Source organism: Lactuca serriola, chromosome 1 (assembly GCF_051521515.1).
Source record: "Lactuca serriola cultivar US96UC23 chromosome 1, Lser_US96UC23_V15, whole genome shotgun sequence".
In the NCBI taxonomy this organism is placed as follows: Eukaryota; Viridiplantae; Streptophyta; class Magnoliopsida; order Asterales; family Asteraceae; genus Lactuca; species Lactuca serriola.
Genome location: NC_136408.1, coordinates 59,717,567 through 59,778,514, shown reverse-complemented (window position 1 = coordinate 59,778,514; position 60,948 = coordinate 59,717,567). Strand labels below are relative to the sequence as shown.

At 38.4% G+C, this 60,948-nt stretch overlaps 1 protein-coding gene across 1 annotated transcript; it reads left to right on the top strand.

Moving 5' to 3' along the window:
• Window positions 1–9,533: 9,533 nt before the first annotated feature.
• Window positions 9,534–11,156, top strand: LOC145089393 (BURP domain protein RD22-like). Its single transcript, XM_079027837.1, has 3 exons — window positions 9,534–9,668; window positions 9,902–10,007; window positions 10,087–11,156. The coding sequence occupies exons 1-3, from the start codon at window positions 9,630–9,632 to the stop codon at window positions 10,962–10,964; spliced, it is 1,023 nt and encodes a 340-aa protein (XP_078883963.1). The 5' UTR covers window positions 9,534–9,629; the 3' UTR covers window positions 10,965–11,156.
• Window positions 11,157–60,948: the final 49,792 nt, after the last annotated feature.

The window sequence follows — 60,948 nt, the reverse complement described above, 5'->3', positions numbered from 1 at the left end:
AATGGCTTTTTCATAACATAGGATATCAACACGGTGAAGACTTAACCAATCCATGCCGATGATAACGTCGAAGATTTTTATTGAGACCATCATAAGGTCAATTTGGAAAGAATAGTTGTTTAGAGTAAGGGTACATCCTTTGTATATATTGTTAGTGATCTCGGTCTTTCTGTTTTCCATTTCTATGGTGAATGTGTCTTTTAGTGATTGGGGATTTTTTTAGTAGGTGTTTGAATCTATGGCTCACGAAGCTTTTCTCTGCACCACTATAAAAAAGAATGCATGCGTAAGAATTTATGAGAAGAAACGTACCGGTAACCGCAGTAGGATCTGCTATCGCTTCTTCGTGACCAATTGCCAATGCTCTTCCCACACCACCAACATTCCTTGTCTTTCGGTAGTCTCTCTTAAAGTGCCCGATTTCACCACACCCATAACAAGCCTGTCTTACTCCTACGCCGATGACTTGAGAGATGGGTTGTGCTGGCGCCTTACAGAAACGGGTGGTGTCCCCCTTTTTGTTGCAGTTTTGGTCCCTTTATGACTTGTTCCACGGAGTTTGAGGAACTCCGTGAATTTTGGTTCATGTTTAAAGCTTAGATATAGTGATTTGGTGGAGTAAAGAGTGTATGTAAGAACTCTCCTTACTCCATGCATGAAGAAAGTGGATTTTTGGACATTTCTTAACTTAGGGTTTTAGATCATGGAAGTTTGTGGCATTATTATGGATAAAGTTGGAGGCTTGGATTATGGATTAAGTCGAGAAAGATGCATTCTTGCACTCTTTGAGACTTAAAGTTTAGATCTTGCTTGTTTGGGACATCCTAATGGATAAAGTTGGAAATTTTATCCATTATTAAGCTATTAAGTACCATATCTGAGAAGTTAGGAGCTTGTACTTCAGGATTAAGAGCTTGATGGAGTAAGCTGTTGTGGACGATCTTCACAATGTGATAAGGTACTGGCCATGATGGGATGGAATGCAAGTTCTACGTCTGTTTTGTCCTTTATTGACCATGCCACGATCAAGGAGATTGGCCTGAGCATGGTGGTCATTGTTGACTTTGGCCATTGACGTTTTGACCAGTTTGACTTTTAGTCAAACTTTGGTAGAATTGAGTTGTAACATCCCAAAATCACAACCAAAATTTTCATTTTTAAATTAAGTAAAAACATTGTTTCTAGGACAAACCAACTCAAGAAACCATAAGTATCAAAATACATACATCCCAAAAAATCAGAGTATCACAAAAATGCGAAATCATGAAACTACCGACGAGAGTGTACAGTCAAGCCTTCACCTTCCCACAATCATCTAAAGTACCTGAAACACATTTAAATCCACAACTGTAAGTGCGAAGCTTATTAAATTTCCAAAAATATCACATACAACACAACATAACTATGGGTTATCAGCAACCTTGAGACTATCAACAATCCTATGGGCTCACAATAACTTTATGGGTTATCAGCAACCCTATGGACTATCAGTAGTCTTGGATTTATCAGCAACTCCATAAACACACATAACATCAATCAACAAATAAGACTCAACTAGTCTAGCATGCACCCTACTATGACATAGGTAATATAGTGAGAAGAATCACATTGTAAACAATAGGCTAACACAATAACTCTCGGATAGAAGATACCAGTACTACGAGACAGCTAAACATAGTATACGAGTACCCTAAAACCCTAAAGTTAACCAAAGTCAACAATGGTGAAAAAGTCAATGGTCAAAGTCAGCCTCAGCTGATCCCTACATCGTACATACCTATTGGCTACACCATGAAAACATTGAGACAAATCAGTCGTAAAGACTATCTATCGCCACGTTGTGGTGATCAACCCGTCCCGTGGTGGACAATGCTCAAACATTAAGCTCTTAATCCTTTAAGCCACTTATTGGTACTTTCTAGAGGGCTTTCTTACTCCCAATACTCCATAAAATCGCTGCTTTATATGCATGTCCAATGCATGTCTTAAGATCAAATTAGGTCAAAATGGTGAAAATAAGATTAAAATATCATGCATGAAACTCATAAATTAATAACTCTCTAGATCTAGGACAAGAGGCCACAAAGGAACCTCAAGGACTCATAAAGTTGCTACTTTATGAAATCACAACACTCAAACCATCTCAAATATGGTGGAAATAAAAACCTAGATCTAGCATGCCTGAACATAAAAGATAGGAGCTTGAGGACTTATAAGGGTCCAAAAGCTACACAAGATGATGAGGGAGAGGTTTGACTGCTGGAACAATGCTCAAGAACACCTTCTTGTTCTTCTTAAAGATCATAAAACACCACAAAGCTTCAAAATGACATAAATGGAGGCTAGGGTTTCTTTAAGGGTGAAAGGGAGGTGATGGAGGTTGTGGGTGTGCAAACTGTTGGTGATTTGTTATCATCAATGTTATTTAAGTGTAATAGGATTACTTTGTTGACTAAAAATGATCTTGATAAATATTAAACAAGTAAGGAAGGTGTGGAGTACACACTTGTTTAAGTTTGATCAAGTATCAAAGTATATTGTCATTTAGGGGCGAAGCCCCTGAATGAACGGGGGTCCGGGGGCAGTGCCCCTGGGAGCGGGGTCCAAGGTCAGCACGGGAAATTTTTATTTGGGTTATATTGCTGTATTAAAAATGCATCAAAAAATCCAAATTTTGAATATTTGACCCGGTTTTGACTTTGCATTAATCCTTATATAAAACCCGGATTTATAACAGTTTTTAATGTTGAGAAAAACTGTTATATGACAATTTTGACTGTTTTTCAGATAAGGAAGGTTTATAACCAATTTTAGTCACTTTTCTGGTACTCACGAAATTACACTATCTCATTCTCTCTTTCTTTTCTATCTGATTTTATCTGAGTCTTATCCAATTGAGGATTTGGGAATACCACCCAAATACTTCGATTTGAAAGTGATTATCACGATTCTCAGATTTCCAAGTGCCACTAAACCATATTTCTAACAAAAATCAAAGTACTCTGTGATCATGGCAAGTGGTGATTCTGTGAAGGAAATGACAAGTAAGTTTGAAAAACTGAACAAGTTTGAAGGGCAAGATTTTCGTAGATGGCAGAAGAAGATGAAGTTTCTCTTTACCACTCTGAAAGTGGTGTATGTTCTGAGTACACCCATGCCAGTCTTACCAGAATATGTTGAAGATGAACCTTTGGAGGCAACAAGAAGAAGATCAAAGTGGGGAAATGATGATTACATATGTCGTGGACATATTCTCAATGGTATGTCTGACTCTCTTTTTGATATCTATCAAAATTTCGAATATGCAAAAGAACTGTGGGATTCTCTTGAATCCAAGTACATGGCTGAAGATGCTTCTAGTAAGAAGTTTCTTGTTAGTAACTTTATGGGTTACAAGATGATTGACTCCAGGCCTGTTATGGAACAATTCCATGAAATGTTAAGGATTTTGGGACAGTTTACTCAACACAATCTGAAAATGGATGAATCCATTTCTGTGGCTGTGATCATTGACAAACTGCCCCCTTCCTGGAAGGATTTTAAACACAATCTGAAACATAACAAAGAGGAATTCACTTTGACTCAACTTGGAAGCCATTTAAGGATTGAAGAGTCCATAAGGACTCAAGAACTTGATAACAATCCTAAAGGCAAGAACCAAGTTGGTTCCTCTTCTGTGAACATGATGGAAGGAGAAAGTTCAAAGAATCCCAAGAAGTCTAATGGAAAAAGGAAGTTTAAAGGAAAAGACAACAAGTCTTCCAACAAGAAGGCTAAGTTGGTTTGTTGGAATTGTAACAAAGTGGGTCACTTCAAGAAAGATTGTCGTCTTCGCAAAGTGAATAAGGATGGTGCTGGACCAAGTGGATCCAAGGATCCAGAAAAGCAACAAGGTCAAATTTCTGTTTCATTGCAGAATTCTAAATATATTCAAAATTATATTTATGTGATTTCTGAAGCATTTTATGTGCAGGATGATAAAGTTGCATGGTGGGTTGATTCGGGAGCAACAAGTCATGTTTGCAAAGATTTATAATGGTTCAAGGACTTTCAACCAATTGAAGATGGATCTGTTGTGAAGATGGGAAATGTTGCAACTGAACCAATCAAGGGCATAGGATATGTTTTACTTACTTTTACTTTTGGAAAATGTTTGTGATTGAACAATGTTTTATATGTTCTAGGGATTCGTAAGAATCTCGTGTCTGAAATTGTATTAAATAATTGTGGTTACAAACAAGTATTAGAAAGTGACAAGTATACCTTGTCAAGACATGGTTCTTTTATAGGATTTGGCTATATATGTAATGGAATGATTAGGATTAATATTAATTATCCTTCTAGTGATAATTCTGTTTGCATGGCTTCTAGTAGTACTAGCAATAATTTTCATAAATCTGAATTATGGCATGCTAGACTAGGACACATTCATTACAAGAGATTAAAAGACATGTCTAAAATGAGTTTAATTTCTTCTTTTGATATGCAAAATAATGAAAAATGTAAAACATGCATGCTAACTAAAATCACTAGACAACCTTTCAAAGATGTTGTTAAGGAAAGCAAGGTGTTGGATCTTATACATAGTGATTTATATGATTTCCATGCAACACCTTCCCTTGGAAACATGAAGTATGTTATTACTTTTATTGATGATGCATCTAGATATTGTTATATCTATTTGCTACATTCTAAGGATGAAGCACTTGATAAATTTAAAATTTATAAACAATAAGTTGAGCTTCATAAAAATGAATTAATAAAAGTATTGCGTACTGATTGAGGTGCTGAGTATTATGATCTAGTTTATTTTGAATCAACTGGAATAATACATCAAACCACAGCTCCATATACACCACAACAAAATGGTGTAGCTGAAAGGAAGAATAGGACTTTGAAAGAAATGGTTAATTCCATGTTGTCATATTCTGGTTTAAGTGAAGAGTTTTGGGGGTGAGGCAATGTTAACTGCATGTTACATCTTAAATAGAACTCCAAATAAAAGGAGTAAGAATACTCCTTATGAACTTTGGTATAAAAAGGTACCAAATTTGAGTTATCTCAAAGTTTGGGGTTGTAGAGTAGTTGTAAGGCTCACTGAACCCAAAAGGAAAACATTGGGTGAGAGAGGTATAGATTGTATCTTTATTGGATATGCTGAGCAATCCAAAGCATATAGATTCTATGTTTTAGAATCTAATGACTATGTGTCTATAAACACAGTGATAGAGTCAAGAGATGCTATCTTTGATGAAGAAATATTTACATCTATACCTAGACCAAGGGACATGATTCATCAATCTTTAAGAAAGAGTACTACTCAAGCTGAAGATGTCTCTGGTGGTGCAAGTTCTGTACTTGAGCCTAGGAAAAGCACCAGAGCTAGAAAACTAAGTCTTTCGGATCTGATTTTCAACTATATTTAGTTGAAGGAACAAGGAATGAGACTATTTCTCAACATCAATATTGTTTTAATATTGAAGAGGATCCAAAGACTTTCAGTGAAGCTATGGCTTCTAGGGATGTTCATTTCTGGAAAGAGGCAATTCATGATGAGATTGATTCTATCATGCATAACAATACTTGGGTATTGGCTGATTTACCTCCTGGTTGCAAGGCATTAGGATGTAAATGGATCCTCAAAAAAATGAAGGTGGATGGCACAATTGATAAGTATAAAGCCAGATTGGTTATCCAAGGCTTTAGACAAAAGGAAGGCATTGATTTCTTTGATACTTATGCTCCTGTTGCCAGAATTTCTACTATTAGATTATTATTAGCTCTTGCAGCTATACATAATCTTGTGATTCACCAAATGGATGTGAAAACTGCATTCTTGAATGGTGACTTGGATGAGGAAATATACATGAAACAACCTGAAGGGTTTGTGATGCCTGGAAATGAACACAAAGTGTGCAAGTTGAAGAAATAATTATATGGTTTGAAACAAGCACCAAAACAATGGCATCAAAAGTTTGATGATGTTGTCTTGTCTAATGGTTTTGCATTAAACCAAGCTGACAAGTGTGTACATAGCAAATTTGATACTTCTGGTAAAGGAGTCATGATTTGCTTATATGTAGATGATATGTTGATTTTTGGTACTGATTTAAGAGTTGATAAAACCAAGAAATTCTTATCATCTAGTTTTGATATGAAAGACATGGGGGAGGCTGAGGTAATTCTTGGTATAAGAATTAGAAAAGAAAACAATGGGATTTCAACTTCTCAATCTCATTATATTGAGAAGATATTGAAAAAGTTTAACTTTGAGAATTGTTCTCCTGTTAGCACTCCTATAGATCCTGGTCTTAAGCTTCTACCTAATAAAGGATCTCCAGTGTCTCAACTAGAATACTCAAGGGCTATTGGTTGTCTAATTTATGACATGATTAGTACTAGGCCTGGTATAGCATATGCTGTGGGAAGGCTTATTAGATATACTAGTAATCCTAGTTCACATCATTGGCAAGCTGTGAGTAGAGTATTTAAGTACTTGAAAGGGACCATGAGTTATGGTTTAACTTATAGTGGATATCCTTCTATTTTGGAAGGTTATTCAGATGCCAGCTAGATTAACAATTTAGAGGATCACTCCTCTACAAGTGGTTGGGTGTTTCTTCTTGGAGGAGGTGCCATTTCTTGGGCATCTAAGAAACATACTTGTATTACTAACTCAACCATGGAGTCTGAGTTTGTTGCATTGTCTGCTACTGGTAAAGAAGCCGAATGGCTAAGGAATTTGATTTATGAAATTCCATTATGGCCTAAACCGATATCTACCATTTCTATCAGATGTGATAGTGCTGCTACCTTGGCTAAGGCTTATAGTCAAGTGTACAATGGGAAATCTAGACATTTAGGTGTTAGACATAGCATGATTCGTGAGCTCATCATGAATGGTGTGATATCTGTGGAGTTTGTAAGAACTCAATTTAATTTAGCCGATCATCTAACAAAAGGCTTAGCAAGAGATCTTGTGCACAAGGCGGCTGTAGGGATGGGTTTAAAGTCCACTTAAAATCTTTTATATTGAGATACCCAATTCCTATCTAATGTAATATTAGATGCTGAATTCAATGTGGAAAGCTTGATATTTGAAGATTGGAACACATTATTATCATCATCCCAAGGTATGTGTTCAGTACTGCAAGTTAAGGAGGTTGAATTTATATTCTTAATAGTTCTTTTGAAAAATTGCATTTGCAGGTGCAAGAATAAAAGAACTACCTATATAAGCATGAAGTTTAGCTGCTTCAAGAAGTTAGGACTTGGCTTTGATATGCTTATTGAAGGATGAGACACAAGCTAGTAAAATATAGTGTCAAGTTATAACTTATGAGAATGTAAACTGTTGTGTGTATTATCTTCATGTATTCACTATGGATAAAAATGGTTCAATCCTTAGTGATACCCTGATATTCGAATATTTGGATTATATAATATACTAATGTGAAATTCAATCGTCACGACATTTCATTTATGCATCCGTTTTGTTGGTGTTATGTTTCATTTTAAGTTAATCAAGATTACACTTAAATGGGGGAGGTTTGTTGGTGATTTGTTATCATCCATGTTATTTAAGTGCAATAGGATTACTTTGTTGACTAAAAATGATCTTGATAAATATTAAACAAGTAAGGAAGGTGTGGAGTACACACTTGTTTAAGTTTGATCAAGTATCAAAGTATACTGTCATTTAGGGGCGAAGCCCCTGAACGAACAGGGGTCCGAGGGCAGCGCCCCTGGGAGCGGGGTCCAAGGTCAGCACGAGAAATTTTTATTTGGGTTATATTGCTGTATTAAAAATGCATAAGAAAATCCAAGTTTTGAATATTTGACCCGGTTTTGACTTTGCATTAATCCTTATATAAAACCCGGATTTATAACAGTTTTTAATGTTGAGAAAAACTTTTATATGACAGTTTTGACAGTTTTTTAGATAAGGAAGGTTTATAACCAATTTTAGTCACTTTTCTGGTACTCACGAAATTACATCATCTCATTCTCTATTTCTTTTCTCTCTGATTTTATCTGAGTCTTATCCAATTGAGGATTTGGGAGTACCACCCAAATACTTCGATTTGAAAGTGATTATCACGATTCTCAAATTTCCAAGTGCCACTAAACCATATTTCTAACACAAACCCTAGCCCTCACTTCCCTTAAATAGGGGCACAAACCTTGTAATTAAGGTTAAGTACTCAGGTGGCCACCACGTTGTAGCCATAAACTTGCCATGTCATGGTGCATAAGAATGATGCGCATTTCTTACGGCCGTAACCATATCGTGGTCTATCCTCTACAATTAGTCTAAAATAATAGGGTTGTCTAAATTTGCTCCAGTTCTATCTTTCGGAGTTCTATCTACTTTTAATTTAAGCTTTAATACCTTTCTAATTTCTTTCTTAATTTTATAGGCGCCTTTGGTGGTTTAATGTTTATTATTTTTTTCTAACTCCACAACATGTTATTTTATCTGCAAAACAAATTTCCAACAACATTTTAATATATTACCATAAAAATAAAATAAAAAATTTGTTACATTTTTTAAACTCAGTTTTACCTTTATCAGATGCAGTTCTGAAAGTTTATACAAATAGAATACAATTTCTTTATTCGTAAAAACCATTTTTTAACAACATCCACACAAATTGCTATTTGGACTAATACAAGTTATTTAACAATATTAGAAACGAAAAAATTCAATATTTATTCCGGAGTGTTATTCCAGAATTGATCTTCATATTCCGACTACGTTCTTGATATTCCGGAGTGATATTATTTTCTGACTAAAAAATAATCCTAAACACATTTTAAGATATTTATATGGGTCTTATATATCTAAAACAAAAAAATGCATAAAGTATATATTTCGGACATGATCTACGCATTTCGGAATACATATAATTGTTTGTAAACTTAAATGCAAGTAACTTAAATAATAGAACTCATATGATTTGATGAATCTATGGTAAAAACTTTGTCCGAAATACGGCTAGTACAAACTTTGGAGTTTCAAAATCCGGAATGTTTATTCCAGATTTTAGGGTGTGAGTCCTATTTATATAGCATTGAGCTACAATTATGGGCTTGGTCCGTGTCCGTAATGACCATTCCGGACACAATAATTATTTAAAAAAAATAGTTATTTTTGTTAACTATTAATTAAAATTAAAATATGGTTACTCAATTTCCCTTAAAAAAAATTCATTGACATGGTGATTTTTGTATATTTATTTATTTATTTGAAAAAACAATGACTTACCAGGTAAAAAATAAGTTAACGATGAAGATGAAAAATAAATATGTATACTACTATTTTATGGGTTTAACACAATCCACAATTCTTGAACTTGGTATCATTTAACTATAAATATGAACTCTTATTCTACCAACCACGCAAATGTGGCCTCGGAACAGTTGATCTTTTTGCAGGAGGTTGTTGTAGAGATATAATTATAACCCATCATCGTCATGGGTGAGTGTTGCATTTTGTATTAATATTGACTCCACTATAAATCCTTCATCAAACCCCTTCTTCATACATCATCAAACCCACTCTTCATACATCATCAAACTCAAACTTCTACATTCGGTTTCATTCGATTTCTGTCTTTCTTCTTCCAATGAAGTTCAGTCTATTCCACGTTTCCACACTTCTTTCTGTGAGTATACATAAGTTGTTGGTATCTTCAAAATCTGAATCTTTAATGTCTTTCTGCTACAAAATGTCTTTCTCTCAAATGAACTGCATACAATGTGTTTCTTCTCCATGATATATCAGCTAATTAAAGCTGGAATATCTTGAGATGTGTCTATCTATAGTGTGTATATATGTTTGAAACTTTAGGGTTAATTCATCTCGGTTATGTTTAATTATTTGTGGTTTGAATATCAGCTAGCACTTCTGGGATGCCATGCAGTGACTCCTGATGTTTACTGGAAGTCTATGCTGCCAAACAGTCCTATGCCCAAATCAGTCAAGGATCTTGTGTACACTGCAGGTTAATCTCTATTAATTCTTTCGTGCTCTTCATGCATTGTTTCTCGATCGATATAACTTAATTTGTTGATCTATAACAGGATGGACGGACGAGAAGTACACCATGGTCGGAGTTGGCAGTCGTGGGGTGGAGGTGGGCGCCGGAACACCAGGGGATCAAACGGATGTTGGTGTCGGAAGAGGTGGTGTTGCTGTGCATACAACCCACAGAGGGAAACCCGTTTGCGTAGGTGTACATCCAGGACCCGATCCATTCAATTACCTCTACGCTGCCTCTGCTGATCAACTCAAAGATGATCCAAATGTAGCTTTGTTCTTCTTGGAAAACGACTTGCATCAAGGAAAGGAAATGAAGTTACATTTCACGAAAGTCGGCCCGACCCAAAAACCAAACTTTTTACCTCGACAGATAGCTGACTCGATACCCTTTTCATCAAACAAACTTCCACAAATCTACAATAAGTTCTCGATAAAACCTGACTCACTGGAAGCTGAAATCATGAAGCAAACACTAAACCAATGTGAGAGCAAAGGCATCAAAGGCGAGGAAAAATATTGCGCAACGTCATTAGAGTCCATGGTGGATTTTAGTACTACAAAGTTGGGTAAAAAAGTGAAAGCCATCTCAACAGAAGTAAACGTTAAAGAAAGTAGTCCATTGCAGAAGTATACGATTGAGGGAGCTAAGAAACTTGTAGCAGATAGAGCTGTGGTTTGCCATAAGAAAAACTACGCTTACGCTGTGTTTTATTGCCACAAAACTGTTAGCACTCGAGCGTACGTTGTTTCTTTGGTGGGGGAGGATGGTTCTAAAGCAAAAGCAGTGGCAGTTTGCCATACAGACACCTCGAAATGGAACCCGAAACATTTGGCTTTTAAAGTGCTTAAAGTGAAACCAGGAAGTGTCCCAGTTTGTCATTTCTTGCCTGAAGATCACGTTGTTTGGGTTCCATACTAATAATATTAACAGGAAAAAAAACATTAGATAGATATTTATTATACTTTCCTTGTATAATCCTATTATCAAATTTATCACCGTTCTTTCTCCCAATTTGGTTAGTGATCGTTTTGTATTAACCTGTTAAGTACATTTTAACTTTATATTTATATTTTATATGCTTAAAAAAATAGCAAATTAATCAGATGATAGAGATTTATAATTTCTTTTACGAAGACGATGGTAAATAAGTTAATATAAAAAGAAGATTTTAAAATAACGGTTAATGATTTAAGAAAGTTTAAGCTAATGATGTTTTATTTAATAAATTAATTTATTGGAAAGATAATATGACAAACAAAAGTACCAAAGACCTTATCCAACAATATTAAATTTTGTCCTCCTTTTTAACTTCAATGGTTAAAGTTTTGTTTGGGACATAAGATATATAAAATATAATTAGAAGCAGTTCAATAGTAGAGTACTTTAAGCTCGATGGTTAAAGTATTGTTTAGGACATTAGATAAACATAATTAGAAGCAGTTAAATGAACAGAATAGATTTTTCCTTCAAAAAAACAAAAGTGCTATAAGGTTAATGATTGTTAATAATTGGAGCTCTGCTATTTTAGAATAAGTTTATGTATAAAAGGTATAAATTTATATGTATACTTAACCTTACAAACATTGATAAACCGAACATACAACAGAAGGATGCAGCAACTCCGTAAAAACAAGTGTGTGATTAGTAAAACCTTATAGATTGTCTTGAAAAGACAGACACACTACATATATAGGTGTAACGCGTTTTTCATGCCGTGTTTATTAGTATAGAACCCAAATAAATCAGAAATCAGATGTTTGAAATGCCAAATGAAGAGAAACACTACAACTTTGACAATAAAAGACAGCGTAAGCATCAGGATTCTGCTTTGGCAATAAAAGACACACACGCACTACATTCAGTTTAGGCAATAAAAGAAACTACAACATTGACAATAAAGAAATCAGAAAAAACTACTCGAAGTGAAAAATTACGCCTACGCTTACCAAATTTGTAGAGATTGTAGGAAAGGAGAAACGATAAAGACATCAGAAATAAAGATTAACCCATGTAGTGTGTACAAGATCCTTGATTGCTTTGGGCATACGACTGTTTGGCAATACACACTTCCGGTAAACATCCGGATTCACAGCATGACTTGCCACCAGCGCTAGCTGTTGGAAGCCACAAATAATTAAATATAAATAAGTAAAATCAGATCCAAAATATCATTTTATACATATACGAACACACTTAATACTTCAAACCCGACCATAACTTTTCGGACCAATTGTGGTGCAAGAATACATTAAAGATTCAAAATTTTTTAAATAGCCAAAAAAACTAATGATGATGAGAATATAGTTACACAAAAAAAAATATAAATGTTAAGGAGATTGAAGATTATCGGAGAAAAACGGAAACCGAAATCAAAGTGAATGTGGAAGTTAGCGTTTGATGGAGAAAAATGGAAACCGAAATCAAACTGAATGTGGAAGTATATCCACATTCAGTTTGATTTCGGTTTCCGTTTTTCTCCGATGAAGTCCAGTCTCCTCAACGTTTATACACTTTTTTCTATAAGTATATTCTCATCATTATCAAACTTTGATGATGTATGAAGAATGGGTTTAGTGAAGTATTTATAATGGAGTTAATTAATACATAACGCCCCACTCACCAATAAAGACACCCCCATATAATTATGGCCAACTACCGACTGCAAAGATCAAGCATGCCAAACCACATATGTGAGGAAATGGCGGCAATCATATCTATGCTTGACTGCAATATTTGTTGAAGTTACAAGGTAGACTCGTGACGGTTATGACAGTTATATACGTTGGTTATATTATGAGTTAATTAGTTTTATTTTATTTATTTATTTTAAACGGTAGATGCCATAAAAAAGGCTAACAAGAAGCTAGACAAAATAAAGTACAAACATTACAAATTACACGCTTTAAAAGGAAAAATGTACCAATCAACCAACTAATAAAATTAAAATGTGATGTGTGTTTCATCCAATTAAACGCTATCAATTGAAAATCATCTGCCGCCTTCATTGGAGATGTAACGCCCCGTTTTTCAGGTATTGATTTAATGTGTGAGTTTCTCGATTTTAAGGGGCTACTCGACGAGTTGGTTGCCCTACTCGCCGAGTAGCAGCGGGTTGGTCCACGTATTTTAATGACCTACTCGCTGAGTCCAGGAAGGGACTCGACGAGTAGGAGCTGGCAGATGAAACCCTACATCTCGGGGTTTTGCACCCTATTTAAAGGATCATTGGCCTCCCCCAACCTCCTCTTTACTGCTTCTTGTCCTTCTTAAACCCTAATCGAGTGTGCGTGTTCCATTTGTGCACTTTTGAGCTTGGAAGAGGATTTTGTGGAGAAAGGAGCTTGGAGAACAAGTATTCAGAAGCAAGGAGTTGTGGGATCTGAAATTTACCTGTTTGGGCATCTTCTGGAAGGTATAAATTGTTACCCTGACCTCATTTCATTCTAGATTCCCTCTTTGGACAAATCTTAGGGTTTTCATGGAATGATTCAACAAGCTATTCTTGTGTGCAAGCTATGATCTGAAGTTGTAACTTCAGAACTGAGCTCCCTTGGGCTTCTTAGTCCATAAAGTTTCCAGCTTGTGCAAGGATGAGACTCTCCCAAGGGGTAAAGCTCCATTGGAAGCTTAGATTAGTCATTTAGGGCCTTTAGAGCCTTTCATGTGCGTAAAGTTTGCAACTCTACGTGATAAACGTGCCTTAGAAGCTTGGATCTATAATCTGGAACCTTGTCATGGCTTAAAAAGCGTCTGCATGGATAAAGGTCTGCAAGGACTCGGCGAGTTGGATGAACAACTCGGCGAGCCCATTGAGGATGGTTATGGACTCGACGAGTTGATGAACAACTCGACGAGCCCGTTGAAGATTGCCTTGAACTCGATGAGTCGGCTAGGGTTTCTCCCAAATTCTTGGACACGTGTGAACTCAGCGAGTTAAAGGGGAACTTGACGAGCCAATCAAGGATTTCCTGACTTCTCACGTTCAGACGTTTCGGTGATCTGTACTCGACGACTCGAGTCAACATGGACTGTTGACTTTGACTGTGGACCTTGACTTGGAGCAAGGTTTGACCAGCTGACTTCTAAGGGTATTTTGGTAATTTAGAGATTTATGAAAAAGGTGTTTTATTGTAATTATAGGTGGTGAAGTTCGTGTTGGTGATCCGAGAGTTGAGCTTTCTAGTTCATACGACAGTTGCGAGGTGAGTTATCCTCACTATACTAAGGGGTCTAAGGTACCAAGGCCTGCCCATTTGATATGTTATCTTGAGCCGTGTTAGATGCTGAGTATGACTTAGTGTTGCATGCTAGTGGTTATGCCTGTTAGGTGGGTCTGTAGGACTACCTGTGATGTTATATGGTTATTGCATGCTCGATTCTTATGATTTATGTGTTTGTCATATGGGATGGGTTGAGGTTGTACTGCTTTGTGTGGTAGCCAAAAAACCCTAGGAGCATTCCAGTTACGGGCTAAAGGAGACTCGTACTGTGGGATCGGGAGCATTCCAGTTACGGGCTGAGGGAGACTCGTAGTGTAGGCTCGTGGGTATTATAGTCTGTAGGGCTGTGGATCCGTTATGTGCTGTTCTGTTCAGTTGGTTATGATATGTTATTGCTGACATTGTTATGTGGACTATATGTGTGTCAGTATTTTGGCAGTAACTCACTAAGCTTGCAGGCTTACAGTTTTAGTTTATTGTTTCAGGTACATCAGGGGATCGCGATAAGGCGAAGGCATGATCATACAGCTCCTCATATTATGTTTATGTTTCTGTGAATACTCTGATAAATAATATTTTGAAAACAAAGTTGTAATGTTTTGATGAACTTGACATGTTTCAAAAGTTTAAATTGGTATGAAATTTTGGGTCTTACAATTTGGTATCAGAGCCTTGGTTCGAGTGAATTGGAGGAACACTCGTGTAACTCCAGTCTCGAATCAAGGAAAGGATTTTCAAAATGATTTTTAAAAAAAAAGGTTTTCAAAATAAGTAAAGGAGGATGCAGGGTGTACGATCAGTAGGAGCCAGTAAGTAGACCTCAAAATACCATACAATTATGTGATTATGTGATATGTTAGAACATCATGCTAGTGCTAGGATAGGGATCTTCAGGAATTGCATGATAGAATTGCCTGATTACATGATGCCTGGTAGCCTAGGGTTTTCCTTATATGAAATTGACATCATTACTGTAGTTGCTTAGTGTATGCATCATGGTCGTACATAATTAAGATCTTATAGCCTGAGAATGTTTGGTTTAGCCTTATTTCCTATTCTTGTTTGATGAAGGGCTTAGGGTAGGATCAGGTATTCGAAAGTCTATAGGGTTCAACGTTATGTGTGGTTAGCATATGCAAGTGCTGTAGGGTTGGTGGAAGTTTTATGGGTGGGTAGGTTGTTTGGGATGAGTCTGCCGATTATGAGATATTTAGCCTTCCTTTAGGTGTGAGGATCGAGCGCTCGTTATGATTATGTATGTTGTTAGGGCGTTGTAATGATACTTGAGACAAATATGGGTAGGTGTGGAAGGTAGTATGGGCCCGTACTACTGGAAGCACAGGACCTATACGCGTAGCGAGGAAGTCACAACCCTTAGGACTTAGTCAGGAGTTGGTTCCCAGTCCCCTGTGCGGATTATCTTATGTCTTGTGTTATGTTTCAGAATGGTGATGACCAGACGCTTGGTGACTGGATCCGGTTTGGGATCAGGATCAGGAGAGGGAGAGGGCAAACAGGGGGCGTCGGCAGTGCCCGAGACTATTGGCCAGATGAGGCCAGATGAGATGGATGACAGGATGCAAGGGATCCTGCATGATGAGGTTGCGGCTTTGTTCTGGGCCGAGTTGCCAGAGATGTTTGGGTCTATTAAGACCGCTATGGTGGAGTATTTCGATGATCTCTATGCAGCCCTCACTGAGGCGGCTGCCGCAGCAGCTTCAACAGCTATATCAGCGATAAGTTTGGGAGCCGGTCGGGATTTTCAGTATCAGGACTTCGACAACATGAAGCCCCCTACTTTTGATGGGACGTAGGATCCTATCAAGGCTATGCGATGGATTTCAGATGTGGAGGGTTGTTTCTTCACCTTCTCGTGTCCTGCTGACCAGAAGGTCAGGTGTGCTCTGAACCTGCTTAGGTCTGGGGCCAAGGACTGGTGGAGACTTGCGACTGGGTCGTACACTGATGATCAGAGTGCTGCTGTTACTTGGGATCAGTTCAGGGACATGTTCCGCACCCGTTACATTCCATGGGTTGAGCGGGAGCGGTTGGCACAGGAGTTTCTGAGTTTGAGGCAGGATGGGAAGTTGGTGACGGAGATCACCCGTATGTTCACTATGCGGGAGATGTTCTGCCCAGAGTTTGCTTCCGAGCAGTCTCAGATGACCCGTTATCTGATTATGCTCAAGACCGATATCCGTCAGTTTGTGTCTACTCAGCGATGTGATACTCTTCTAGAGTTGCAGGAGGCTGCCAGACGGCGTGAGTTAGAGATTTAGCTGCAGCCGAGGGAGCAGCGGCCGGTCCCAACATAGTCACAGCCAGCGCCGAAGCGGTCTAAGACCACTGATTTGAGGTCTGGGAGTCAGCAGAGCCGCTCTTGTGGGAACTGCGGCAGGGTTCATTCTGGGGTGTGTCGAGCCAGTAGTGGGTGCCACAGGTGTGGCAAGGAGGGGCACTATGCGAGGGATTGTCTCTAGGATGCTCTGATACCGAGTATGAAGTTATGTTACCATTGTGACCAGGTTGGCCATTTGAAGGCCAATTGCCCGTTACTCACCGCCAAACCGGTGCAGGCTCCAGCGCCGGCTACTTTGAGGATTACAGATGGGAGACCAGTCAGGGCAGAGCCTCCGAAGGCTCAGGGCCGTGCTTTCCATCTTACAACCGAGGAGGCCAAGACAGCTCTGGATGTGGTTGCTGGTATGTTTTTATCCTTTATCTCCTTTTCTATACCTGTTGTATGCTTATTTGTTGTACCTGTAATTAGGTACATTTTTGGTGAACTCTTTGCCTGCTTTGGTCTTATTTGACTCGGGGGCAAATCGGTCCTTCGTATCTCAGTTATTTAGTAGGGAGTTCAGTGCGCCAGTGGGCGAGTTAGAGTGTCCATTGCGAGTGTCTATCGCCAATGAACACAGGTCTTCCGTTTCTTCAGTTTATCGAGGGTGTGACTTGGAGATTTTCGGGGTGTCCTTTCCGATAGATTTGATTCCGATCCCCATGGGGGAGGTGCATGTGATTGTGGGCATGAATTGTCTTAGTCGGTTCAGTGCTATGATTGATTGCGAGGGCCAGCGAGTGGTAGTTCTGTCACACCCCAAAACCACGAACGACAGAAACGTTCAGGGGTGGAGGACGTCATGTACAGTATCACAACAATGTAATATAATAAACAAGCAACAACATCATCCATTGCATTATAAGTAAAGTTTTAATACATGTGTGTTCTTTCATTGTAGTCAGATACCAAAAATACACAATCAAAATAAAAGACGAGACTTGTCTGCTCCGTCTTTTCAAAAACTGGCCTCCGTACCTGTCTACTGATGACCTGAGAATACAAGTTATTTTGAAAGCGAGTATCAGCTTTAAAGCTGGTGAATTCATAAGTATATAAGTGTCATTACCTTGTTTGTGAAAATCTGTTATGAAGGCCATGTAAATCGTTAAATGAAAAATGTTGATGTAAGTATGAAAAACCCTAGAAAATCCCTTATTTTCTATCAGTTTGAGATGTAGTCTTCTACCAAGACCCGAATGTTTTGTTTGTAAAATGATAGTTTTCCTTTAATTGTTTAGTACCGAAGTACTTAGTCTAACTCATCGTTTATGTGAAAGTATCACAAAATAAAGTAAACAGGAAAATGTACTACTGTAAGTGTTGTCACTGTGTACTAGGACCAACACAGCCTAGGTAACTGTTATCCCAAGGTACTAGGGTTAACACTACCTATATAACCTAATGAACATCCGAAGATTGTCCAATTGTCCTCTGTAGCAGCAGTAGGGGGGAGGAAGGGTTAGTCCCTGTAAAGGTACTCCTAGTATAAGTAATAACCGTAGGCATCCGTAGATGTTCATTACCCACTGTTGCTAACAGATGGGTTCCGGAATGGTTAGTCCCGTCCATATATCCCGAGGTACTGGGGATAGAGCCCTATTCTAGATATCCCGAGGTACTGGGGATATGCAGGATAATTTACACAGAAGGTACTAATAAATTATCCTTGCAATTCGTGATACAAATATTCAAATAAGTATACACAGGTAAAGGTATCAACGTAAAGGTACTCATGTAATGTGTTCATGTATCAGGTAAACATATGTAAAGGTACTCATGTATTAGGTAAGGTACTAGTAAAGACTCATGAATGAACTGACTCTTGTGTGATTCCTTGTAATAGGAATAATGTTTTGTTATCTTCAAATTATCCCTATGATAATTTACTGTAATCTAACTAGTTGATCATGTAAGTTTACACACTCTTACTACTTAAGGGTGTGGGAAACTAAATGAAAGATGCAAACTATAACATCAATACATATATAAGGGTATAAGTGTATATGCATAGTTTAGTTCAAGAATGAAAAATGGTTTTGTAAGACATCTTATGTGTTTTGAACAATGATTAACAATAACCTGAGGTCATTTTAATATACATTTCAAAGGTAAAACTTTTGATAACAATGTGTTTTTAAGATTTGAAACCATTTCATGCATCACATTTTGTAGTATGTGAAATCTGTTTATAAAAATACATATCAATGATTTAATAACATGTTTGTTTCTACTTGTATTCCCCCCCACTAAAGCATTTAAAATCATTTAAAACATTGATTAGGGGTATGAACTCACTTGAAAGTTTGAAGATAGCGAGATGGAAAACTGGGCAGAGTTTCGTCTCGGGAAACGGATTTTTCTCGGGATTCTCGGGAATCTCGGGAGTAAAATCGACCTTCGGGACTTGAACAAAATGACCAGGGCTTCGGGTTTGAACGGGAACGGAAAACGAGGCAAAACGCAAGAGAAATGAGAAGAAATGAGCAAGTTTTCCGGAAACCCTCGCATCCCTTTTATAGGGGCTGAGAGGCCTCGGTACGCGGGGCGTACGCTCGTACGCAGCGCGTACTCGTGCGTCACCCGTGACCGAGTCCTCGACTGCTTCGCTTCGGATGGGACGGGTCGGGTAGGCTCGCATAGGGGCGACGTGGACGGACCGAGACCAAGGCCCTCGGGTACGTGGGGCTTACTGGGTTACGCAACGCGTAACTCGGATGAGGACGCTGACTCCTCCCTCGGATATTACCGGATTTTTGATTTATTTTTATATATAATTTATTTAATAAACTTCAAAAAATCATATCTTCTTCATACAAACTCCGTTTTCGATGGTCTTTATATCCACGCGTAGGTGAGACTATGCTCTACAACTTTCGTTTAGACTCCGTTGGCAAATTCCGAAATTATTTTTATTATTTATTTATAAAATGTCGTGATTAAGGAATTTATTTAAAAATTCATAACTTCTTTATCTGACGTCGGTTTTTGCAAGACTTTTCACCGCTGGAATACCATTGTCGAGACCTTCGATTCTCGTTTAGGTCATTCCGGCCAAAAGTCGCTCGATCTCCGATTCGAGTTTTTAGTTGCCTGTTGCTAAGCCGAACTTGGAAAAATCATAACTTCAATATACGAAGTCGGATTTGGGCGTTCTTTTTACGTACGATCATGGTTTGATGACATTTAAACATAGAAGAAATTTAAATAGGAACTTTTTGGACTTTTTATTATCGAAGTTAATTTTATTAACTCAAAAGTGGTTACAATACTTGACTTTTTAGGTCATTACAAAGAGTTGAAATATCGGGTTGTCACATCATCCCCCCGTTAGAGGGAATTTCGTCCTGAAATTTAAAGTAAGAAAACACTTGTGGATTAGGGAAACAGATGTGGGTACTTGTGTTTCATCTGATCTTCGCGTTCCCAGGTGTATTCAGGTCCTCGCTTTGCATTCCAGCGGACCTTCACGATGGGGTGCGAGTTTGCTTGGTTTGCTTGACCTCTTGGTCCATGATTTCTACTGGTTCCTCCACAAAGTTGAGGCTCTCGTTGATCTCGATCTCGTCGAATGGAATAACAAGAATCTCGTCGGATAGACACTTTTTCAAGTTTGACACGTGGAAGGTAGGATGTACGTTACTGAGTTCGTGCGGTAGATTGAGTTTGTAAGCTACAGGACCGATTCTCGCAAGAATCTCGAAAGGCCCTATGTATCTTGGATTGAGCTTCCCACGCTTTCCAAAGTGTATCAAGCCCTTCCAGGGTGAGACCTTCAGTAGGACTCGGTCGCCTACCTGGAACTCCAATGGTTTCCTACGCTTGTCAGCGTAGCTTTTCTGTCGGTCTCTAGAGGCTTTCAATCGTTCACGAATTTGAACGATCTTCTCTGTCGTTTCCCGAATGATCTCCGGACCCGTGAGAGTGCTTTCGGGAGCTCGTCCCTTAGCTAACTGGGTATCACCCACCTCAGCCCAGCACAGAGGGGATCTGCACTTTCGGCCATAGAGGGCCTCGAATGGAGCTGCCTTTATGCTCGTGTGATAACTGTTGTTGTAGGAAAACTCGACAAGAGGTAAATGGGTATGCCAAGCTTTTCCAAAGTCAATCACACATGCACGCAACATATCTTCTAAGGTTTGGATAGTTCTCTCACTTTGCCTGTCGGTCTGTGGGTGGTAGGCTGTACTCATGTCCAGCCTAGTTCCTAGGGAATTTTGTAATGACTGCCAGAACCTCGAAGTGAATCTACTATCTCGGTCTGAGATGATAGATAAAGGAACACCGTGCAGCCTTACAATCTCCCTAATGTAAGTCCTGGTAAGTTTCTCCATCTTGTCTGTTTCTTTGATCGGTAGGAAGTGTGCAGACTTGGTCAGTCTATCGACGATGACCCATATGGAATCAAGTCCACCCGTCGTCTTGGGCAACTTGGTTATGAAGTCCATAGTGATCTGCTCCCACTTCCATTTTGGTATCTCCGGTTGCCGTAGAAGACCGGGGGGTTTCTGGTATTCAACCTTGACCTTTGCGCAAGTAAGGCATTTACTCACGAAGGTAGCAATATCTGCTTTCATGTTAAGCCACCAGTATAACTTTTTAAGATCCAGATACATCTTATCTGAACCCGGGTGGACGAAATAACGAGTGTTGTGAGCTTCAGTCATGACCAAGTCTCCGAAGCCACCGTGTTTCAGTGTCCAGATCCGATCCATGAGGTATAAGGCTCCGCCACCCTTGGCTTCTAGGTTCTTATCCATCCCTCTAAGGGATTCACCAGCCACGTTTTCAGGTTTCAAGGCGTCGAGCTGAGCCTCCTTTATTTGCGTGGACAAGTGTGAATGGATAGTTAGAGTCAAAGATTTGACTCTACGACCAATATATTCTTTCCGACTTAGGGCGTTGGCTACTACATTGGCTTTACCCGGATGATAACGAATTTCGCACTCGTAATCACTAAGTAGCCCGACCCATCGTCGTTGTCTCATGTTGAGCTCTTTCTGGTCGAAAATGTGTTGTAGACTCTTATGGTCTGTAAAGATCGTGCTTTTTGTACCATATAGGTAATGTCGCCAAATCTTCAGAGCGAACACCACCGCTCCTAGTTCAAGATCGTGGGTTGTGTAGTTAACCTCATGTGTCTTTAGCTGTCTCGAGGCATAGGCGATGACTTTACCTCGCTGCATCAGAACACATCCGAGTCCTTGATTGGATGCATCACAATAGACAATGAAGTCTTCTATCCCTTCGGGGAGGGATAGTATCGGGGCGGTGCACAAGGCGCGTTTGAGCGTTTGGAACGCTCTTTCCTGTTTCTCTTCCCAGTCAAAGGCCACGCCTTTCTGGGTTAGGGTTGTAAGAGGTTTCGCTATGCTGGAGAAGTTCTGAATGAACCTGCGATAGTAGCCAGCGAGACCTAGAAATTGACGAATTTCGGTAGGTGTCTTTGGTGCTGTCCAGTTCTCAATGGCTTTGATCTTGGAGGGGTCCACGTGTATACCTTCTTCACTAACCACATGGCCCAAAAATTCGACTCGCCGAATCCAAAATTCGCACTTTTAGAACTTCGCGTAGAGCTTCTCCGATCGCAATGTCTCTAAGATTTTACGGAGATGTAGACTATGTTCCTCCTTACTTCGAGAGTAGATGAGTATGTCATCAATGAAGACGATGACGAATTGATCAAAGTAAGGACGACACACCCTATTCATCAGATCCATGAATACTGCGGGCGCGTTAGTTAATCCGAATGGCATCACTACAAACTCGTAGTGCCCATAACGAGTTAGGAAGGCTGTCTTGGGAACATCCTCCTCTAACACTCATAGTTGGTGATATCCAGATCGCAGTTCTATCTTCGAGAAGTAGTTGGCTCCTTGAAGTTGATCAAACAAATCGTCAATGCGGGGCAAAGGATATCGATTTTTAATGGTAAGTTTGTTGAGTTCTCTATAGTCGATGTACATGCGAAACGATCCATCTTTCTTCTTGACGAATAAGACCGGTGCTTCCCATGGTGAGAAGCTTGGTCGAATGAATCCCTTCTTGAGAAGTTCGTTAAGTTGACTGGAAAGTTCCTGCATCTCAGCCGGTGTTAGACGATAAGGAGATTTGGCTACTGGGGTAGCTCCTGGCACTAAGTCGATTCTGAACTCGACTTGGCGTTGCGGTGGTAAACCGGGAAGTTCTTCTGGGAATATGTCGGGAAAGTCGCGTACTTCTGGGATTTTCTGGATGTCCTTCAGTTCTTGACTGGTATCAACGACGTGTGCGAGAAATGCATGGTACTCCTTCCATAAGCACTTCTGGGCTTGAATGCACGAAATGATGCGAAGGCTCGTACTAGGTTTGTCGCCGTAGATAATTAAAGTTTCGTTGTTAGGAAGGTTAAGACGAACTGCTTTTTTGAAGCACATAATGTCGGCACGAAGAAGACTCAACCAATCCATACCGATGATAACGTCGAAACATTTAATTGTGTCTGGCATGAGATCTATCTTGAAAGTATGGCCATCTAAAGCTAAGGTACAACCTACGTATATGCAGTTTGTACTCTCTGTTTTCCCGTTAGCCATTTCTACCATGAATGGATTATCTAATGCACATGGTTTTTGTTTAAGCAGGTGTGCAAATTTGTGACTCACAAAACTTTTCTCAGCTCCACTATCGAAAAGTATGCAAACATATGAGTTATCGAGGAGGAACGTACCAGTAACTATCGTAGGATCAGCTACTGCTTCCTCGTGGCTTAGGGCCATAACTCTTCCTACCCCTCCAGCCATTCCTGCTTTAGGGCAGTTCCTCTTGTAGTGACGCACCTCGCCACAACCGTAGCAAGTTTGGCCCATACCGGCATTTGGGACCTGGGCGGCTTGAGCTGTTGGAGCCTTGCAGTAACGAGCGGTGTGCGCCTTCCTGTTGCAGTTAGAGCAGAACATCTCCCTGCAAGGCCCGTGGTGGTGGAAGTTGCACTTGGTGCACTTCGGGAGAGTTCCAGCATATGTCTTTGCTGGTAAGGGGTTCGCAGGGACAACAGGAGTCACTGTGGCAGCATTGTTCGCCACAAGTTGTTTATTGGAGGATTCTTGTGAAGCCCCTCTTTTCCTCTTATTCCACCCCTTCTTGTTGAAGTCGGGGTTGGACTTTTGTGGCACGAGTGTAGGGATTGTTGGGTTCTGAGGTTTCCGGTGATCGATGAGAGATTGTGCCAGTTCCTTGGCACTATCAAAAGTGATAGGCCTGGAAGCTAGGACACTTGACTGGATCTGGGGCGATAGTCCCCAGATATACCTTTCGATCTTCTTGCTCTCGAGAGCAACCATATCAGGGCATAAGTTCGCCAGATCACAGAACCTATTAGTGTAGGTCGTGATGTCAGATACTACCATTTGCAGACCCCAAAACTCCTGCTCGAGTTTCTGTACTTCGCCTCGAGGGCAGTACTCCTTCATCAGCATGTCCTTTAACTTTTCCCAGCTGATGGAATAAGCCACCACCAGAGTCAGATACTTAACATGGCTGTTCCACCATGTTAATGCTCTGTCAGAGAAGGTACAAGCTACGAACTTGACCTTGTTGCCTTCTTGGCATCCGCAGATCTCGAAGACAGATTCCATCTTCTCGATCCACTGCCTTAATACCATAACACCCCCAGTTCCATTGAAGCTGCGGGGTTTGGCGTTTGTGAAATCCTTGTAAGTGCATTCCCGAGGGTGTCCATGGCTTTCGCCGTGGTTCGAGGGAGGTGCACCTATTCCCGATCCACTAGGGACAGGAGCGTTGATTGCTGACACAGCAGCTGCAACTGCTACTGTGAAAGCTGCCTGGAACATGTTGGCATCGAAAGGATTAGGTGGTTGAATAGGTACAGGCGGTGGTGGAGGTGGTGGTATCGGTGTTTCGTTGATTGGATTATGCCTTGTACTTCTGCGTGGCGGCATCTTTAACTGCACGTTTAAAAGATGACGACATGGATAAGAATTTATGATTTATGAAAGTGACTCATGGACTAACTCCCCATAGCCCAACCACAGAAATGAATAAAATGACTAACTGAAAATGACAACATTTGGATAATAATTTCCATAAGATTAGATATCTGTCAATGGTACTGGAATTACAGATGTAACAACTTCGGGAAATATGGCCTAGAAGTAGGCCTTACATCAACCAAGATGGAAAATTTTGACAGAATTAAGACTAGATCAAGACCTAACAGACCTAAGATTTATACAGATAGGAAATTAGACCAAAGTTTTACATAAACTAGGTTATATCCAAAAGATGAGTTGACGATATCCTATCGGCGACGAGAACTGCTAGCATGAGTCCTCGATCCCGACAGTAGACGTTCAATGTCCCTTATACGCCTGTCCGACCTTGCTTGTTGAGCTCGAAGTTCTCTAACTTCAGTTCGGGTTTTAGTAAGTTCCCTTTACAGATTTGCATTGCGGACCAGAGTCCTTTCATGAGCAGACTCTAGTTGGCGAATGTGGACAGTGTTAACACCAGAGTTGGCATCTGTAACAATTGGTAAAAATAGGAACGATCGTACGATGCTATGTTTTGATTACTAAGCAATATGAGTATTTTATTAAGAATGGTTGAATGAATTTAACCTCTTTTATTTAAATAAGTTATTGTGAAATATAAAACAAGTAACTATTGATAAATTTCGTTATGATGTATGACTACGAACCATCATCGGTTTGTGAAATTAGCATATAACATCATTTAAACGCAACAAACTTAATTTTTGTATCAACAGGTCTCTAGTTGATAAGTAAGTTAGGTTCTATGTAAAATGTTTGCTTAATAGATGTGAAGGATCTAAATTTGACAAATATACAAACCAAAGTGACAAAACGTGTTTAACGATATGGTTAACCGGTTAAATGTCACGAAATTATACATTGCTCAATAAATTTTATATTTAAATAAATTAAAATATAAAATGAATTATTATAAGGTATAATTAAAATGTATTTAAGTGTTTTTGAATAAAAAGAATAAAACATAAACATTAAAGTTCAAATACACAAAAACTACATTGTTATTTTATACTAAGTATACATGTATGTATTTGTATATATGTATTATTATCTAGTGAATGACTAGTTATGGGTCATGAATTAAAGTGATTTCATGTAAGGAATATGATTTCGAAATCAATTAAGATAAGAGAATTGGTGGAGATATGTGCCAACTTAACTAATAAGTGCTTAATCACTTAAGACATTTTACTAAGAATGCTTCTTAATCCTTCTTCTAATTTTCGAGATTAAGACCTTCCCTCTCCTTAACTAGAACTCCTAACTAACTAAATAACTAGTAGTTAGTTAGTTAACTAACTCTATCTCTAAGCAACCACCCAAGCAAGTGGCTAGACAAGATCACATCACTTAAACTCACATCCCATCACAAGCTAGTCTAGGTTTTGTCCCCTTATCCTCTTCCACTCTTTCCTCCTTCATAATCACGAAATTTCATCTTCATTTTACCCTCATTTGACCAGCCAATACTCCAGGGAATTACTCTCAACCTTCATCTCATTTTCAAGCACAAGAACTTCCTTCCAAAGCCATCAAAACCATGAACTAAAGGGCTGCTGTCCCTTTTGTGTTTCAGCCACCATTTCACCCATCTACACCTTCCTTTTGCTTGATATTCTTACCACCGAATACCCCTGGAAGTTACTTGTTATGATACTCAAAATTATTGATTCAAAAAAGTGAGTAAACTACCTTTTTTCTTGCTCTTTTGCTGTGAAATTTCGTGACAGCAACATAGCCAAAAGAGTGGCTGTTTTGGAGCATCAAACCAACAACCAAAAGTTCATCTTCAACCTTCCATTCTTCAAGTATTCACATAAGGTGAGTTCATACCCCTACATTTTCATGTTTTCTTCAAGTTTTAAGGGGGGGGGGGGGGGGGAATACAAGTTAGAACACTAAACATAACTTAAATTTAAATGACAGCTTTCTACAGAAAAGTTGAGTCCTGTTCACGGACTGTTTTGACCATCTTAAACTTAATATCATTCAAAACTGTGCAATATGAAAATAGTTCAAGTTTATACCTTTCTAATGACTACTCGCACGCGTTCATACGATTTTTCTACAATTTATGGCGATTTTTATAAAACTGCCTGTCATTTTAGAAGTGATTTCGGACCAGTCTGTGAAGATGTTCACTTTCACACTAGTTTGAGACCACTAAAAATCATAATAAAAATTAGGAACAAAGTAGACTCATTTTATAAACTCTCAGAGGTGACGGATTCAGTTTTCGACTTACGAGGATTTTTCTATGAGTTTTCTAAAAACAGGGACAGTAAAGGGTAAAACTGTCAAAAGTGGTTTATAGATTTATTAACACCTTCTAACATTTTTGAGCAATGTTTATACATTAAGGAAGTTAAAACACAATCATTTAAATATGTTTAATTACCATTTTTACAAAAGTGATAAGTACAAAAAGGTCTTTAGTATCAAACTTAAGGATTATTTCATGCAAAGTTTCTAATAAAAACGTAAGAATATGAACAACAATTACGAAACATACCAAATCATCTTTTAAAATTTATACATATATATAACCATATACATATATATGTTTTGTTTACAAACTTGTCTTCTACATCGAAAATATACATATATATGTTTTGTTTACAAACTTGTCTTCTACATCGAAAATATACATATATATGTTTTGTTTACAAACTTGTCTTCTACATCAAAAATTACACTTTTCATAACAGGCGAACATTTTACTAGGGATTACTATGCAAACGAGACACATTTTTAGAAAACTATAATATGTATAGTTTTACGAGAGCATTACAAACTTGTACATACTAGAAACACTATTTCAAGAAGTTTACTTTCATATACAAGAACAAACGAACATTTTTTCACGTAAATCTGTTTTATACTAAGTTTTGTGAGACATCAACTTCATGTACGTTCGAGTACGCATTTCAAGTCCTATATTATATACCAGAATCCCTTGGAGGGGGAGCATGGTGTTTGTGTATAGATCTATATGGGCTTGACAACCCGCGCCCTGACTGTTAGCTACAGTCCACCATTTGGGGTGACAAACGTCAGAACATTCCAACGCCTGAAGAACGTTGTGTATAGGCATTTCTAGTCAATAGCATGATTATAAAACTCACATGGAGTATTGAAAACACATTGATTTACGGGGTTTTTCAGACGTATTGGAAATTTTATACTTACATACATTTTCTAGAAACAAACATTGATCTTGAGAGAAGGCTACATTTATACTAGTAGAAAATATAGGATTTTCTAGAAGCAAACAAACAAGAACAAAACATTTCATTTCATACAAACATTGTCATTAAATACTTATGAAACTCACCACCTTAAATGTTGATCTACTCTTTCAAAATTACTTGTATGTCCCAGGGATTCAGTAATTTTAGGTACTAATATGCTTTTGAAGAAGGGATGCTGCGGCGCCAGTTTAATCTCATATTTTGACATCATATTGTAATTGGTTTTGAACATGTAACTTTTGACAAATGTAAACTTTCAATTATATATATGATGGTTGTATTGATTTCTTTACTATGTATTCATTTGTTACGTTACCACATGAAGTCATCCGCCCCCGAACGTTTCCGCCGTTCAGGTTTGGGGGTGTGATAGATTGGTATCAGAGCAATGTTTATAGTGAACTAAGTATATCGAACCACATAAGATATACAAACTATAAATGCTTAAGGGACTAATACTCTCTGACAAAACATTTTTCTTTTTACGCTTAAACAGCGTTACGCTTAACTTAAATTGATAGTTCATTTAAGTACAACTACATGCATACAACAAATTATTTTCATGATATCTAACTATACAACAAGTATTTAGACAAGTTGACACTACGATTAAGACTCTATATATGTAATCAGATTTTGGACAAATATAGCGTGATCAACTATATTTGCCCGAGATTGGACCAACGTATATCGAGGAATGATCGTAGTAAGCAACAAGTCAAAACTTACCAAACCGTTACTAGAATCAAACACAAGAATTTAAAATACTATAGGAGTATTTTGCGTTACAATAGAACCACACACTTAGATTCTTCATATGCTTCTTACCCCTATTCTCGCATAGGCATATCAGCTAAACTTCATCTCCACACAGACCCCTACTATCCTGCCACCGAAGCCAATAGATGGATCAAGAAGGATCCAGAAGAAGATTTCGAAGAGTACCAATAGATGAAATACGAGGAAGAAGATTTCCTAGAAGGGAACAGATGGTGAAAGAAGTCTGGGAGATACCATCAATAAACCTTACCCTATCAAGAGGGGTGTGAGAACCTCCACCTCTCATTTCAGGAAGCAACCCATAATTAACTACCTAGCCACACATATAGACTGGAGAGGACAACCGATGATCCACAACCGACATAAACTCACTGCACCGTACTTAGGGCCATAGCACCCATAGACCGGCAAGCAGATCAAGAGAACAATACAGATCACCTACACTCCTTAGAAAAGGAGATAGTCGTTATAGGACAAAGAACCCTTACAGCTACAACCTGGACAGTCATCACAGAACTGAGAACAGAGGAGGCCACTCGCGAAATAGAATCATGCCGACACATGAAGGTAATCAGCATACTGGTGCAACACTAATTCTATAAATAGACCCTACAACATTTCAAATTGCGGTAACAGCCGTCGTGACAGTAGTCATGGCACACCTCGGCGCTAACAACACAAAAAAAGCGGGAACGGCGCCGAAAGTTCCAATCGTAATAACAACCAGGGACACCCTAAGTATGTTCCTGCAACGATGCCCCAAATCAAGGATCTACCAAAAGACAACAAACAGTGACATTCCATACCACCACCATCCCTACTACCTCAGTGCCAAAAAGACCATATGTTGGAAACTTGCCAAAATGCACCAAGTGTAGCTTTCATCACAAAGGAAAGTGCAGGGAAATGCACTGCAAGAACTGTAATGAAAAAGGGGCATACCACAAATTTCTGTAGGGTGCTGGCTCAACAGACCAACCAGAACACAAAAGCTGGGATGAGTCGGACTTGCTACAGATGTGGAGAGGTAGGGCATTTCATAAAGGAGTTCCCGGAGACTAAAAACAAAGATTTCAGGAGCGTCGGAAGTGTTTTAGCAACAGAGCGTGGGAAAGCAGTAATAGACCCCGCTGAGATTCTGGTACGTTCATTCCCGATAGCACATATGCATGGATACTATATAATAGCAACGCAGAGAGGAGTATTGTGAGTCGTAGATTTAATCAATTTCTCAACCAAAAACCTCAAAAACTTAAACGAAATATTTACAGTAGAATTGGAATAATCAAAAGCACTAGAGACGTGTACATAGGGTGCACTCTAACACTAAATCAACCAATTCATTCAAATCATCCTAAAACCGGTCAGAATAAAAATTTACGACATTTTCATTTTAACAACGTATTAGTTAGTTTCCTCACCATACCGATATCATATATTACGAAAAGTCCATTCGCCTAAACCCATCGAGTAATAGAACCCTCGTTGTCTATGGTGACAAACCGGACACAATCCCCCGACTCACCTTTTACAACAAGACTCAGAAGTACCTACACAGGAGGTACCACGCCGTCCTAGCCCGTGCTGTGGATAAGAAACAAGAAGAGAAAGACATCATGGATGTTGAAAAAGCCCGTAACCTTCTCGATATATTCCGAGAAGATCTCCTGGGAATACCATCCGTACGGCAACCCGAGTTCAAAAATCAACCTAAGTGCAGTAGTTGCGGAAAAGGGTTGTTGTAAATGCCATCTCACCCAAGTTAATCACCCCACTCAAGTAGAGACTATGGACCCATACTAGTGAATCTATGATTACTAACTGTATATATTGGAGCCCTATATAATTAAGATTCTACGGACTTAGGGTTGGTAATTCCGCTTTAAATCCTTTTCCTTGTTTGGATGTGGGCTTAGAATAGAATCACCGATTCGACTGTCTTTTCAATCTTAATTATATACGACTTATAAACACAAAGAGATGATAGATGAATCAGTTATGAGTCATACCATGAACTCCATGACAAGTTACCCAGGACAGTGGATGGACATGCTACCACTTGAGCGATCGTAGACAAATCAACCAAACCCACACACTTTCTACCGACCAAGGATACAAAGAGAAATAGAAAAGCTGACAGGAGCATATCACAAGAAAATTGCGAGACTGCATAGTATACCACTATCTATCATTTTGGATAAGGGACAGGCGATTCGCCTCGTGTTTTTAATAGTCGTTAAAGAAGTCCTTTTTATCACCCTCAAACTGAAAGACAAAGAGGAAGAACCATTCATCGAATCCTTATACAACATCAACTATTACATTAACATCAAGGTCGCGTCATTCGAAGCTCTCTGCAAAAGCAAGTGTAGATCACCTCTTTGATGGGATGAGGTAGGTGACACACAAATAGCTAACAGGCAAGTTCCTAACAACACTCTCACCAGCCCCCAGATCATACGAGAAACTACAGAGTAGATTGTTCAAACCCGTGAATGATTGAAGGCATCCCAGGATCAGAAGAAGAGCTTGTCTGATGAGACTCTTGTTATTCCACTGAATGAAATTGAAATCAATGGGAGTCTAAACTTCATCGAAGAACCGGTGGAAATCATGGATCAGGAGGTCAAAAGGACAAAACAAAGCCGCATACCCATAGTGAAGGCCCGTTGGAACGCCAAGCGAGGACCTGAATTCACTAGGGAACGCAAGAATCAAATGAAAAAAAAGAAACACCCCCAATTGTTTAGTGATATCCCGTCTACAAGTTGAATTTCAGGGCGAAATTCTTTTAACGGGGGGAGAATGTAACAATTAGTAAAAATAGGAACGATCGTACGATGCTATGTTTTGATTATTAAGCAATATGAGTATTTTATTAAGAATGGTTGAAGGAATTTAACCTCTTTTATTTAAATAAGTTATTGTGAAATATAAAACAAGTAACTATTGATAAATTTCGCTATGATGTATGACTACGAACCATCACCGGTTTGTGAAATTAGCATATAACATTATTTAAACGCAAGAAACTTAATTTTTGTATCAACATGTCTCTAGTTGATAAGTAAGTTAGGTTCTATGTAAAATGTTTGCTTAATAGATGTGAAGGATCTAAATTTGACAAATATACGAACCAAAGTGACAAAACGTGTTTAACGATATGGTTAACCGGTTAAATGTCACGAAATTATACATTGCTCAATAAATTTTATATTTAAATAAATTAAAATATAAAATGAATTATTATAAGGTATAATTAAAATGTATTTAAGTGTTTTTGAATAAAAAGAATAAAACATAAACATTAAAGTTCAAATACACAAAAACTACATTGTTATTTTATACTAAGTATACATGTATGTATTTGTATATATGTATTATTATCTAGTGAATGACTAGTTATGGGTCATGAATTAAAGTGATTTCATGTAAGGAATATGATTTCGAAATCAATTAAGATAAGAGAATTGGTGGAGATATGTGCCAACTTAACTAATAAGTGCTTAATCACTTAAGACATTTTACTAAGAATGCTTCTTAATCCTTCTTCTAATTTTCGAGATTAAGACCTTCCCTCTCCTTAACTAGAACTCCTAACTAACTAAATAACTAGTAGTTAGTTAGTTAACTAACTCTATCTCTAAGCAACCACCCAAGCAAGTGGCTAGACAAGATCACATCACTTAAACTCACATCCCATCACAAGCTAGTCTAGGTTTTGTCCCCTTATCCTCTTCCACTCTTTCCTCCTTCATAATCACGAAATTTCATCTTCATTTTACCCTCATTTGACCAGCCAATACTCCAGGGAATTACTCTCAACCTTCATCTCATTTTCAAGCACAAGAACTTCCTTCCAAAGCCATCAAAACCATGAACTAAAGGGCTGCTGTCCCTTTTGTGTTTCAGCCACCATTTCACCCATCTACACCTTCCTTTTGCTTGATATTCTTACCACCGAATACCCCTGGAAGTTACTTGTTATGATACTCAAAATTATTGATTCAAAAAAGTGAGTAAACTACCTTTTTTCTTGCTCTTTTGCTGTGAAATTTCGTGACAGCAACATAGCCAAAAGAGTGGCTGTTTTGGAGCATCAAACCAACAACCAAAAGTTCATCTTCAACCTTCCATTCTTCAAGTATTCACATAAGGTGAGTTCATACCCCTACATTTTCATGTTTTCTTCAAGTTTTAAGGGGGGGGGGGGGGGAATACAAGTTAGAACACTAAACATAACTTAAATTTAAATGACAGCTTTCTACAGAAAAGTTGAGTCCTGTTCACGGACTGTTTTGACCATCTTAAACTTAATATCATTCAAAACTGTGCAATATGAAAATAGTTCAAGTTTATACCTTTCTAATGACTACTCGCACGCGTTCATACGATTTTTCTACAATTTATGGCGATTTTTATAAAACTGCCTGTCATTTCAGAAGTGATTTCGGACCAGTCTGTGAAGATGTTCACTTTCACACTAGTTTGAGACCACTAAAAATCATAATAAAAATTAGGAACAAAGTAGACTTATTTTATAAACTCTCAGAGGTGACGGATTCAGTTTTTGACTTACGAGGATTTTTCTGAGTTTTCTAAAAACAGGGACAGTAAAGGGTAAAACTGTCAAAAGTGGTTTATAGATTTATTAACACCTTCTAACATTTTTGAGCAATGTTTATACATTAAGGAAGTTAAAACACAATCATTTAAATATGTTTAATTATCATTTTTACAAAAGTGATAAGTACAAAAAGGTCTTTAGTATCAAACTTAAGGATTATTTCATGCAAAGTTTCTAATAAAAACGTAAGAATATGAACAACAATTACGAAACATACCAAATCATCTTTTAAAATTTATACATATATATAACCATATACATATATATGTTTTGTTTACAAACTTGTCTTCTACATCGAAAATATACATATATATATGTTTTGTTTACAAACTTGTCTTCTACATCAAAAATTACACTTTTCATAACAGGCGAACATTTTACTAGGGATTACTATGCAAACGAGACACATTTTTAGAAAACTATAATATGTATAGTTTTACGAGAGCATTACAAACTTGTACATACTAGAAACACTATTTCAAGAAGTTTACTTTCATATACAAGAACAAACGAACATTTTTTCACGTAAATCTGTTTTATACTAAGTTTTGTGAGACATCAACTTCATGTACGTTCGAGTACGCATTTCAAGTCCTATATTATATACCAGAATCCCTTGGAGGGGGAGCATGGTGTTTGTGTATAGATCTATATGGGCTTGACAACCCGTGCCCTGACTGTTAGCTACAGTCCACCATTTGGGGTGACAAACGTCAGAACATTCCAACGCCTGAAGAACGTTGTGTATAGGCATTTCTAGTCAATAGCATGATTATAAAACTCACATGGAGTATTGAAAACACATTGATTTACGGGGTTTTTCAGATGTATTGGAAATTTTATACTTACATACATTTTCTAGAAACAAACATTGATCTTGAGAGAAGGCTACATTTATACTAGTAGAAAATATAGGATTTTCTAGAAGCAAACAAACAAGAACAAAACATTTCATTTCATACAAACATTGTCATTAAATACTTATGAAACTCAGAGCAATGTTTATAGTGAACTAAGTATATCGAACCACATAAGATATACAAACTATAAATGCTTAAGGGACTAATACTCTCTGACAAAACATTTTTCTTTTTACGCTTAAACATCGTTACGCTTAACTTAAATTGATAGTTCATTTAAGTACAACTACATGCATACAACAAATTATTTTCATGATATCTAACTATACAACAAGTATTTAGACAAGTTGACACTACGATTAAGACTCTATATATGTAATCAGATTTTGGACAAATATAGCGTGATCAACTATATTTGCCCGAGATTGGACCAACGTATATCGAGGAATGATCGTAGTAAGCAACAAGTCAAAACTTACCAAACCGTTACTAGAATCAAACACAAGAATTTAAAATACTATAGGATTATTTTGCGTTACAATAGAACCACACACTTAGAATCTTCATATGCTTCTTACCCCTATTCTCGCATAGGCATATCAGCTAAACTTCATCTCCACATAGACCCTTACTATCCTGCCACCGAAGCCAATAGATGGATCAAGAAGGATCCAGAAGAAGATTTCGAAGAGTACCAATAGATGAAATACGAGGAAGAAGATTTCCTAGAAGGGACCAGATGGTGAAAGAAGTCCGGGAGATACCATCAATAAACCTTACCCTATCAAGAGGGGTGTGAGAACCTCCACCTCTCATTTCAGGAAGCAACCCATAATTAACTACCTAGCCACACATACCCCTATGGTATTTCTATATGGTTGTGTTGGTAAGTTTTTAGACTTGTTGCCACATCACAACCATTCTTGGGCATATGCTAATCACTCCTTGGACCAGCATAGTTGATCAGGCTATGCCATTCCCAAGACTGACCATATATCCCCAGGCTTACTTGTGATATTCAATAATCGTAATACTTTTGTTCTTGTCATTGTGACACTGGTTTTAGTATGAATGCAGGCACGTATACTTTGTTAAATATTTTATTATTTAAAAGTATATCTCTTAGGCAGAGTGTTTTAATCCCTGTATTTATAGTTAGTATATCTTTTATGGGTTGATATACTATATTCACTATAAACAATGCTCTGATACCAATCTGTCACACCCCAAAACCACGAACGGCGGAAACGTTCAGGGGTGGAGGACGTCATGTACAGTATCACAACGGTGTAATATAATAAACAAGCAACAACATCATCCATTGCTTTATAAGTAAAGTTTTGATACATGTGTGTTCTTTCATTGTAGTAAGACACCAAAAATACACAATCAAAATAAAAGACGAGACTTGTCTGCTTCGTCTTCTCAAAAACTGGCCTCCGTACCTGTCTACTGATGACCTGAGAATACAAGTTATTTTGAAAGCGAGTATCAGCTTTAAAGCTGGTGAATTCATAAGTATATAAGTGTCATTACCTTGTTTGTGAAAATCTGTTATGAGGGCCATGTAAATCGTTAAATGAAAAATGTTGATGTAAGTATGAAAAACCCTAGAAAATCCCTTATTTTCTATCAGTTTGAGATGTAGTCTTCTACCAAGACCCGAGTGTTTTGTTTGTAAAATGATAGGTTTCCTTTAATTGTTTAGTACCGAAGTACTTAGTCTAACTCATCGTTTATGTGAAAGTATCACAAAATAAAGTAAACAGGAAAATGTACTACTGTAAGTGTTGTCACTGTGTACTAGGACCAACACAGCCTAGGTAACTGTTATCCCAAGGTACTAGGGTTAACACTACCTATATAACCTAATGAACATCCGAAGATTGTCCAATTGTCCTCTGTAGAAGCAACAGGGAGGAGGAAGGGTTAGTCCCTGTAAAGGTACTCCTAGTATAAGTAATAACCGTAGGCATCCGTAGATGTTCATTACCCACTGTTGCTAACAGATGGGTTCCGGAATGGTTAGTCCCGTCCATATATCCCGAGGTACTGGGGATAGAGCCCTATTCTAGATATCCCGAGGTACTGGGGATATGCAGGATAATTTACACAGAAGGTACTAATAAATTATCCTCGCAATTCGTGATACAAATATTCAAATAAGTATACACAGGTAAAGGTATCAACGTAAAGGTACTCGTGTAATGTGTTCATGTATCAGGTAAACATATGTAAAGGTACTCATGTATCAGGTAAGGTACTAGTAAAGACTCATGAATGAACTGACTCTTGTGTGATTCCTTGTAATAGGAATAATGTTTTGTTATCTTCAAATTATCCCTATGATAATTTACTGTAATCTAACTAGTTGATCATGTAAGTTTACACACTCTTACTACTTAAGGGTGTGGGAAACTAAATGAAAGATGCAAACTATAACATCAATACATATATAAGGGTATAAGTGTATATGCATAGTTTAGTTCAAGAATGAAAAATGGTTTTGTAAGACATCTTATGTGTTTTGAACAATGATTAACAATAACCTGAGGTCATTTTAATATACATTTCAAAGGTAAAACTTTTGATAACAATGTGTTTTTAAGATTTGAAACCATTTCATGCATCACATTTTGTAGTATGTGAAATCTGTTTATAAAAATACATATCAATGATTTAATAACATGCTTGTTTCTACTTGTATTCCCCCCCACTAAAGCATTTAAAATCATTTAAAACATTGATTAGGGGTATGAACTCACTTGAAAGTTTGAAGATAGCGAGATGGAAAACTGGGCAGAGTTGCGTCTCGGGAAATGGATTTTTCTCGGGATTCTCGGGAATCTTGGGAGTAAAATCGACCTTCGGGACTTGAACAAAATGACCAGGGCTTCGGGTTTGAACGGGCACGGAAAACGAGGCAAAACGCAAGAGAAATGAGAAGAAATGGGCAAGTTTTCCGGAAACCCTCGCATCCCTTTTATAGGGGCTGAGAGGCCTCGGTACGCGGGGCGTACGCTCGTACGCAGCGCGTACTCGTGCGTCACCCGTGACCGAGTCCTCGACTGCTACGCTTCGGATGGGACGGGTCGGGTAGGCTCGCATAGGGGCGACGTGGACGGACCGAGACCAAGGCCCTCGGGTACGCGGGGCGTACTGGGTTACGCAGCGCGTAACTCGGATGAGGACGCTGACTCCTCCCTCGGATATTACCGGATTTTTGATTTATTTTTATATATAATTTATTTAATAAACTTCAAAAAATCATATCTTCTTCATACCAACTCCGTTTTCGATGGCCTTTATATCCACGCGTAGGCGACACTATGCTCTACAACTTTCGTTTAGACTCCGTTGGCAAATTCCGAAATTATTTTTATTATTTATTTATAAAATGTCGTGATTAAGGAATTTTTTTAAAAATTCATAACTTCTTTATCTGACGTCGGTTTTTGCCAGACTTTTCACCGCTGGAATACCATTGTCAAGACCTTCGATTCTCGTTTAGGTATTCCGGCCAAAAGTCGCTCGATCTCCGATTCGAGTTTTTAGTTGCCTGTTGCTAAGCCGAACTTGGAAAAATCATAACTTCAATATCCGAAGTCGGATTTGGGCGTTCTTTTTACGTACGATCATGGTTTGATGACATTTAAACATAAAAGAAATTTAAATAGGAACTTTTTGGACTTTTTATTATCGAAGTTAATTTTATTAACTCAAAAGTGGTTACAATACTTGACTTTTTAGGTCATTACAAAGAATTGAAATATCGGGTTGTCACAAGTTCGAACCCCAAGTTGGGGGAGAACTGATTGTATATGGTGAGGGCACCAGAGTAGGATCAGGGTTTTGTTCAGCTTCCAGGGCTCGGCACTACTTTCAGAACGGGTGTGCGGGTTATCTAGCATATGTGGTAGATACGTGAGTCAGGGATCAGATTTCGGTTTCCGACGTATCAGTGGTCAGGGAGTTTGCAGATGTGTTTCCAAAGGAGTTGCCAGGGATACCTCCGGAGAGGCAGGTTGTGTTCAGGATCGACCTGGTGCCAGGTGCGGCCCCTATTGCTAAGGCGCCATACCGATTGGCACCACCAGAGATGCATGAGCTGTCGTTACAGTTGCAGGAACTGCTGGGCAAGCAGTTCATTCGACCTAGCAGTTCTCCATGAGGAGCACCGATTCTTTTTTTCCAGAAGAAGGTCATTAGCACCGGATGTGCATTGATTACCGGGAGTTAAATAAGCTAACGGTGAAGAACCATTACCCACTCCCGAGGATAGACGATCTCTTCGATCAATTGCAGGGTGCATTTTGGTTTCCCAAGATAGACTTGAGATCTGGGTATCGCCATGTCAGGGTCAGATAGGAGGATGTGGAGAAGACCGCGTTTCAAACTCGTTATGGACATTACGAGTTCGTGGTGATGCCGTTTGGGCTCACCAACGTGCCAACAGTGTTCATGGACCTGATGAATCGGGTTTGTAGACCGATGCTTGATCGCTCGATCATAGTGTTTATAGATGATATCTTGGTGTATTCCAAGACCCGAGAGCAGCATGAGGAGCATCTGCGGGAGTTGTTGGGAGTTTTGAGACGAGAACGGCTATACGCCAGGTTCTCGAAGTGCGAGTTTTAGCAACGAGAGGTCCAGTTCCTCAGACATCTCGTTAACCAGGAGGGGATTTTGGACGATCTGGCCAAAATCGAGGCGGTTATGCAGTGGGCGGTTCCGAAATCTCCCTCAGACATCAGGAGCTTTTTAGGATTGGCAGGGTACTACCGGATGTTCATACAGGACTTCTCTAAGATTGCGGTACCCCTCACTCGTCTGACGAGGAAGGGGGTGGATTTCCGGTGGGGCCCTAAGCAGCAGAGGGCATTTGAGACCCTCCGACAGCGGTTGTGTGAGGCCCCAGTATTGACACTCCTGGAGGGAGTTGAGGATTTTTTTGGTGTTCTATGATGCATCCATCACAGGGTTAGGGGCGATCCTCATGCAGAGAGGACGAGTGATAGCTTATGTGTCGCGACAATTGAAGCCGCATGAGACAAGATACCCTACGCATGACTTGGAGCTAGGGGTAGTGGTATTCGCCCTCAAGATATGGAGACATTACCTTTATGGGGTCTGCTGTACCATTTATACGTATCACAAGAGTTTGAGACACATCATGGATCAGCCAAACCTAAACATGAGGCAACGCAGGTGGCTGAACGTAGTCAAGGACTACGACTGCGAGATCCTTTACCATCCTAGTAAAGCGAATGTGGTTGCGGATGCCTTGAGCCGCAAGTCAGCTGGGTCTTCCACCCCAGCAGTATGTATGAGGATAACAGTGGACTCTACGCTTGTGAGTTTGATCAAAGATGCCCAGGTTGAGGGCATGCGACCGGAGAACTGGAAGCTGGAGAGGATCAAGGGTGAGAATACCCGGTTTGAGTAGGATAGTCGGGGATTATTGACCCAATGCTGTCGGGTTTAGGTACCAATGTCTGGTGGGGTTAGGTAGACGTTTATGGAGGAGGCTCATAAGTCTCATTTCTCTATTCACCCGGGGGCCACCAAGATGTACCGGGATTTGAGTTTGAGCTACTGGTGGCCGTGTATGAAGCGCGAGATCGCTTGGTACGTCGATAGGTGCTTGACCTGTAGGATGGTCAAGGCTGAGCACCAGAGGATGCATGGCAAGCTGCAGCTCCTGGAGATACCCATGTGGAAATGGGAACAAATCACGATGGATTTTATTACCAAGTTGTCGAGGACGGCGAAGGGGTTTGATGCTATATGGGTCATCGTGGACCGATTGACCAGGATTGCCCATTTCATGGCCATACAGGAGAGATCATTGGCCGAGAAATTGACCGAAGTGTATGTTTTCGAGATCGTGTCTCTCCATGGGGTTCCCATTTCCATTGTCTCTGACTGGGATGTCAGGTTTATCTCCCGCTTCTGGCAAAAGTTTCACGAGGAGTTGGGCACACGATTCAACTTCAGCACAACATTCCACCCGCAGACAGACGACCAGAGCGAGCAGACTATTCATACCCTCGAGGACATGTTGAGGGTGTGCGTCATTGATTTCGGTGGGAGTTGGGATTCTCACCTACCGCTTGTGGAGTTCACCTACAACAACAACTATCATTCTAGCCTTGGGCCTGGCCATTCGAGCTGTTGTACGGACGGAGGTGTCGCACCCCGGTTTGTTGGGGTGAGGTTGGTCATAGGGCAATGGTTCGGACAGAGGTGGTCTTGCAGACTACCGAGAAGATTCAGCAGATCAGGCAGCAACTGCGGACCGCTCAGAGTCGGTAGAAGAGTTACACCGACCGGCATCGCTCCGAGTTAGAGTTTTAGGTCGGTGACATGGTACTCCTGAAGGTCTCGCCCTGGAAGGGTGTGATCCGCTTCAGGAAGAGGGGAAAATTGGGTCCCCGTTATATTGGGCCGTTCCGAATCATTGCCAGGGTTGGCAAGGTGGCTTACCGGCTAGAGCTGCCGGAGGAGCTTAGTCGGATACACAACACTTTCCATGTTTTGTAGCTGCGAAAGTGCATTACGGATCACGAGGAGGTGGTGCCGCTGGATGATATTCAGGTGGATGAACGCCTGAATTACATAGAGAGGCATGTGGCCATACTGGAGAAAAAGATGAAGATTATGAGAAATAAGGAGATACCCTTGGTGAAGGTACAATGGGAGCATCGGAGGGGGTCCGAGTGGACGTGGGAGACGGAGGCTGAAATACGGGAGCATTACCCGGAGTTATTCGCTGCAGCAGACTTCGAGGACGAAGTCTAGTTCAAGTGGGGGAGAATTGTAACGCCCCGTTTCTCAGGTATTGATTTAATGTGTGAGTTTCTCGATTTTAAGGGGCTACTCGACGAGTTGGTTGCCCTACTCATCGAGTAGCAGCGGGTTGGTCCACGTATTTTAATGACCTACTCGCCAAGTCCAGGAAGGGACTCGACGAGTAGGAGCTGGCAGATGAAACCATAGATCTCGGGGTTTTGCACCCTATTTAAAGAATCATTGGCCTCCCCCAGCCTCCCCTTTACTGCTTCTTGTCCTCCTCAAACCCTAATCGAGTGTGTGTGTTCCATTTGTGCACTTTTGAGCTTGGAAGAGGATTTTGTGGAGAAATGAGCGTGGAGAGCAAGTATTTAGAAGTAAGGAGTTGTGGGATCTAAAATCTACTTGTTTGGGCATCTTCTGGAAGGTATAAATCGTTACCCTGACCTCATTTCATTCTAGATTCCCTCTTTGGACAAATCTTAGGGTTTTCATGGTATGATTGGAAGCTATTCTTGTGTGCAAGCTAAGATCTGAAGTTGTAACTTCAGAACTGAGCTTACTTGGGCTTCTTAGTCCATAAAGTTTCCAGCTTGTGCAAGGATGAGACTCTCCCAAGGTGTAAAGCTCTATTGGAAGCTTATATTAGTCATTTAGGGCCTTTAGAGCCTTGCATGTGCGTAAAGTTTTCAACTTTACGTGATAAATGATGAGGAATGGTCCACTGGCGTGGCCTAGACTGCTCTAGCGCGCCAGCCTGGCCTGGCGTGCCTTAGAAGCTTGGATCTATAATCTGGAACCTTGCCATGGCTTAAAAAGTGTATGCATGGATAAAGGTCTGCAAGGACTTGACGAGTTGGATGAACAACTCGGCGAGCCCATTGAAGATGGTCATGGACTCGGCGAGTTGATGAACAACTCGACGAGCCCGTTGAAGATTGCCTTGAACTCGGCGAGTCGGCTAGGGTTTCTCCCAAATTCTTGGACACGTTTGAACTCGGCGAGTTAAAGGGGAACTCGACGAGCCAATCAAGGATTTCCCGACTTCTCAAGTTCAGGAGGGACTCGATGAGTCGGTGATCTCCACTCGTCGAGTCGAGTCAACATGGACTGTTGACTTTGACTGTGGACCTTGACTTGGAGCAAGGGTTGGCCAGCTGACTTCTAAGGGTATTCTGGTAATTTGGAGATTTATGAAAAAGGTGTTTTATGGTAATTATAGGTGGTGAAGTTCGTGTTGGTGATCCGGGAGTTGAGCTTTCTAGTTCATGCGACAGTTGTGAGGTGAGTTATCCTCACTATACTAAGGGGTCTAAGGCACCAAGGCCGGTCCATTTGATATGTTATCTTGAGTTGTGTTAGATGCTGAGTATGACTTAGGGGCTGTTTAGCAAGATCTGAATTCTTAAGATCTAAAAAATTAAGAGATCTGAATTTCTAAGAGGGTCTGAATACTTAAGATCTGAATTTTTAAATGCTGTTTGGTTGGATCCTCTGAATTACAGATCTGAATGATAAAAATGACCATTTTACCCTTACATATTATCTTTTTGTTGAATTAAATTTTTTTATTTATAAAACAAATGAATGAACTTCTTGAAGAATATATATATATATATATATATATATATATATATATATATATATATATATATATATATATATATATATAAACCATATAGAATCCAAATTAAACATAAATAAAAAATTAGCACATAACATCAAAAATTAACACATAACATCAAAAATCAGCACATAAAGTCATAGACAGCAAAAATCAGCCATTGGAACTCATTCATTTATAAGAGGTAACAGCCCAAACAAAACACCATTTGTTCTTCTTCTTTCACAGCTAGAGGTGTTGGAATAGCCCATGACCACCGTACCAGCCTCTTCCTTCTCCTTTGACAGTCGACAGAAAACCCACAAACTCCGCTCCTTCTATCGAAGACCACAACCCAAACACCCCCTATTCGCACAATGTTTCCAGTCGACCCCTCTTCTCTATCTGTTCACGATGAACACATCAAAACTAAACATTCCATGCCCTCCTTTGATTTTTGTCAAAACAAACAAAAAAATGAAGCTAGTCGCTACTTACCTTGACCAATCAAAGACTTCTTTTTGGTCTGCCTTCATTTGCCCTTCGCGACCGGCCAAAGACCGGAGACCCCCTTCCCTTTGTTTTCTTCCTCTGCCGATTATATTTTAGACAACGGGGAGCATCTTCTACACTTGAAATTGATTTCTGTTTTCACATCTCAGAAAATCGCATTCATATTTGATACAATAAACTCACAACATCTTCCGATTTCACACCTTGAAGACCATTTTTCTCAGTGGGGGCTTCGATTCAGAGCTTGGCTAAGGTTTGATTTCAGCAATGGATGGTGTGCGACGTCGGCTCTTGTAGTGCGAGGGCGTTGTCGGTGCTCTGTGACTTCAAAGATGCAAAGACAGAAAAGATGGGGGGTTGGTGTTCGATGGGTGGAAGAAGAGAGACGTAGAGTTAGGGAAAAAAGGAAACACGTTTTTTTTTCCTTTCAGATGTGCCTTTATGTCTGACCGAATAAGATGCTATTTTCAGATTCAGATGCAAATATAAGAAGTAACCAATTAAATGGTCTGAATAAAAAAGATTCAGATCTGTATATTATTAAGAGGCATTAAGATGCTACTAAACATGGCCTTAGTGTTGCATGCTAGTGGTTATGCGTGTTAGGTGGGTCTGTAGGGCTACCTGTGATGTTATATGGTTATTGCATGCTCGATTCTTATGATTTATGTGTTTTTCATATGTGATGGGTTGAGGTTGTACTGCTTTGTGCGGTAATCAACAAACCCTAGCAGCATTCCAGTTACGGGCTAAGGGAGACTCGTACTGTGGGCTCAGGAGCATTCCAGTTACAGGCTGAGGGAGACTCGTACTGTGGGCTCGTGGGTATTACAGTCTGTAGGGCTGTGGATCGATTATGTGCTGTTTTGTTCAGTTGGTTATGATATGTTATTGCTGACATGATTATGTGGACTGTATGTGTGTCGGTAGTTTGGGGGTAACTCACTAAGTTTGCGGGCTTACAGTTTCAGTTTATTGTTTCAGGCACATCAGGGGATCGCGGCAAGGCGAAAGCATGATTTTATAGCTCCTCATATTATGTTTATGTTTCTGTGAATACTCTGATAAAGAATATTTTGAAAACAAAGTTGTAATGTTTTGAAGAACTTGACATGTTTCAAAAGTTTAAATTGGTATAAAATTTTTGGGTTTACAGGAGAACATCTCAACTTCTTGAAAATCAAAGAGTTCCGCGTCTTCCAAATCACCCAAACCAAAGAGTAAAATAAGGACAAACTGAGCTTCTTCTTGTTCTTCCTAGAAGTAGCAGTATTCAAAGCAATGAAGAACTCTAACCTGTTACAGGGAATCGAATGCAAGATACCACTCCAAACTAAAAACCAATTCCAAATGTGAATAGAGAAGTCACATTTGAAAAACAGATGGTCAACGTTCTCTTCCTTGTTGCACAGTTGACAAACAGTGGAGACCAAACCCACTCCTTTATTCACCAAATTACAAGCCACAAAAACTCTATTCAAGATCAATCTCTAAACAAAATAATTAGTTTTGATTGGAACCCAACTCATACACTTAAAATTACAGCAAAGACTGTCATCCCTCAATTTATTTGACATCAGATTCCTCAAAGAGCGGACCGAAAAAACACCTATAGGATGGTCTAATGGGTAAGCTATTACTCTTGAGATTGCAAGGTTGGATGTTCCAATGAAATAATTAATTGGTTATGGTTGTTGGTTAAGAGTATCATCAACCCTTAATATGAATGGGTGCTTTTAAGGGTACTGATAGTTCAAAAGGAACTGTTGTAGGCAAATATCTGTATGTTGTGCAGGAAAAAAACTATTGTAGTCAAAATATTAAATTGAAGAAAATAACCTATTAATTGTTATTAACTATGTCTAACAATTATTCTTATACTAAAATAAAAATGTTGGTATAAATTATTGACATTATCTTTAAGTATATTATTAAAACTAGGTGTAAAACCCGTGTATTACACGGGTTGATTAAAAAAATTAAATATTAAATATTTTTTTAAATAAAATTTTGAAATAAAGAAGGAAAAAATGTATTAATTACAATTAGTATCATATTTATTATATTTAATACTTTGCATATATAAATATACAAGTATTATGTGACTTTTTAATTTTAAAAATTGGAAAAACCTAGAAATTGACATGTGTATATTATTTATTTCAAAAATATCATAAAATGACAAGTGTCAAAACTCATTAGAGATTGACATGTGACAAAATTGATCTTCATTTATTATAGTTGATATCATATTATAAAGTTTAAAAATAAAAATTTTAAAACAATTGTAATAGTATAATACAATTAACAAATTTGAATACAAATCAATAATGTTCAAGATAATTATTTATTTCAAAACAAACTATTTTAATAGTCTTAAATAACTTGTAGGTTGAACGTGAATAACATCATGTATAATTTTTGATTTACTATCGTCTAGTTAAATGATAAGTTAACACTTTGATCATTTCTAATTTTCATCATGATGGTTTTTTGAAATACAAACCATTGTTTCCAAGATAATATAATCTTTAAATTTATATAATTTTTAGTTACATGCAATTTAGATTTAATGTTTTTTTTTTCAATTACTTGTATTGTTATTTAAGTTAAAAACTATTCTACTCAATCTAAAATAATAACCTCTAGATATTTTACTTTCTTTCACATTTAATACCATTTTTAAATCAACAAATTAAGTATATTGGGTTAAAAAATTAAAAAAAATAGTATCACAATTATAATAATAAAGAGTTTGACCTTTTTTTAATGAATAAATCAAATTGCAATTGTTCATAGTAAAGATTTATTTCAAACCATATGATAAAAATGTTACAAACATAAGATATATATCTTATGTAAATAATTCATATTAATTAATATTTTTGTTAATTAATTTTAAAATAATTTATCATCAAAAAGTTGGAGAAGATTAAAGTTAATTAGTAGAATAGTTTTTTTCTTTTCATTTATCTAACATTAATTAACCAATAAAATAATTAATAAAAAAAATTTGAATAATTATGGAGTTTTAAGTCAATATGGTGAAAGAAAATGTGTTTCTTTTATTATAAATAAATAAATTAGGCGAAAACCCGCGTATTAGACATAATAAAACTATGATGATTAAAATTATGACAAATATATTGCGTTGATTACAACAAAATAATTATTCTAATTAATTCATCAAGCTGTTTTTTACTAAGATTTAATTATTCTTTATATGTTACTAATGTCTATCATCACTTTCTAGCAACATTTTGATTATCGTGGATGTTAGTTTTGTTGATCATTATAAAACAACAACAAAAAATAAGTTTCAATAGGAAATTAGAAAATTAAAAAACATACAATATTAAAATGACAAACAAAAGAATAAACTTTAATAATAGAAACAACAACAAACGATAAGTTCCAATAAAAAATTAAAGAATTAAGAATCAATATTAAAATGACAAGAAAAATCATAAACTCTAATAATAGAAAACAATATATAAAAAACAAAAGAAGTTTAAGATGAAGAAAAAAATAAAACAAAAAACATAATAATATTCTATTTGACGAAAATGCCTATCAAATAACCATATTGTTGCTCATATTCTATCCCATGAAATAGAATTTCGTGTCTTCTTAGCTCTTTTTTCCCCAAGCTTATTTGTGAAATACTAACAATCCAATCTCCATCCATGAAGTATATATATATATATATATATATATATATATATATATATATATACACACACACACACACACACTCCCTCTCTCTAAATCAGCCAAGTAATATATCATAAGTTACAAAAACTCTTGAGTTATAATAATTAATTATTTGAAAGCTAAAGAGTTTTAGTATTAAAATAATATTTAATACAATTATACAAAGCCTTTTGATATGTAGTAATTAGAAAATAAGTTGAAAAGTTGTAATAACCTACTATAATTAATGTTATAATATCAAAATTTATAATAATATTTATGAATTATGATTAATTGAAGGGTTACCGGTGTAGCGTCAAAAAATTTATAAGGTAAAAATTTCATTTTTATTTCAAACATAAACACCATTTAACATTTTTAATATGTCAAGAATATGTCAATGTAAAATAATTATCAGAGTACAATTCCAAAATCACAAGGTTGCAGAAATATGGGTGAATGCGCTGCGATCACTCTGGACCTTTCCCTTTCGAACCGGAAGCATCTGAAACCATAAACATAAACTATAAGCACAAAACTTAGTGAGTTTCCCCCAAAATACCCCATTCCATACATACATAACAATAAAAAAATATATTGAGTCTATTTCACTCCCTTCGGTATCTTTCAACTGATATTGGGTCTATTTCACCCCTATAGCTAACAAATATAATCATAACAATAAGAGTAACATAGGCATCAAGCATATACATGCATAAAAGATAATTGTCACGAAGACAATCATCATCCTACAAGCATAATCTAGTGGGCCAACATTGGCGCCTTTGACCCACATATAAAGTGAAGGAAACTCACCTCCGTCCGCTGACACTTCAACTGCTGCTCGGGCTACTGGACCGGAGAATTCCCACGCTAACCAGTCAAATAAAGATCCCAATTAATAATCAGCCCATAAACCAAATCTAAGAATCTAGTTCACTTGTCCAACCCTCAGGGTAAAAGACCATTTTACCCTTTACTTACTTAGCCTAAAACCAAGGCCTAGCCCAATGGCCCCCAAAAGCCTAATATGACAAAAATTCCTCAATGACACCCAAAGCCCATTATGGGCCCATTTCACAATCCAAACCGTACGCAAACTCTTTCAATCCTGGATTACCATGTTGTTTCTAATGAGAAACAGAATCCCTGACCATTCATTGCCGACACAAACCCTTCACCCGATAACCAGGCGACTCCCTGCATGAGTCTCTAATACTAGCACCATCTCTGGCTCATCTTGTTGTCCCTTATTTATAATTCTGATGCAACCGAGACCTCTCTGGTCTTGTACTTACCTACCAATTAACCAATATACTAGAATTCCAACTGGTTGCTAAGGCTATCACACAGTCGTACCACGCAAATCCTGAACAAGTGTCTATCTCGCCAGAGCTGTCCTAGGTCGCCTGCCATAATGGCTCCAACAGCCCTCCTGGTCTAACCAAGGATAACATAACCAACTATTCATCACTGTTGAATCTTTCAATAGAGATCAAGAGTGACTCCCAACACAAGTCTCAACCCCCTTGCGTCAACCGGGAACATGACTACTGTCTAGAATCCAAAGATTTACACTTGCATTCTATCTGAAAAATTCTATTTCTAGGGCGACCTTTCACTGAACTGGAATATAAAATCCTCAACCACCGGATCTCACCTTCACTACACAATCGAACGAGCCCCACATTGCCTCAAATCCAACAATCCCCATACTACTCAAGGAGTAGTCCTCCATTAATACTATCCGCCTTGACCCAGGCATGCACTGATCTTTTCTTAGTTCGACCGACCGCTCACACCATGGCCTACCTCATACTGGTGAATTCTACAACTACCCCGTAGTATTACAACACTTCCATACTTCCATGGATCTACGCATGGTCTTACCGTCCATCTAATATACCAACCATAACCGCCATTAGTCGAACCCACATTCGACTATAACCCAATCAAGTGTCTGGGTTATGCTTCGAACCCTAAAGCCTTCATTAGACAAGAACAGGCAGAGAGGCTCTAACACAACCCTTGACCTGGATCCAACCACCTACCTACCATGCGTCACTACTGATGCACAATGAAACCTCAATATCCATTCTTGTGCAACCTTTATACGAAACGTTTTTACCTTACTTGGATTCAACTGTGCTCTTCCAACCTACAAGGAGTTTGATGGATTCCCAATCCATCCCGCAACCTAACAATTCCAACTGTTAACGACCAGGGCTTACAAGAACTAGTATTCCATTATTAGCCAACCTTAGCGACCATACACATACCAAAACCAGATTGTAACATCCCAAAATTCAAGACTAAAAATTTCATTTTTAATTAAGTAATTATAAAACCAACATCATAAGAAAAATCGAAAATAACATACCATGTCAAAACCAAAGTGTCAATAATCAAAACATGTTATCATAAAACAATATCAGAGTGTAATCCTAAAGATCTCATGTGCAGAAAACATAGTGTGATGCGTTGCAATCACCTAATCCTTTCTTTGAAAACGAAGTACCTAAAACCAAAACAGATTACTGTAAGCATGAAGCTTAGTGAGTTCCCCTATCATACCACATACCATACAACATACATACTTTCTAACATATCCGGGTACTAGACTACCCCTTCGGTCTCTTTCAACTGATAACTGCCTAGCATATCAGGGTGCTGGCCTACCCCTTCGATCCTGTCGACTGGTACCTAGCATAACATATCAGGGTGTTGTCCTACCCCTTCGGTCCTTTCGACCGGTACCTCGCCTAGCATATCAGGGTGCTGGCCTATCCCTTCGGTCCTTTTGACCGGTATCGAGGACTATTTCACCCTTACTCTACCACATAGCATCCTAGTAGATAAACATATAAATCATATACTGCCTAGCTTATCCGGGTGCTGGCATACCCCTTCGGCCCTATCAACCGGTATCGGGGTCTATCTTACCCCTCCTACCAGTATCACACAACATCATAGCATACTAACACATAAAGTATAACAGATAGTGACATACCAGATAATTATGACAAAGACAATAATCTCTACTATAACTCTTACTAGTGGGACGACATTGGTGCCTTCGACCCACTTCTACTGGAAGGCAACTCACCTCATACTGTTGAAGTCCACTGCAAGAGTTCCTTAGCTGTTGTTCTGGCAACTCGTCGAGCTATCAATGCCCAAAACATCACCCAGTTAAAACCCTTACTTGGTGTGAAATGACCATTTCACCACCGACCCATCAGGGTCCATACAATATAATCAATGAAATTCCATTAATGGAAAATTGGGCCCAAACCCTTACATGGGACTACCCTCTAGAATCCATTCCGTACCCCATAACCCTTCAAGGGTCAACCTTGGTCAAAGTCCACATCAAATTCAACATCCTGGTTGAGTCAAATCGCCTAGTTGGTCCATCAACTTGTCAATTTCCATGAATCAGAATCCCTAAATCGCGATCCAACTCATCGAGTCACCCCCTTACTCGCCGAGTTACTTGGCCACTCATGGTCGCGATAAAGCGAGTCAACTCGTCGAGTCCTTTCACAGAATCGTCGAGTTCTACCTTAAACTAAATTGGGACATAACGACTCAACTCGTCAAGCTCCCTTGTGGACTCGCCGATTTCTATGAACAATATCGAGAAAATTCGACCGGACTCGTCGAGTTCCTCTATGAACTCGCCGAGTCCCTTGCATTTCTAGACTATATAGATTTTTCCTCAGATATAAGGTCCCAGAATACAGATGCATATTGTTTCCTTAACCTATTACCATAAAGTTGAGAACTTGATAGCTTTGCACGCCTCAAATGGACCCAAACTCGAAATATAGCAATCTACTTCCATGAAGATGGCCTTTTCTTGGACAAAAAAGGGTTTGAGACCCTTACTATGATTCTAAGGGCCAAATATTATTGGAAAGTGGGAATCCTTAGCATACAATCCATGGAGGGTATCATTTTTCCTAACAATGGGGTCAAAAGACTCATAAATCAAACTAGAAGAGATCTAAGAAATCATTGAGCAAGTTGGAGACTTGGTTACCCGAAAATGTTGAGAATGGGGAGATGTTTCTGGATCTAAGAGCGTCTTCTTGAATCCCTAACCTTCTCCTTCTTCCTCAAGCTTCAATGCACACAAATTCACTAAAAAATGGCTCACACACTCTCACATTGCATTACGGTTTTGAGTTGTAGGGTTTGGGGCTTGGAGGCTGGAAATGAGGCCAAAACCCTAGAGTTAAGTTGTTTAAATAGGGTGCAAAATCCCGGATTTAGGGTTTCCCAAACCCAGACCAACTCGTCGAGTTGGTCCTCCCCAACTCGTCGAGTAGGTTTGTCAACCCGCATCCAATATTATTCCTACTCGTCGAGTTATCCCTCTTGGGCTCGACGAGTTGACCTTCAAATTAAATATTATCTTTCCTTAATTAGTATTCCAGATTTCGGGTGTTACAACTCTCCCACACTTAAATTAGACTTCTTCCTTGAAGTCTTCTGCAATTCTCCAGCCCATATACTTCTCACATGCCTCATCTATGGCTCCTGTTATCTGCCCCAAATCAACTGGTGCTCCTCATGGGGCACTGAAGACACTATGAATTAGTCTGAATTCTTGCGGAAATCCTATACAATGTATAACCTTGTCTGCTTGGTCTAATACTTGAAAGGACCACTACACTCGGCCTACCGTTTTCCTCCTAAAGTGAAATGCCACTCCTTGGAGATAAAATCTTGAGATCACTTCAATTATCATAGACCTTGAGCTCACTGCTCCCATCAACAGCTGATGACCTGTCCTGTAATCAATAAGTACTTATACTTGAATTCCAGAGAGTACAACCATTACCCTATGCAGTCGATGGCCTTTCCTAGGTAACTGAAACTTCTATCCTGGAGATATCACTCGAACCTTCAACCCCTGCAAGCTACTTTTAGCTTCTGAGACCTGAAACGTATCATAACCTGGATTCCTGAAAGCTTGCCCGTGCTGAAACAACTAGAAACAACTCTCCGTTAATCCCTCAACTGCTAGTAGAACAATCACAACCCTTCCAACTCTGTTCTTTTATCAGCCTATCCCGATATGCTAAAACCATCCTTAGAGTAATTCTTCAAACCCGGTGAGGAATAAATCCTTGATCTCTCAAGTAAAACCAGTCATACTTTCCCTGAAATTCGAACCCTAACGTCTTCTTGGTCTGGCTCTCTGTCAGACCCCTCAGACTGAACTGTCACCCGTCACACTGCTGCTGAAAAGGGAAACAAGTCACTGTCCATAGAGAACTACAGAACACTTATACTTGATAGAAGGCTCAAATAATCCTTCAAGTAGAAGATTCATCCCTGTAGCGGTTAGACTCATACGAGAGCTGCGCAACAGAGTTAAACCAACTACTCTGAGATTATTTAATCCCACTATGTGTGACTTATCACTTCCCAAATCACTCGGTTACTCCGTCCGTTCATGACATCCTAAAACACCAATACTGCCCGAAACACTGGAACTACCTGAAACGTTGATATGCCTGAAACACTGAACTGCTTGAAACAATGAACCACCTGAAACACTGAACTGCCTGACATCGTATGCTACTTCCCGACTACTTTCCAAAATCCACCGAGACCTTCCTAGTTTGAATTCGTTTTCCAGACATCTGAAATACCGGATTCCATTACGGTTGCTGAGCCTAAAGACTCCCGTACCGTCGCCCCACACGACTTCCAAATGCAATTCCTATCTATCAATAGTTGCCACAAGTTATCTTGCCACTGAGGCTCTAACGACCTCCTGATCCAACCGATCAGGTCCATGCGTCGAATCCTGACATTGCCAAACCCAAAGCTAAAAGTGAATGCATCATGACTAAAGATAGCATTATATCGAAAACGACCTTGTACGGTCCTTCGCTTCCTTGATCCCATGACTAATGTGGTGTTCCCACGGTCTTCCACTAGCTTAACCAGGTCTAATCCATATGGGTAATTCCGTAACTAAATCCGTGGATTTGCCACGTCCTCACTCCTCCACCATAATTGGTGGGTGCTCCAGTTCTTCCCATGATCTAACATCACTCCCATACTATCTACTAACTTAGTGAAAGCTACGGTTACCCCCGTAGGCTTACAACACTCTAACGCTATCTGACAACTTTGTGAATGCTACAGATACACCCGCAGACTTACAACACTTCCAGCACTATCCGGAAACCTTGTGAACGCTACGGCTACACCTGCAGTCTTACAACACTTCCAACATTATCTGACAACCTTATGAGTGCTAAGGTTACACCCGCATACTTACAATACTTCCAACACTATCTGTCAACCTTGTGAATGTTACGGCTACACCCGAAGACTTACAACACTTTCCATGCTGACTGACTGTTGACCATGGTCTTACCGCTGATTACTAATCCGAACACATCCAAAGTCAAGCATGCATACACGATCCAATATCCCAATCTAAACCCATGTCCTGTCTGAAATCCCTGACCTGTTTCCCGAGGCCTGCTATTCGATGCCAAGGGAAAACCTGGACCAAATGTTGGAACACTTCCTGAACTCACAACTCCCACAATCCTTAACCTAGACGGCCACTCGACCTCCTCCCTCTCTGACAGGGATGCGAAACCCATCCTAGTTCCATACGCATTTCTGCTCCTGAATACTTGATCGATTCTCCCCCACTTAGATTCGATTAAGTCTTCACGACATGTGAGATTTGAAGGATCCCCAATCCTGCTTACCTTATAAAATCCAATTGCTGACGTGCAGTGCTTGCCAGTGCTAACGAGCAATTACCAGTCTACCCTAATATCGCTCATCATCTGAAGTCTTGAAGAGTACTCTTGAAATCTGATCCAGTACGATACATCAATCCTCCTTCCATGATATTATACCAACCCCTTGGGTTCCCATGCTGGCGACTAGAATCCCTAACCTTTACTCTGGCTGACGAATCCTTGCAGAACCACTGGACTTTAATCAAACACGACCCATGCGAAAATACCATTCCCTTGGAACATCCTATGGTCAAACTGTTGGATTAGGTGTCTAAGCCCATAACTATAATCGGTATGTACTTAACCCGAGAGTAGCATGGTCCATTTTGGGTTGCCTTCACCAGAATAATTTGACAGGATGGATATTTGAGAAAGAGGTTATTTGTGATTTATTAATATATTATAAGTATAATATATTAATTGAGAAATCATATTATTTAATTAATATTGGTCAAGAATTAATTTGGAATTAATTTAGTGATCAAAAGAGATTAATTAAATTAAGGGGACTGATTAAGTAAATCAGTAATACATATAGTTTGGGCCAATGATCCATGATTGATTAGTGATGGACTAAGTTTATGTGAGATTCCATGAAGTGTTAGTCCGTAAGGCTTATTATATGGATTATTGGATTATAGACCCAAGGAATGAATTAGGGTTTACAAGTTGAAACCCTAAGAATTCCACACTATAAAAGTAACCCCTTAGCTCCAAATTCACTACCCCAAGGGTTCTAAGAGAACCCTAGATGGTTTTGGTGGTTCTAGCCTATCTCTCAAAGGCCTCCATTTGTTCATGGTGTTTGTGACTTGTTTGAGACGTCACACTTGTGGTGCTAAGCTCTTGAAAGGCCAACAACTACAAGCTACAAATAAGAGGTATTCTTCTAACTAGTTTTATGATTCATGTACCAAATTTTTATGCTAGATAGGTTTCATGCTTTGGATAATTTTTGTTGCATGTATAACTAGAGAAATCTTAGATCCAAAGCATTAGGGTTGTATGTGCACCATAGGAGTGTTATAGTACTTAAAAACCAACAGTGGTATTAGAGCCATGTGTATATTTCTGTTATATAGACGCATTGTTTAATTGTTCAAAGTTGAAAAACCTGAAAAAATTGTTTTCTGACTGCTGGACTCGACGAGCCCATGAGTGGACTCTACGATTTGGCTCACATGACCATGAACTCAATGAGTCCATAGCCTGGCTCGACGAGTCGGATCATTAGATGGCATATTTTTCGAGTTTTTGGCTTGTTTTGGATATCATTACCATAAAATGTTTTGGCTCATAAAATTCGATTTTACTGATATGGTAATGGCTGTCCCCATCCAATAACATGATGATTGTCAAATTATAAGATAATTACTTGATTTTGTGAAGAACTAATTATCTGTATAATTTGAAATTATCTTGCCATATGAATTGAATTAGTTCAAATTTGTAAAAGATAAAATTATATGATTATTTTATTAGTTTAAAATTTGAACTAAATGGCTTTGAAGAGTTTCATAACTTGCCCTCAAGTTATGGAACTTGGAAAGTCTCTTTTTATGACTAAAGAGAGTTATAAAAACTTGCCATCAAGTTTTGGAACTCAAATTTTTTTAAGGAGTTACAAAACGTGCCATCAAGTTTGGAATTCAAGAGTTTTTGAATTAAGTTTTGGAATTTGAAAATTTTAGTTAAAAGGTTTTAATTTGAAATATTGAATTCTAAAACATCTAGTAATTGAAAGGTTTTAAAAAGGTGCAACTATTGAGTTCATAACTTAAAAATTAATTAAATAGTTTTTAATTTTTGAATTTCTATAACCTTGATGCTTTGAATAGTTCAATTACACCTTATGGACTTTATTAAATTGATTAAAGTGTTTAATTAAAAGAGAATTAATAAATCCATAACCATATAGTTTAAAGTTAATTAAATTAAAAGTTTAATTTATTAATAGATTAAACCACCTAGTATTTTAAAAGTATAAAATACACCCTTATACTATATAAAATTAAAATTTTAATATATTATATGTGTATAAATAAAAATTCAGTCTTACCGTTAGTAGGCCGCATTCACGAAGTTGGTCTATAATGGGTGTTTAAGGAAGCGACCTGTAAAATGACCGTCACTGGGTATCCACTCTTACCCACCGCACCCTTGACCAGTGGAAGGTCATTAGCCAAACGGGTTTGATAGGACATTTAAATCCTCATTAAAAGTATGATGAAATATTAAGTAACTAAACTTTTTATAATTTCTCAATCTTAGTTACTTAGGAAAAATGTGAATTTGATGCTAACCCATGAAATTGCACATTGCACCTTATTAGTCGTTAGTGGTGCATGTGTGGTTAACCGTCACACTAATATGGGAGTAATGAAGGATGGAAATGGGTAGCTCATAGTTTGTCTTAGATCAATGGAGCGTGGGTGGTTAACCGACACATTGATTAGGTGATAAGACTTCGAGAGTACCAAACTAATTTGCATGGTTATTCACACCTTGTTTGTGATCCTCGGCATCCCAGTCACAAATTTGAAGGGCATAATCGAGATTAAACATGCCATTGAGAAAATTCAATGAATCTCAAACAATCTAGGAATTTCAATTCATTTAAAACCTAATGCTCTTTTTCGTTTTTCATGGTGGAAATTGGTAAATCGTCATTTACCTACCTTTAAATATTTTACAATTGGATTATGACATCCTTCTTCTGAATTGTAGAATATTGTGTTGGGTCCTAGCCTTAATATTTCATTTTGGGTGTTATATTAAGGACTTAAATCAACTAACTTGAATTTCTCCCCTTATAGATGTCTAGGTCAGACAACTATGGTCTGCCTTATCCTGTTGGAAAAAGTTTTCCACATGAAGATGATATTCCACAATATCATACTTCACTTCCTCCACCCCCTCCAATAATTCTCCCTGACCCACATATTCGTCGACTTGAAAAATTCAAGGTCACTCAAACCCTATTGGCAAGAAAACACAATGTTGGAAAGTCTGTATGTGCTCACGACTTGGAGATGAAGTTGCATATTTACATGCTAGGATTGTGGGGTGTCGTTTTCCTGAGAAAGTTGGTTGTTGACTTGGTTCTTCAGTCACTTCCCGAGTCGTATGGTCAGTTTGTTACAGAGTACTATATGACATATCACGACGTGTCCCTTATTGATCTTACATATTTGCTAACTGCTGCTGAATTGGCAATGATTTGGCGCACTGGTAAAGCAAATTTGATTGGAATATCTGTTTCCCAAACTTCCATGGACATTGACAATGGAAACATTGGAAGTCTAGAAAAGTCTTCTCTTCCTAATGGAAAGGGAAAGACTACGTCTGAGATTGTCCCATGTGCCATTCTAAAAGAGTTTGTTTGTTTCTATTGCCAAGAGAAGGGGCATTGGATGCGAAGCTGCTATATATACCTGAAAGACCATAAGGATGGTAAAGTCAAAGTGTTTGAATCCGCTTCAGGTACTGTATGTAGATAACATACTACTCATAGGAAACGACATCCTAACCTTGCAGGAGGTTAAGTCCTGGCTTGGGAAGTGTTTCGCTATGAAGGACCTCAGAGAAGTTGCCTATATCCTAGGGATAAGGATATTGAGAAATAGAAGTAGAAGACTAATAGGACTTAGTCAAAGTACCTACTTGGACAAAGTTTTGAAATGTTTCAGCATGGAGAACTCCAAGAAAGGTGACTTACCTATCCAAGGCAATGCAAAACTGAGTAAGACTTGGAGTGCGAGTATAGAGGCTGAGATAGCAGAAATGAGTTATATACCATATGCTTCCGCAATTGGTTCAATCATGTATGCTATGAATTGTACTCTCCCTGATGTGGCCTTTGCTTTGAGCATGCTCAACAGATATCAAGGGAACCCTGTTAAAGCTCATTAGATTGCAGTTAAGAAAATTCTTAAGTACCTACGGAGGACTAAGGATTGGATCCTTACCCTCGGTGGGAGTGATGACTTAAGAGTGACAGGGTATAACGACGCCAACTTCCAAACCGACAGAGATAATTTCTGATCTTAGTCGTGCTGGGTGTTTACCCTGAATGGAGGAGCAGTGACATGGAAAAGTTTCAAGCAGGAAATTGTAGCCGATTCAACGTGCGAATCAGAGTACATAGCAGCAAGAGAAGCATCGAAGGAAGCGATATGGTTAAAAAACTTCACCGGAGACCTTGGAGTCATTCCATCCATAAAGGATCCTATATACATTTTCTGCGATAATGAAGATGCGGTTGCCTTAACCAAGGAACCGATAGATCATGGTAGATCCAGACATATTGACAAAAAATACAACTTCATAAGACATCAGGTAGAAAAAGGGCACCTCGTGGTAAAGAGGATATCGTCAGAGGATAACCTAGCAGATCCTCTTACAAAAGGACTGACTAGGGTTAAGCACTTGCAACATGTGAGGAGCATTGGGCTAAAGGACGATATTAGTTTTAGTAATTAGATAAATCAAAACTTGTAATAGCTAAATTTTAATTGATATTTGATGATGAATAAAATGGGTTTTATTTATAAGTAAAGTTACTGTCTTGTGTAAATTATTTACTATTGTTTCACTTTGTATTTTTTGATTTCTAGAATAATAAAATTATGATTATTATTATTATTCAAACTATCCACAGTCGATCATACTCTGGAAGTAGGTATGAAAGAAGACCGTCATGAGTTGGCTTGTAGATTTATTTAAGGAGTTAGGCGTAGCAATAGGTTTGCTACACCATTCATGAGTACTTCTCAAATAAGATTTGAGTATTGGATCAACCCACACTCACTTGAATCACTTCATAGAATTTATCTCGAGTGATCGTGAGACGATAATATCATATAAGTCTTCAAACGTAGATATATGAGTTGTTGACTATGAATTAGTTGTGCACTGATGATACAGAAATGCATCAGTAACTTGATGTTATAAAACGTATTGTTGTGCATGATTTAATGAATAGTTAGTACAAGCATATAATGTCGAAGTTTATCTGTTCCATTTTATCCTAAAAGGATTAAAAGCGATATCTTAGGCCACTCGATGATTCTGTTTTGACTTATGTGTCGGGCCTGGTCAAAACTAAATTGATATGTTCAGTTATGTTCTATGTCAGACGAATCGAAAATCGGGAAACAAATTGTAGGACAATAAGTATGACTATGTTCCATGTGTTTGTCCACATAAATATCTTGAGAACAGATGAGTATATGATCACTTATCAGAAGGACGCGTCACTGACTAGGTAAGAGTTCGACAACGGCTTTTGAAAGCTTACGATTGCTAAGTCAGATTCTGAAGTGCATAAGAAGTAATCTTTATTAGACTTATCCAAGTAGGAAACTGTTGGATTTGGTGTCTAAGCCCATAACTATAGTTGGTATGTACTTGACCCGATTGTAGCATGCTCTTTTGGGTTGCCTTCACCAGTGCAATTTGATAAGATGAATTTTGAGAATAAGGTTATTTATGGTATATTAATATATTACAAGTATAATATATTAATGCGGAATTATTTAATTAGTATTGATCAAGTATTAATTTATTAATTTTATGATCAAAAGAGACTAATTAAATATATGGGGATTGATTATGTAAATCAATCATTCTTGAAGTGTAGGCTAATGATCCATGATTGTGTGCTAAACTAATCCATGGATAGTCCATGGAGGTTAAACCCATGGAGCATGAGAATGTGGAAAGTCATGGGTTATTAAGGTTTACCAAGTGTAACCCTAGCATGTCCAACACTATAAATAGAACCCTCCATAGATCAAAATCGGTTGCCTCTTCTCTTTGAGATAAATAGATTATTCTCTTAAATCATCCTCTTGCATATTGGTGTTTGTGAACCATTAGAGGCATCACACTTGAGGTGCTCAAGCTTTCAAGGGTCAAGAACTACAATTCCTCCAAAAGGTATGTCATCTATCTAGATGTTTTATACAATTGGCATTTTGTATGCTAGTTAGGACAATGCTTTGGAAAATTGAAAATATGCATGTATAATAGAGAAAACATAGATCCAAAGCATTTAAGGTTGCATGTGCACCATAGAGTGTTATAGTGCTCAAAACCCAACAACAGGTGCTTCTAGATCTAAGGGCAAGGGCTCGAGTTGATGGCACAACGTGCACTTTCCAACATTTTTCCCCACTAGTTATTATGGATACTCTGATCTTTCTGAATAATATCTTGATGTATTGAATTTTGGAAACTACTTATGATGGGACTATCTAATTATTAAACTTGGATTATTAATATTTAAATGGAAAATTTTAATTGAAATTTTGGGCTGTTACATCTACGTTTTGAAAGCAATGTATTTAATGGATTATGGGTTAAAATTGAGTTTTGGTTGAATGGGTGAGTACGCTAGGCGTACAAGCAGGTACGCTTAGTGTACAAGCCTTCAAGCAAGTACAATGTGCGTACGTGCTGAGTACGTCCCGCATAATGAGTCTGATGGGCTTTAGGTTTGGGCCATTCTTTTGGGCCTTGATGCTTGTTGTTTTGTTGGGCCATCTAAGTGTAAGTGTTTTGGGCTAGGAAAAAAATGGTGGGCCTTGAGGTAAGGCCCATGTAAGGGTTTGGGCCTAATTTGTAAAATTGGGCCATGTATGGCCTTGGATGATTAATTGGTTTTGGGCCTTTTAGATTGTAGGTTTGGGCATTACTCTTAGACCAAACTAGGTAATGGTTACAATGGTCTCTTTACCCTATGTCTGGATTGATATTTATAGATTGGACTCAAATTGTTAATTGTGTGTTATTTGATATTGATAGCTCGGTGATTTGTCATATCAGCAGCCAATGATTATCTGTGTGATTTAGCAGTGTGAGGTGTGTTTCCTCACTGTGTTTAGCGGGTCAAAGGCACCAATGCGGACCCATGAGATATTGTATTATATGATGACCTCCTAAAAATTGCATTTTGCATTTCTTTATGTATTTAGGCATTATACTTTACACAGTTATGCCCAAAGAGTACTACACATTGTTTTCTTGACCTCTACCAATTCTAACACCTTACATTAACTTATTTAATGTTTTCCAACCTTTACTTCACTACTACACATTAACTATGACTTTTTAAGAATTTAAACAATACTAAACACATAACATATCATATCATTTGTAAGTTATTCAAGTTGATATGAAAATGTGTATGCTACATTTATATAGATTAATTAATTGCCAATAAGATGAAGTATAAACCAAGTCATTATTAAGTTCACATAAAACATATGAATCCTTAAAGAATTTGTTCCTTATTATGTTGTTATGTCTTTCTATACCACAAGAGATCTTTTAGTCTTCTTAGGAGAGAAAATAAAGAATTACTGTTTGTGATCTAACGTACGT

Bases quoted from the DNA above. Each gene is read 5' to 3' on its own strand.
- LOC145089393 (XM_079027837.1), top strand. From the start codon at position 9,630: ATGAAGTTCAGTCTATTCCACGTTTCCACACTTCTTTCT. The intron at 9,669-9,901 runs GTGAGTATACAT...TTTGAATATCAG, and splicing joins ACGTTTCCACACTTCTTTCT to CTAGCACTTCTGGGATGCCA. The intron at 10,008-10,086 runs GTTAATCTCTAT...GATCTATAACAG, and splicing joins GGATCTTGTGTACACTGCAG to GATGGACGGACGAGAAGTAC.